The following is a 69637-nucleotide window of genomic DNA, read 5'->3' as shown; positions in this document are numbered from 1 at the left end:
CCGGTGTCCCTTCCAGGTCGGCGACTGGGCTTGGCTGCGCCTTCGGCAGCGCGCTGCGGCGTCCCTCCCCAACGCGCCCAAGGGGAAGCTCAAGCCTCGCTATATCGGGCCGTATCAGGTCCTGGAGTTGATCAACGAGGTGGCTGTCCGCCTCCAGCTGCCTCCCGGAGCACGGCTGCACGACGTGTTCCACATCGGCGTCCTCAGGAAGTTCGTCGGAACACCGCCGGCTACCCCTCCACCACTACCCCCACTACGGCACGGGGCTGCTGTTCCTGCACCAGCCAAGGTCGCCAAGGCCCGGATCGCCAGGGGCGTGCGCCAGCTGCTCGTCGAATGGCAGGGCGAGCCACCATCTGCTGCTACCTGGGAGGATCTGGATGACTTCCGCTCTCGGTTTTCGGCTTTTCAGCTCGAGGACGAGCTGGACTTCGAGGTGGGGAGAGATGTCATGTGTGGACGGACGTACGCAAGGGCGCAGGCGCGCCCGCGACGTACGCCGCGCGGCTGAGCGCGCAGAGCGCGCGGTCCACCAGCCCGAAGGGGCAACTTCCGGTGGCTAGAAATCAGGGATTGGATTAGAGGCTGTTTTGGTTAGTCCTATAATTAGGGGAATTCCTTCCATAGTTGGTTGAGCCATTGGCTATTTATTCCTGTAAGCAGGGAAGAATGAATTAAGGCAAGATTAATCTCCTATTCTCTTCTTCCTCCACGCCTCCTAGCCCAGCCGGTTGAGAGGGGTATAACCTCCGCCCTGGAAGACTCAGCCGGAGACTACGAGCTTCGTAGTCGAGGGCCAGCTACCTTAAACTACAGTGCCCTTGACACTCTTCTTGATGTTTATAGAAAATGCCATTGTGTTGATGATGCTAGGAAGCTGTTTGACGAGATGCATATCAAGGATGTGCATATGTGGACGACAGTAGTTTGTGCCTGTGCTGAAGATGGCCAACTGGCTACCGCTCGTCAGCTCTTTGATCAGATGCCAGAGAGGAATGCATTTTCATGGAATGCCCTCATCGAGGGATATGTTTGCCATGGGCATCCAATGGATGCACTGAATATGTTTCTACACTTGATGAAGGAAGGTTTGGAGCCAGATCAAATCACCTTGGGTTGTTGCCTGAGTGCTTGTGCAGCTATGCGTTCACTGAAACTTGGGCAGCAGATCCATGGAATGTTGCTAAGTGTGGTTTTGATCGAAGTGCAATGATCATTAGCTCAATCATTGACATGTATTCAAAATGCAGCTTTTTGTCTGGTGCCATAGAGGTGTTCAGCCTAACAGGTAGGGAAAGGAAGAATGCAGTGTTATGGAATGTCATGTTGTCTGCTCTGTGTCATCATGGTCATGAATAGGATGCGATTGGATTGTTTGTTCAGATGATTCATGAAAGACAGAAGCCTGATGCTAATACATTCTTTCTGGTTTTGACGGCTTGCTGCCACTGCGGCCTAGTTGAAGAAGGGATGAATTTTTTTGATTTGATGAGTGAGAGATACAGGATTGTTCCAGGACAAGAGCACTATTTTTGTATGGTTGATTTGGTTAGCCATGCATCATCTTGAATGGATCAAAAGCTCACCATTTAGTTTTAAACGTACGAGTTTGGGAAGTTCTTGTTAGGAATTGCACCATACATGGGAACATTGAATTGTTGAATAAGGTAGAGGAGCAACTGGCTAGATTGGACCATCCAGAATGAATGGATGGTTGTTCTTAGTTTGACTTATGAGGTTGAAGGATGGTCATGCTTGTTCGATGCACAGGAGCCATTCATTTCGATAAGCAGAGATAAGACGACAACAACTGCATCCCGCAGAATTCATGACTGTATTGATCCAAAAGAAACCTCAATGAGGGGGTCAAGTGGACATCGGAATTATGATGTGTTCGGCACAATTGAAAAATAGATCATTGTAAGGACTATTCAAGGAATATTCTCAAATGAATGATGTCCTGCTGTTTGTCTTCCCAATTGATGGGGAATAAAAGGTAGAATTGCAACTTTTCTCAAGCGAACAATGTGCTGTCACATCACATGCTAACATACAGAAGGAACAGGAATTTTGCATCATCTCCCAACTAATCTTCTTAAGAACGATGCAGGCTTTTCAATTTTTTTGTGCAATAATTTATATACATGTTATAGCTGCATGTATTCCAAGAATTCATTCAGGAATGATGTACAGATTCTCATTTTCTTTTCTCTCATTACAGCAAGAGAATATAATTATGTTTTTGTGGTACATGAAACAAATAATCACTTTGATTGCAAATTATGATATACTTCTGGACCATTTGCATAAATCTTTTGTTCTGAATAAGGGAACAAGATGTGACAAGCCACTGGTCCTCCAAAAAAAAAAGAGAAAGCTACTCTTTAATCCTCAAGGAGATCGTTCTGTTCTTCGACAGATTGCATGTCAGCTGGCTCAGGAATCTGGATAAAAGTATTTACATTGTTGATCTCCGAATATTTTTCTGCCACATCCTGACGAGCATAGAAAAGGAAACCTCAAATTAAGAGCAATAGCAATTATATTCTATATACCCTTCTTAGATCTAAAGACGTACACTTTGGAATTCTTACCGTATATGCATGTACCACTGGCAAACATTTCTCAACATCACAAAAACAATATATCCTTTCATACATTTTATAATATTTCTTTTCACAAGAGTACATGCCACTTGAAACAAAGAATCAACACACTGTCAAAAGCAAATGGTTTTATTCAATTAAGCCAATAGGTCAATAACTAGAAAAGGACATGTCTAGATGTCCTGCATTTACATGGGACAGCATGAGAATACAAGTGAAGCTAATCCCACACTAATCAAATTCATATATGTACATCTCAAATCCCATACTTAATGATACCATTTTAGTTCACAGATACTATATGTGCGCTCATTTTGAACATACATGTACTCCATTCTCCAAGACAAAAAATGTTCTATACCACTACATATTCTACTAAGCAGAGTTTACTCTGATTTTCCTAGCCAAGTATATAGATGGTTCTGGGTCCATTCAGCAAATATTTGTGCAACTAAATTGCATATTTGGTGCTCTCTTCCATATTTGTGAACCTTCGAGCTCTTCACTCTGTATCTTGTACTTTTTCAGGTCTTGATGTTCTTGCTTAGTACGGGGACACAATCTTGTACTCCCTCCATTTTTTTTACACGTCGTATTAGTTTTTTTCTTAAGTTAAACATTCTTAAATCTTAACTTTGACTATCAATTTAACTTAGGACAAAACTAATACAACATGTAAAAACACAGAGTATGTTTTTGAAAAATTCCCATTGCACATTTGAGCCATCTGCTAATATGTTGACCTGGAAGATGCAGGAGGTCATTTATAATGCTTTTCCCAAACTGGCACAGAATACACTAGAGTTCCCAGAACAAAAGAAAGCAGGAAAGTGGATGCGGCATAAACAAGGCCCTGGCAATCTGCCCGCTTCTTCTCATTGTATACACTTCAGCAGCAAAAGTAGACACTGTGCTCAAGCAACCAAGGAAGCCAAGCTGTATTCCACTAATAATAGTTGTCGATCGCTCTGTATGTACCTGTAAGAAAAAATCAACGAATCAGATATACAGGCTAATGTATGGAAGAGTCAATATACCCACAACAAATCGTGAATTTGTATGAAAAATTATTTGGCCATACCGCTTTGGAGGTTACAGCAAGAATGGCCATGATGCCTGCAGCAAGAACATTGGCTACCAGGGTCCCAATGGGCAGCCATTTCAAGGATCTCTGCTTGCCAATTCCCTGGCCATTGAGCCTTGCCAGGTACCAGCGTAGCCAAACTCCTGGAGGTGCTACCGAACAGCCCATCCAAAGGACAGCACCGTCAGCAAGACTATGCATCTTTACTACAGTCAACACTATGCTCAAAATCCAAAAGAAAGACATCAAAATTATCATCACTGACAAAATCACAAACTGCTTAGTCCTGGTATCCACCCTCCAGTGCTTCCAGTCATATTTGTGACCTATCAAACTCTTCTCCGTGATGTATTTCAGGATCAAACTCCGTAGGCGCTCACCCGTCTCAGCACCAATCGTGATGGATTCATTGACAATGAACATCCCTGAATCAATGTTGTTAGCCATCAGAAGGATTATTTTCTTCCTATTTTTGGTTTGATAATATCTAATTCAGGACATATTGCACTTTATCATAAAAATGATGATGAGATACCTAGTACTACGCCCGCTATAGCATATACCCAGTGGCCTTTGGAAGACAAACCAACCATTTTCTGGTTCCACCCACTGAAGGTTGTAAGGCTTCCCATGTATCCAGTTGTGATTCCGACGATAAGATGGTCAGATATGTATCGTATATCAGCCTTGAATATGATACCAAACCAGCCCATCAAGAAAGATCCAAGCTGGCCCAAGAAATTTGGCAATCAACATGAGTTAGTACATATCAAATCCCCTGTAGTTTCTCTACAACTCAAGGTGTAACTTTAACACTAAAAGGATTGCGCATACCATATTAGATGGAAGGTCAGGGTAAAGCGGGCTTTGGTCTGAGGTGAGTGCCAAGCAGTCTGGGCCAAACAGCTTTTGGAGCCCATACCTTGTGAATACCTGATTAGTTATTTAAAAGCATAATTAGTCCAAGGGAACTGGAATAATGCAAGATAGGTAATCATCCTCTAATAGCAATCTTGCCAGATCCTTCAATGATCTAGACATCCACACATCAGTACTTGGTGCTGGCAGACACCTAAGTTGGTACAGTATGTGCTCAAAAGTATCAATGTAAGATTTCTCTAAATTTCAATGGTCCAGGACCTCCATTAGTAAAAGCATGAAACACCAAGTGTTGCAACATTACATTAGATCAGCATAGATTAAGTAAGAGCTACCACAAAGAACCTCATGCAAAATGTTGGAGAGTTACCCCGAAAAAGCCAAAGACAGCTAAATGGATCATGTAAGCAGCATAGTCGAGCCTCAGAGAAAGCTTATATGGTTCAACCTAGAGCAAACCAAAGCATTGTTATGTTAGCACATATAGCATAAAATACAACCTTTCAGCAATATATCAATGGATAAGCAGCTGCTCAACTCAATTACTATCTTTACCTTGGTAGATGAATCTGCTAGGACGTTAGAAATAGTAGTATCTTTTGTCTCTGCTGAAGATGCAGGTGCTGATGCAAATTTGTTGCTGTTTTGCTTTATTGCATCATCTGGAAGAGGGCCAATCTTATGATGCTCAGAGATTCTTGCTGTATCCTCATCAACATCGCCTTCGGGTGATAGAACACGACCACTTTCGATGAGCTGAGCCAGAACTGAGCTATCGATGTCTCCTAGCAATTGATCCGCCGACTGAAGAGAATGCCTCATCGAGCTCAGTATGGAGTCCCCCATATCCCTTGAGAGGCTGATGGATCCCCTTGAGCCCTGTCTGCTGCTTCTCCTGCTTAACATTGAGCCAGACCTACTAGCTAACGGAGGACCAGTGGAATCCATAGATGTGCTTCTCGCATAACCCAGGTTATTTCCCTCAGAAACATTGCTCCTAGCTGAGGAGCTCTCCATTCTTTGTCAGGATTGTTTCTTCGGCTACAAAGACAGATAACAACCCTGCACAAAAAGTCAATGTTATGACATGAGTCAGTAATCCATGATCCATAATTTTCCTTTCTTTTCTTCATTTAAAATTCACAGGCCATATAAATTATGGAAGCATGGGAACCAAACAATGAGTAGGGCAAAAAGATAGGATTTGGTACGTTTTTGTAGGTATCTGGACAAATCACATCACAGCTCTGAAGACGGAGGAGACTGGAGAGTCGTGTTTATAGGCAACATTTTTTTTTCTTCAGTCAAATCAAATAGTTCGCAGTACATGTACGTCACTATTCTCCAAACATCGAAATGGAACTTTTATGAAAGAAAGAAAAATGGGAACCGTCCGGAGTTCCTGAAAGGGACAGGGAACTTTACCGGGAACACATATGGCACACGCGAAAAAAATTGTAGGAGCGAGAAAGGACACCTAAACGAAGACCAGAAACAGATAATTAGTTTAATCAAAAAGTAAGGGTGGAAAAGAAGAAAATATAAACATATCTGAAACCGTGACAGCGCCTTTGAAGCGAGCGAAACAAGTGGCGTCTTCTGATTACTCTGCTACTGAATTGAATAGATAGACTAAAAGAAAAGTATCGATCCCGCTAAAGGTGCCTGCCTTTGACATCTCGATACTGATTGTTTGATTGTGAGTAATCAACTGGTCTAGTCTAATCGCGATGCCAATTGTTAATTAACAAGTAGCCTAATCTAACCAGTGCCCGGTGCCTTTTAGCTCTAAAGGTTCCATGGTCAAGTAAGGTGGGAGGAAGATCAGCAGGACGGACGAACCTCACGTGGCCACACCTACCTAGTTTCGATGCTTGCATCTCGGTCTCTCTCTCTCCGTCTCTTGTTCATCCATGCATGGAGATGAAGAGAGATGGGCCAGAGGAGAAGAAGATCTGAGAGATCTACACATAATTGAAAACACTAGTCTAATCGCGATGCCAATTGTTAATTAACAAGTAGCCTAATCTAACCAGTGCCCGGTGCCTTTTAGCTCTAAAGGTTCCATGGTCAAGTAAGGTGGGAGGAAGATCAGCAGGATGGACGAACCTCACGTGGCCACACCTACCTAGTTTCGATGCTTGCATCTCGGTCTCTCTCTCCGTCTCTTGTTCATCCATGCATGGACATGAAGAGAGATGGGCCAGAGGAGAAGAAGATCTGAGAGATCTTCGGAGCAGCTGGATGCACGGGGAACAACGGGAAAGACGAGCTCCAAGAATTACCTTGGTTTGGATTTGGGAACTCGAGGAGGAGGGAGGAAGCGACTGGCGAGCCGACGGTGGGTGGCGCGGCCGGGCCTTCTCTCTGTCTCCTCGGTCCTCGTCTTCAGACTTGAGGTCTCGTCCACGTCAGCAGTTAGGCAGGGCAATGTTTTATAGTGCTGCTTCTCTTCCCTCCCTTTTATATTATATAAGAAAAAATGTTCCTGGCCATACTAGTATGATTCGCCAAGCTGTATGCCTGTATGGCACAGTAAAAGAATAAGCTAAAATGTTAAATGGTGGCATTAGCCGCAAGAAAAAGCGTTAAAATTAACATGTTAAATGGTGGCAGTAGCTGGAAGAAAAATCGTTAAAATTAACTCAAGTAAGTGACAGGGCCTAAGATTTTGAGGTTGGGTATTCAAAATGTAAAGCCTAATATTCAGTATGTATAATACCGCATAGACGTAATTACATAATATATATATATCAAATATATAACACATAATTGAAAACTCTTCCTCTTCATGGTTCAGATCTAAAAATGAAAACATGGAATCACCTAGATAGCCAATTTCACTTACACTAAGCGCGTGTTTAGTTGGCTGGATTTTAGAATTTGGGCTATCGTAGCACTTTCGTTTTTATTTGGCAATTAGTGTTCAATCATGGACTAATTAGGCTCAAAACGTTTATCTCGCAATTTCCAACTAAACTGTGCGATTAGTTTTTTTCCGTCTACATTTAATGTTCCATACACGTATCGCAAGATTCGATGTGATAGGTACTGTAGCACTTTTTGGGAAAAAAATTTTTGAAACTAAACAAGGGCTAAGGCGTGCGCCGGGCATTGGTCTATGCTCTGCAGGACGCCCGAACAGAACCCGTTGGACGCCCCGAAGCCTGAGCACACCGGTCACCGGGCGCGCGCCGTGGAGCCAGCTCCCACCCTTGCGGCGTGGAGCCGCTTCGACGCAACGGCGCCTCGCGCCCCCGCTAAGGATGGCAATGGGTAAATCTCCATCGGGTATGGCCACTCCAGACCCATCCCGCCATAAAAATTTGGTACCATCAGAATACCCATATCCATCATGAGTGGGGAATTTTTCCTAGACCCATACCCGGCCAGGTAAATCATACCCGTCGAGTCACCCGTACCCGCCAATAATTTATTCATGCACATGAAAATCAACAATTCAACAGCAATCACCACTAACCAGAGCACACAAAATTAGACAAATAATAGCATATAATAATATCTTCTACAAATTAAGATTCCTTTCTATTTAGTTTCTCCTCTACATTAGTCATGATTAATGTAGAAGTTATTGATTATAGACATGGTTTCGGGAACTTCCAAGTGGAGTATTGGACTCGTTGACTCCAGAACAAGTGATGCACTGCAACACTGAAGAAGAGTGTAGCCATCTTGCAAGTACCCTACCTTCTATTAAAGCAGCATTACTTGAATGGGCCATCAATCTCATGGCAGATGCGGTGAAAAATGAAAGCTACAACAAGATGAATGCTCGCAACATTGCTATGGTTTTTGCACCAAATATGACCAAGGTTACTGGCAAGCATATTTGTTTCTCTCTACTGCATTACTTTTCAGAATATATAGTCTAACCACGGAGCATTGATCTCTTTCAAATGGCTGGGTATTTTTCACCTATGGGTAAACGGTTACGGGGACTGCTGGAACATACCCATATCCACGTACCCGATGGGTGATGGGTTTGATTTATTTACGTACCCATAGATAGTGTGTTTAGTCCATATTTAAACCCTAATAGAATAAATACCCGTTAGATATCAGGTCGAGGGTCGCTATCGCCATCTTTAGCCCCCGCCCGACGCCCGCCCTCGTGGCCTCACGTCCGCCTCCGGTTGCCTGCCGCGGAGCCGCGTCACGCCCGGCTGCCCGCACGTAGGCCGCTCGCCGTGGAGCCGCTCACCCAGTTGCCGCCACCGCCACCGAACGCTAGTGTTTGGGGTTGCCGGTCGCGGTCGGGACTCGGGATTCAGGGATAGAAATCGACCGAAGCGAACGCGAGAGACCGTGACTTGCGTCAGGGCGAGATCCTCGGCAGTTGGCTTCGACAACGACATAGAACAGTCCGAAGAAGGATCGCCGTACGATCCCACGTGCAGGCGCTTGGGCTTGCTGTTTCGACCCACTTGTTGCCTCTCCGGTTCCGGCCCAATACATGCGACACGGCCCAGTTCTGCACAAGGGACTAGAAGCAAGGAGCCAGGCAGGATCCTCTCAAACAAAAAAAAAAAAAAAAGAGAGAGAGAGAGAGCCTGGAGGCTCTCCGACGCTACATGCTTACCCACATATTAAATATTTGTCAGCACAAATTTCGATATTCACGTACATCGCTGACATGACCTAGCATCTCTTTTCCCCACTAATTCCTACTCCCTCAGTGTTCGTAGCCACGATTTACATGTCAATAACTTTAATTTGATTTATAAAAAATACATGTAATATTTTTATCTTTAAATAAATTTATTAAAAAACTAGATTCAAATATCTATCAAATGATATTAATTATGTATCATGAATATTAATATCGTTTAATATATATTTAGTCAAAGTTATTTTTCGAGAAGCGAAAATGACAGACATTTAGGGATGGAGGGAGTACCTGCATAGCACATAGTTATCTCCAATATTTATAGCAAATAATGGTTTGCTGGTTTTCCTACGTTGTGCCGATTGATTATTTGCTTAGGTACAACCGTACAACTCATCCATATGGTATGCTAGCCAATTAGCCGTCTAGCTATCGGTTACCTGCTCAGTCCACTGCTTCATGTCTCACTTTGTCTGTTTTCTCATCTCTGCAAAATATATTTTTGTACTAGGCACCTGTTATTCAGCAAATCTGGCGTCAAACTCTTGCAATTTCGATTTTGTGCGTCCCACTTATCTCTATTGGATAGTTGGTATTCGATGAACAACAGTTCAGTAAGTAACATTTTCCTGTTGTATATGCTGTAATTGTCGATCATGCATTTCTTAAATATATTTAACATAGGTTGCAATTTTTTGTTATGTTCTTGTTTTATTTGAGCCAAATTATTTTTATATCTATACCTAATAATAAAGAGGTAAAATTTCAGCCCAAAATTTCTCACCATTTATTTTGGTCTAGCCTCCCCTAACTAACTCCGTGAATATAGATGTCTTTTTTAGTTTGTTTATAACCCTCCTATTTTATATATAGTGATTTGACACAAGTATAGTTAAGAATCCTATTCTAATTCAAATAGATACCTTCGAGTAAGTTAAATAGGGATTCTAATAACCGAATAAGAATCCTAAATCTATCTATCTTCATCTCTATTGCTTTCTCTCTCGCAGATCATATCCAGAGAGAAACAGGCACCGCTGCCCACCAGTCCGTCGCCCCTCACGACCTGTCCCATGTCTATCACTATTTTTCCATTGGAAATGCTAGACGTCCGACAATAAACTCCCCTCCGGACGCGTGGCATGGCGTGCACCACAACTTTTACGTCATTGTCGCACACGCTGCTCATCTAAATAAATAAAAAACAAAATCAACTCATGGCCGCCTCGTTCCGCACGCGCCGCCTGCCCAATGATGTCCTCTCTCTCGTTCTTCTCTGCTGCTCCGCTCTCTCTCTCTCGCTTGTCCATCCCGGCGCGCGCCCTCCCTACCCCGGCGTCCTCCTCCCCCACCCCGGCATCCTCACCCACTAGGAGCCCCCAATGCTGTAGATCCGGTGGCCCTCTCCCCCACCCCGGCGAGATCCATGAAGCACGACGCGAGATCCATGGAGGTGGTGTGGCGGTTGTCGATGTTTTACCACCGATAGCCTGCCACGGGGGTACCCGGGGCAGTATGTTTGGGCTTCGGCGTATGCCGAACTCGATGGTTAACGCAAGACACAGTCGATTTATCCTGGTTCAGGCCCTCGATCGTAGATCGAGTAATAACCTTACGTCCAGTCGGCGTTAGCCTTTGCGTTGGATTGATTGTCAAGTGTTGTGTTGTACAATGGTCGTGTGTCCCTTATCCCAGGAGTCATGCCCTCCTTTATATAGTCAGGAGGCCAGAGTCCTAGTCGTTTACAATGAGATTTCCTAGTAGGATTACTTAATAGCTATACTACTAAGATTACATGGGGAGAATCCTAGTTGGACTAGATATTCTCTCTCCCTTGCAGGGTATCCTGTGGGTCCCGCATCGACAAGCCCCCGAGCACTTCATGGTTGAGCTCCGAAAGTCTCGCTTTGCTTCTTCAAGTCTTGTTGAGTAGGAACAAAATGTCATCCGAGTACTTTCTGGAGTGAAACCTTGTAGCGCTTCTTGGGATCTTCGAGTGGTGAGTGCTTTTTGAAGAAAAAGTACATCCACCTGGTTGTAGCCCCCGAGCCTCTCGCTATTTGGAACAAGGAGCTGGAGGATCTTGTCTTGAAGTTGCTCTGATTGTTCGTTGAAGTTTTATGAAAAAAAGAACTCGAATATGGCTCGTTCCGGGTTCTTTTTGTCGTAGTGTCTTGAAGTGATCTGCGTTGAGGAAGTCTTTTGGTGACGTGCGCTTTTTCGAAGAAAAAGTGCACTCACTGAGTGTAGCCCCCGAGCCTCTTGCTATTTGGAACAAAAAGTTGGAGGCTCTTGAATCTTGTCTTCAAAAAATTCTGTGGCTATGTATCCTGCTTTCTCCGAGTTCTTCTCTTTTAGAAAAGAAGTCGGATGAAGAGTCTTGATGTGTTGTCATCGTTGTAGTCTTGAGCTTCTTGTATTCTTGGTCCTTTGTCTTTGGTTCCAAGCCTCCGGGGGGTAGTTGAAATGAAAGGCCAAGCTCCCTAGCTTAGTGTTGATTAAGCTATGATGTTGGCCGAGGCCCCGAGCGTATATCCGTGTTGTTTTGTTCGGGAAGAACTCGGATGCGAGGTCTTGGCGTATTCTTTGATAGTCTGCTATTGTCAGATGTAGTTGTATGGTGGTGGTTGAGTGTAAATGCCTTTTGTTCACGGGTTGTACTGTGCTGGTATATTCTTCCGAATATGCCCGTCTTTGAGTACTGCCTCTTCTCGCCTGAGTCGTCCATTATTGTGTCATGTCTTTTCACTGTGTCCTTTGTTAGGCTTATTTCGTTGGTACTCCTAGTCCATGTGCACCGATCCTTTGGTCTATAAATACTGTCCCGGAGTGCTTGTTTTCATTCATTGGATACTCTGTTGAAGCCTTGGTGGTCATGAACATGGTAGTTTGTGAAGTAGAGCAGCCCCCGGGCATGTTTTGTAGTTTCTGTGTGTCTTGTCGTAGCTGGAGGAAGTCTTGTGATAGGGATTAGAGGTAGGCTAATCCCGTGACAGCATTGTGCCAGGATATACGTGGTGGTAGTTGGAGGAAGTCTTGTGATGTAGGCTTTGTTCCTTCATCCGGCAGTTCTGGGTTGATCCTCGTCGCCTGTCTTGAGACCGTCCGGTGCAGATCAACACCATATCCAGCATCACATCGGTCTTGGGTAGACAGATGCCCGCCAGCCTTCTCTGCTCCATGTTGCCCTGCCGTGCTGCCGATTTCCGCCTTGGATGCACTACGTTCGTCCTTTGAAGAAAACAGTGTAGCTGATGGCGGTCTGTCCTTCTGAGTAGCAATTTGGGACACGTAGTCGTTCTAAAGCCTAGTCGTGTCCGTGTTCCTCTTTGCTACTTTGCTTTTCGTGGTGCCGAGTTCGTTGGGTCTTGTATGATTTGTAATCTTCTATTTTTGAAGTCACTTGTAATGTAACGAATCTTGTCTTCTGAGTTGTCTTTGACTTTTCTGTTGTGATCCCTGTCGTTCATGAGACTACCGAGTTCTTTCTTACATAACCGGGTTCTTTTGTTCCTCGTGAGGTAGCCCTTTTTTTTCTTGGTTCAACGAGTTGTTCTTGTGGCTATCTGATAACCCTGTTGTGGTGCTGCGTGGATAAGTCTGAAATCTGCCCGTTGGTTTGTACCGTTGTGTGGATTCGTGCCCTCCGTCGTTTTAGCTGCGTCGGTAAATGGACCGTTGCGTTCCCACGCTGTGCTTTAACGGGCCTTATGGGCCGTTTGTATCACTAAGAAATCTATTTAAAGACCTTTTATCTTCCTTTCCCTTGTCGCCCAGCTCTTGCCTTTAAACCCTAGTTCTCAAAAACCCGCCGCCATCATTATCGTCATCGCCTGAGCACCATCATTCTAGCTTCATCCTCCTTAGCGCCTTTGTTGCTTCCGCCAGTTCATGGGAAAGAAGAAGACCGCAAGCAAATCTCAGGCGACCTTCATGGACGAGGAGTCATCCCTATCTTTGATTGAAAACCAGGAGTTCGTGGCCATGAGGGCAGCTTAGAAGGTTTGGCCGGCTCCAACAACCAGCGAAGACCAGCTGCGCGAGCTCGTTAGTGATGGCTTGATCCAAAGCAAAGTCATCGCTGAATGGAGAGTTCCGGGCGAGCATCGGGTTCCGGCCCCGGGTCCTGGTGAGATTGTCCTTTTTATTTCTTTTGTCCGCGCTGGACTTTATCTTCCTGCTTCCGTCTTCCTTCATCAGTTTCTTGGGTATTTCGGGGTTAGTTTGAACCATCTAACCCCCAATGCTGTTCTCCATCTTTCTGTTTTTGTTCACCTTTTGCGAAGCCTTCCTTGGGATCCCTCCTTCTCTATCTCTTTTTCATTTTTTCTTTCGCCTAAAACCTCAACCCCGCCGCGAGGAAACCAGTGCCCTCGGCGGTTGCAGGATTCAGTTTCGCCAGGGTCTCAAAATCAAGTTTTTTGATATGACCTGGTCGATTCTGTCAAGGATTGGCGCGCCGAGTGGTTTTACGCTGCCAATTTGATCCCTTCTCTTGTTGTTCACTCCGGATCCGGTCCCATGGCGAATGACCGGTGGGACAAGAAGCTTGAGTCTCCTGCTGAGATTCAAGCGATCCAGCCACTCCATGATAGGATTAGCACGCTGAAACAGTAGGGATTGACCGGCTTTGGTATTGTCTCAAGTTTTCTTTGTCGCCGGGTTCAGCCCTTGAAAGAGCGGAAACATCTCGGCTTTGAGTATTCTGGGGCCGAGGATCCTTCACGCATGGTCCTAGCTTTTGAGCTGACCGGTGAGGAGGTACTCGAGCGTCTCTAGAAGATGCTGAAAGGAGTGAGCGTCATTCCTCCTGCCGTCCCTGAGTACTCGGCCAACAACCCGCCCCCAGCTGTGAGTTGTCTATCCTTTTTTTTTATTTGAGTTCTTTATGTACTCTTGCTACGTCCGTTCTTGCTTAGCTTTTCCTTGTCTTGGTGTTTTGTCTTTTTTTGTAGGAGCTTGGGTGGAACTTTGTTGATCCGATCCCCCTTGATGTTCTCCCTGCTGTGGCGGAGACTAGGGATCGTCTAGCCGGTACTTCTGCAATTAGTAAGTCTCAAACTTTTATAGCCCTTCCTGGGGTTTCTTTCAGATTTGTTGATGTATATGAAGAGTATGTTCCTCGTCTAGTCCCTCGCGGTCCTCGCAGTGTCCCAAAGAGGGGGCGAATGGACGGGTCTTCATCTGGCTTGCCTGTCTCTAAGAAGCCTCACAAACCAAGTACTCCCTCAGGTACTCCAGTTGTTGCTAGCATGCTCTTAGGTGAGCACATTTAGTACTCTTTGTTCTTTTATTTTCATGTTTCTCTCTTGAACCGAGTACTTTTCATCTCTTTTTCAGCAGGTGCTCTGGTTTCGCTGGCTGAGGAAGAAGAGGATGATGAAGTTCCCCTCATCATGCGGCGGTGAGTTGTTTTTCATATTCTTGTCGCATTGAATTTTTCCTCTTTGTTTTTAATTTTAGTCTTGAACTTTTTTGAAGTAATCGGAGGTCGGGTGTGAGTTCTTCCGAGGCTCTCGTGCCGACTTCTTCCGAAGCTCCGGGGTTGAGTTCTTTGGTTGCCTCTGCCCCGAGCTGTACTGCTCCTCCGGTGCAGAGTTCTTCCATGGCTCCAGCTCCGGCTTCTTCCGCAGCTCCGTTGTCGGCTGTCCCGCTCCCGTCGCTGGGTGGCGGGGACGTCTTCACCGTCGTGGTTCCCCCTGCGAGGCCTTCTCTTGGCTTCGCAAAGAAAAAAGTAGTCGGGTGAGTAGATTCTTGCTTTATCTTTTTGGCTTTTATCTTCCTTCCTCTGGTTCTTATTGGTGCTTCCTTTTATCACTTTTCAGTGTTTCGTCTTCTCTAATTTTTTCATCGACTTCTTCTCTGCCTCCCGCCGTGCCAACGAGTTCTGAGCCTCGAGACTCACAACATTCTGTTGATGAAGTCGCGGCGGGGGCTTCAGAGCTACCTAGCGGAGTCGCGGACTTGGTCGCTCCGGAGGTAACTGTGGCTGTCGCGCCGGGTTCTTCTGGGGGTTTGGCTCCGGCTTCCCTAGAGGTTGCTCTGGTCGCTCCTCCTTCACCCCAGCCGGCTTCTCTTTCCCCTTCTTTTGCCTCCGGCGGCCCCTCCCTGTCCGATGACGTGGTGCAACAGTTCGATGCCACTCATCGGTTATCGGAGCTGATCGCAGCCTGGGGGAGCTTGTCGACCCTCGCGACTTCTTTTGGTGAAAAGCTCCAGGTAAGTTTTACTGCCACTTCTCTTTTGCATGCTTGTTTTTCTTCTATCCTTACGCCTTGTTTCTCTTTGCCTCTTTCTGCTCAGTCTTTTTCTCGTGATCATTCTGGCTTCTTTTTCTCATCTGAAAATGAGAGGAAGTTGTCTTCGGAGGTGGACGCTCTGAAAGCCGATCTTGACCTTCTCCGGGTTGAGTTGGAGACGGAGCGTCAATTGCACCAAAAGGAGGAGAAAGCCCTTCGCGCCCGGGTAGTGGAGACGGAGAAATAGAGAGATGCTGCGGTGGAGTCTGCGAAGAATGAATGCAAAGGTGCCGCGGGTTCTGCCTGTTTCTTCTTGTATTTTGACTTCTTTTTCCGCTGACTTGTTCTTTGGTGTTCTGTCTAGCTCTCCGAGTTGAGAAACAAAAGCTCTCGGAGAGTATTGATGAAATGAAGGCCCTTGTTCGTTCTAGTCATAATAGAGCTGAGGAGGTAAATACTCATGCTGAGGAAGAACTCGCCCTTGTTAGGCTGATTAGGCGTGGAGCTGACAAAGATCTTGTGTAGGCCCAAAAAACCATTGAAGGCTTGTCCGGGAAGCTGGCGACGGCTACCGAGAATTGGAATGCCTTGTGGAAATCTTTTCGTTCGGTGGCCGATGTCCTTCGGACTCCAGCGGATGACGGGCAATCTTGGGCGCAGTTCATTCCCCGGATTCCGACTCGTTTCCAAGAGTTCGCGAAGAGGTGTGCCCAAGTATGTACCAAGAATGTGCTGGCCCAGGTCCGGGTCCTTGCTCCAGAAGCGCCTCTCTCCAAAATAGCAGAAGAAGCTGAAAGCCAAGAATATCTTGACGCCGTTGAAAGGATGGAGCCCGAGGTTGAAGATCTAGCCAGTAGGGTTGTAGATAGTCTAAATATTGATATTTCCCTTTCCGATGACAACGCCTGACTCGGTTGAGCGTCCTCTTGTAATATTACACTTCTTTTTAAATGAAGATTCTTTATCTTTGTCGATGTATTCTTTGCATGGGTTCGGTTGAAGTTACTTGACTTGCTGAGTACCTTGTGTTGTTCCCGTCTCTGCTCCGTAAGACAACTCTGTGCGTTATTCTGATGAGGCCCCTCGATTTGTCGAGTACTTTTATTTTCTTCTTTCCTTTGTGATTCGTCGAGTGCTTTGTCCGTGCTATGACTTGTTAGATGTAGATCTTTGTGTTAACAACCTTTCGCCTGCGCTATGTAAAACGACTCGGTATAGAATGTTGCCTCGACAAACTTCGGTGTCCGAGTGCTTTCTTGAGTGGCGCTTGTGCTTTTGTGAGGAAAAAGTATTCCTATCTGGATGTAGCCCCCGAGCCTCTCGCTTTTCGGAACGAAGTGCTGGAGGATCTTTTGAAGTTAAATTTCGGTCGACTCAGCCAATTTGCTTTTTGTTGGCTTTTAGCTACCCTCATCAGCAAGTTATAGCGTTTTTTCAGCTATTTTGCTCTTGGCTGGGATGCTCAGGCATGTTTTCAGCCATTTTGCTTTTTGTTTCGGGTGTTAGCTTTTAGCTACCCTCATCGGCGGGCTCAAGCCTCTTTTCAGCTATTTTGCTCTCGGCCGGGATGCTCAGGCATGTTTTCAGCCATTTTGCTTTTTGTTTCGGGTGTTAGCTTTTAGCTACCCTCATCGGCGGGCTCAAGCCTCTTTTCAGCTATTTTGCTCTCGGCCGGGATGCTCAGGCATGTTTTCAGCCATTTTGCTTTTTGTTTCGGGTGTTAGCTTTTAGCTACCCTCATCGGCGGGCTCAAGCATCTTTTTCAGCTATTTTGCTCTCGGCCGGGATGCTCAGGCATGTTTTCAGCCATTTTGCTTTTTGTTTCGGGTGTTAGCTTTTAGCTACCCTCATCGGTGGGCTCAAGCCTCTTTTCAGCTATTTTGCTCTCGGCCGGGATGCTCAGGCATGTTTTCAGCCATTTTGCTTTTTTGTTTCGGGTGTTAGCTTTTAGCTACCCTCATCGGCGAGCTCAAGCCTCTTTTTAGCTATTTTGCTCTCGGCCGGGATGCTCAGGCATGTTTTTAGCCATTTTGCTTTTTCGTGAAAACAACTCGTTGGAGTTCATGACAAGACATGCTGTGGATGAATATCATCTTTATTGATCATGAGTATAAACTAATACATATGTTGTTGAAGAGTATTGTCTTTCGTTGATTGTAGGTCCCTTGTGGCTTGCATATCTATTTTTTCTTGAGTTGTTTTTACGCGTAGAATCTTCTTAGCTGGCTGATGTGCCATGTATTGCTGACTTCTTTTTCATCTTCGGTCATCAACTTGTATGTGCCTGGTCCGATGACTTTTGTGACAATGAACGGGCCTTCCCATGGACTGAGTAGCTTATGTCGTCCATCAGTCTTTTGTATCCTTCTTAGTACTAAGTCTCCAACTTGTAGTGATCGCGGTTGGGTACTCTTGTTGTAGTGCCGTCTTAAGCCTTGTAGGTATCTAGCTGATTGGAGGGTAGCGTTTATTCTGACTTCTTCTGAGCTGTCGAGTTCTAATCTTCTTGTGTGTTCTGCTTCTCCTTCATCATATTGTTCTATTTTTGGGGAAGTCCAGATCAAGTCAGCGGGTAGTACGGCCTCTGACCCGTAAACTAGGAAGAAGGGTGAGTGGCCTGTTGCTCTGCTTATTTGAGTTCGTAGCCCCCATACTACTTTCGGTAATTCTTCAATCCATTTGGACCCATAGTTCACTAGTTCTTCGTATAACCTTGGTTTTAATCCGGCTAGTATGAGTCCGTTAGCCCTTTCTACTTGTCCGTTGGCTTCTGGATGTGCAACGGACGCATAGTCTATACTGAAACCATAGTCTTGTGCCCAGCTCTTGAATTCCGTAGCCATGAAGGGGGAGCCTAGATCTGTGATGATTCGATTGGGCATGCCGAAGCGGTGCATAATGTCTTGGATGAACTCAACTGCTTTGGTTGCGCTGTACTTCGCGAGTGGTTTGTATTCAATCCACTTGGTGAATTTGTCGATTGCTACGAAGATGTACTCGAAACCGCCTTTTGCTTTTTTCAAGGGTCCTACTTGATCTAGCCCCCAGCAGGAAAAAGGCCAAGCGGGTGGGATGCAGATAAGATTGTGAGCTGGTATATGGGCTTGTCTTGCAAACATTTGGCAACCTTTGCATTTTCTGACAAGCTCTTCGGCGTCTTTCAAAGCGGTTGGCCAGTAGAATCCGGTGCGAAATGCTTTACCAACCAGTGTCCTTGAGGCGGCATGATTTCCACAGCAACCTGAGTGTATTTCATTTAGGATTTCTTTGCCTTCTTCAAATGAGACACATTTTAGTAATACTCCTGATGATGCTGCTCTTCTGTAGAGTTTATTCCCTACTAAAACGTAGTTTTTGCTTCTGCGAACAACTTGTGTGGCCTCTGCTTTATCTGCTGGCAGTTTATTTTCTTTGATATATTCAATGAAATCTTGGGTCCATGAAGTGTTGATTGTCAAGATCTGAACGCTTTTAGCCTGAATTTCATGTGTTGTTTCACCGGGTTGTTTGATAGAGGGAACTGATAGCTCTTCTATGAATACGCCGGGTGGAACCTGGCAAGAACATCTGCTGCAATGTTAGAATCGCGTAGGACGTGTAAAATTTCTAATCCTTGGAAGTGTTTTTCAAGTTTCCGTATTTCAGCACAATAAGCACCCATGTTTTCTTTGGTGCAGTCCCAATCTTTGTTGACTTGGTTGATGACCACTGCTGAATCGCCGTATACGAGTAATCTTTTTATTCCGAGGGTAATCGTGACTCGTAGCCCGTGGATGAGGGCTTCGTATTCTGCTTTGTTATTTGTAGCTTGCCATAATATCTGAAGGACGTACTTGAGTTGTTTTCCTTCTGGAGAAATGAGGAGAACGCCTGCACCGGCCCCGCCTAGTTTGAGTGATCCGTCAAAGTACATTTTCCAGTGGTCGAGGATTGTATCTGATAAGGGCTGTTGAATCTCTGTCCATTCGGCCACGAAATCGGCGAGGGCTTGAGATTTGATTGCTTTCCGTGGGGTGAAATTGATATCAAGAGCTCCAATTTCAACTGCCCATTTGGATATGCGCCCTGTGGCGTCTTTATTGTGTAGGATGTCTCCGAGTGGAAAATCCATCACTACGGTAATCTTGTGGCTTTCGAAATAGTGGCGAAGCTTCCGTGAGGTAATGAGTAGAGCATAGAGTAGTTTTTGTACGTGTGGGTACCGGATTTTGGATTCTGACAGTACTTCACTGATGTAGTATACTGGACGTTGCACTTTATATACGCGCCCTTGTTCTTCTCTTTCTATGACTATTGCTATACTGATTACGGTGGGAGTTGCCGCGATATATAGCATCATATCTTCATCTTTCTTTGGAGGTGTCAGGATAGGCGATGAAGTGAGGTATTCTTTAAGTTTTTTGAAAGCTTCGTCGGCTTCTATTGTCCACTCGAACTTGTCTGTCTTCTTTAGTAGTTTAAAGAAAGGTAACCCCTTTTCGCCGAGTCTTGATATGAAACAGTTGAGGGCCGCCATGCATCCTGTTAGTTTCTGCACATCTTTGACACTTCTAGGTGGGCCCATTTCTGTTATAGCTCGAATTTGCTTGGTGCTGGCTTCGATCCCGCGCTGACTAACCAAAAATCCGAGTAGTTGTCCTGAGGGAACTCCAAATACACATTTATTTGGGTTTAATTTCCATCTCCATTTCTTCAAGTTTTCGAAGGTTTGCTTTAAATCTTCAATTAGATGTCTGGGTTCTTTGTTTTCACCACCACATCGTCCACGTATGCTTCCACATTTTCACCTATTTGATTCCCAAGGCAAGTCTGGATAGCTCTTTGGTACGTGGCGCCGGCGTTCTTTAGTCCAAACGACATGGTCTTGTAGCAGTAGGCACCAAACAGGGTGATGAAAGATGTCTTGCTCTGGTCTTCTTCTTTTAGTGCGATCTGGTGATACCCTGAATAGCAATCGAGAAAAGATAATAACGTAGATCCTGCTGTCGAGTCAACTATCTGGTCAATGCATGGTAGCCCGAATAGATCTTTTGGGCAATGTTTGTTGAGATCTGTGTAATCGACGCACATACGCCACTCGTCCGTGTTTTTCTTCTGTACAAGGACCGGGTTGGCTAGCCAATCTAGATGAAGGATTTCCTTGATGAATCCGGCTGCCATCAGTTTTGTTATTTCCTTTTTAATTGCTGCCTTCTTGTCGGGTGAGAATCGTCGTAACCGTTGTTTTACGGGTTTGGAGCCTTCGTTAACATCAATTCTATGCTCAGCCAACTCCCTTGGGACTCCTGGCATGTCGGCTGGCTTCCAGGCGAAGATATCTTTGTTGTCCCGAAGAAAGTTGGTGAGCGCGAGTTCCTATTTTGCCGAGAGGTGAGCACTAATAGTTGCTGTCTTGGAGGTGTCGCCTGTGCCTAAGTCGATTTGCTTGACGTCGGCTTCTTTTGGTGGTGCGATGATACTGGGTTTCTAATTCTTCTTGGCTTGTTTCTGCAGCAATTGCGGCTATTTCTTTTCTTCCATTGTCAGCTTGTGCTTTAGCTGCAATTTGGATCGCCTGAACGTCGCAGTCAAAAGCGCGCTTTAAATAGCTTCGAAGAGAAAGGATACCGTGGGGTCTTGGCATCTTAAGCAGTAAGTACGGATAATGTGGTATTGCCATGAATTTGGCCAGTGCTGGACGTCCTAGGATTGCATGATATGATGAATCGAAGTCGACTACTTCAAATTTGATAAACTCTGTTCGGTAGTTTGAAGGAGTTTCAAAGGTAACAGGTAAAGTAATTTGTCCGAGTGGCATGGCTGCTTTGCCGGGTACTATTCCGTAAAAAGGTGTGCTTGTTGGTGTAATCATCCCGGCGAGTTGTAGTCCCATTTTCCTTAGAGTTTCTGAAAAGATGATGTTAAGCCCAGCTCCTCCATCGATTAGTACTTTGGTGACGGTCATACCAGCTATAGTCGGATCTAGAACCAATGGATAATGGCCTGCGTTTCCCACGCTAGTCCATTAGTCTTCTCTGGTGAATTGGATAGGATATTGTGACCAATTGAGGTATCTTGGTGTAGCCGGTTCTGTAGTCATAATGGTCCGCAGTGCTAGTTTTTCTTGATGCTTGCTTCTGCAATCCGGAGCCCCTGAGAAAATCACTGCTACCGTTCCCCTAGGTTTTTGGAATCCTTTGTCCTCGTGGTTGTCTTCTTCTCTTTTCTGATTGTCCTCTTTAGTGTCTTCCTTACTATCTTTTCTTGTGTATCGATCTTTGAAAGTATAGCAATTTCCGATGGTGTGCCTCCCACTAGGGTGTAATGGGCAACGTATGTTTTCAATGTCATCATATCTTCTGGGTTTGGTAAACTTTTTTGATTTGTCGGCCATTGCCACAGTATTGTCTGGTCTACGTTTTCTTTCTTGATGTCTGCTGTTTCGATGATTTTGCTTGTCCGAGTTGTCCTGGTTGTTTCTGTCCGGGAACCTTTCTCGTGTTTTTTCTTCTGCAGTAATCATCTTTTCTACTGTTCGTCTGAATTCTTCATTGTTTCTCGGATTTTCTTTGCAGAAGTCTTGAAATTGCCACCTAGCCATGATTCCGTGAGAGAAAGCTTCAATTACTTCTCGTTCGGTTATGTCATGCACTTGAGCTCGTAGTTCGCCGAATCGTCGATAGTAATTTCTGAGACTTTCACCTCCCTTTTGCTTGAGTCCTTTTAATTCTGCATGGGTGATTGGATGTGTAATGATTCCTGCAAAATTCTCACAAAAAGCTCTTTGCAAATCCTCCCAATTTCTGATAGATCCTGGGTTCAGTTTGTCGAACCATTGGAGAGGCATGGCTTCCAGTGCCATGGGAAAGAACAGGGTTTTGATATCGTCGTCTCCTCCGGCTAGTTCAATTGATTGTGAATATATTCTGAGCCATTGCCTTGGTTTAGTTTTGCCATCATACTTGGAGTGGTTAGACGGTTTGAATTTGTGAGGTAATCATACCAACGCAAGCCTGTTCGCGAAACAGGGGAATCTGTCGTGTGTCTTGGTTTCTTTGAATTCGGATTCGGCACCTTCTTCTGGCCAACTGTCGTTCTGACGGGAATAATCTTGCGAGATTGTCTGGGTAGGTACCCTACTCCTAGTCTTCCTTGGTTGTTCAAATCGGTGGCCTTGATTATGTTCCTTCCTACTTCCTTCGTCATGGCTTCCACCCGGCCCAAGTCTTTCGAAAGCGGATTTCCTTTGATTTTGATCTTCTTGCCTGTGGGTTGTTGATCTGGCGGGTAGTCTTGATCGAGCTCTCTCTTCATGCGTTTTCGGGATCGTCGGTCGGAGCAAGTCCTGGAGCTGTTCATACTTCTCACTGGGATGTGAAGTTTTTCCGAGTTCTTCTAATGCTTCTCGAATCTTATCGTAAGGTGTATTCGCCGTGCGTCTCCCCTTGACTTCTCGTTGCGATTTTCTTTTGTCGTACTCTGCCAATTCTGACTCGTATCTGATCCAAGCTTCCCTGCGCTGCCTAGCACGGTGTTGACGCCCTTGCTTCAACTTGTTTTTTCTTTCTCTAGCTTGTTTCTGACTATCTGTTTCTCCGTCGTAGCCTTGGGCAAAAGGTGATATGTTGGATTCTGATTCATCTAATGATCTGACATCGAGTGCTTCTAGGGGATTTAATGGTGACCGCGGTCGTCGAACCATGACCACTTCTCGCGCATGAGTCGTTCTGTTACTGGCGTTAGTTTTCATGCTGTCGGAGTTGCTAATAACTTTAGTGGATGCCTCGGTGTCGTAGATCGAGTCTCCTTCTTGGTAGGGTAGAATTGCTGTCGTCGTTGTGCCGACTAGTTGGGTACCGCTATCCTCAGGAACAGAACCTAGCCAGTGGATGATGCAGTCTTGGGATGTTATTGTTAGCACGAGACCCTCCTGAGCTCCTGTCAGTGGTATCCCGCATCTTGGATTGAAAGATCTTTCGAACTGTCCCTGATAGGATTTTGCCATGTTGTCGAACCCAAATGTAAAAGAACTCGACTTCTTGGAAGAACTCTGAGGGTAATCCGAGTTGTTTTGGGTTGTGCTCTGGAATCTTGCCAAAAAAGAACTCGGTTTTTTGAAAGCACTCGGATAAAACTTCGCCTTGATGTTTGAATTCGAATCAGATATGAGTGGCCGTGAGATCTGATTTGAATCGGATACTGTGAGCTGTGCGAATCTTCTGGTGAGCTGATCCGTTGTAGTTGGTGAAATATGAAATTCTTTATGATGATCTGGATCTTTGAGGAGATGGCCCTGAAGCTTGCCGTTGTTGTCCGCCTCGCAGATCCACGAGCCGAAGATGAAAGTTGATCCCGTCGGGAAGATTATGTTGTCGAGGTCCATCGAGTTCTCGGATGCAAAGTCACCGAAATCCCCTACCTGGCGCGCCAGCTGTCGATGTTTTACCACCGATAGCCTGCCACGGGGGTACCCGGGGCAGTATGTTCGGGCTTCGGCGTATGCCGAACTCGATGGTTAACGCAAGACACAGTCAATTTATCCTGGTTCAGGCCCTCGATCGTAGATCGAGTAATAACCTTATGTCCAGTCGGCGTTAGCCTTTGCGTTGGATTGATTGTCAAGTGTTGTGTTGTACAATGGTCGTGTGTCCCTTATCCCAGGAGTCCTGCCCTCCTTTATATAGTCAGGAGGCCAGAGTCCTAGTCGTTTACAATGAGATTTCCTAGTAGGATTACTTAATAGCTATACTACTAAGATTACATGGGGAGAATCCTAGTTGGACTAGATATTCTCTCTCCCTTGCGGGGTATCCTGTGGGTCCCGCATCGACAGCGGTGTTACGGGGGAGTAGGCGGCTCTCTCCCACCCAGGCGCGGTGCCCTCCCTACCCTCGGCGGCACCCTCTCTCACCTCGGTGATCGAGCTCCCCCACTCGGCAGCCATGGCGCTCCTCGCCCCTAGTGGCAATGGTGCTCGCACGCAGCCACTTGCCGCCGTCTCTGACCCCGACGACTGGAATAATTGACCGGCCCATCCTTTCGTTCCCCTATGTTGCATATGTATGTTTGAAGTGTTTCAGGCGTTTCAGATGTATGTTGCAATTGTTTCATATGGATGTTGCAAAAGTTGATCGAGGGACGTTGCATATGTTGCAAGTGTTTCAGAGGCATGTTGCAAGCGTTTGTTCAAAATATTTCATCTGTTTCTAGACATATGTTGCAATTGTTTTGATCTGGATGTTGCGTATGTTTTCACACATATGTTGCAACAGTATGTTCTAAAATGTTTCATCTATTTCAGTCTTCTGTTGCAGCAAGTGTTTTCATGTTGCAAGTTGCAAGTGTTATATCTGGATGTTGCATATGTTTTCACACATATGTTGCAAGTGTATGTTCCAGATGTTTTATCTGTTTCAGACATATGTTACATTTAAGTGTTTCATGTTGCACGTGTTCATGTTGTTCGGAGAGTCAAGTGGCGCCACCGAGCAGACAGACAGTCCTCACCTGCGATCAGGCAGCGCGGGAGACATTCTGGCCCGTAAGCCCCACATGGTCATGCGTAATGAGCGAGTGCGGGAAACATGGTGTAGGGAAACGGGCTAGCATGTGCGGGCGTCCGTCCGGATGTCCGGCCGCTAGCATCTCCATTTCCATCCATGACAGGCGGACCCACCATGAGATACGGAATCGAGCTTAGACGCACACAACATACCCTAAACCGAATCTAACACAAATCTCTACTCCACCCTCGCGAGATCTCGCCTCCAATCACGCACATAACTCATCTATATGGTATGTTAGCCATCTAGCTATCGGTTACATGCTCAGTCCATTGTGTTGTTCAATAAATCTGGCGTCAAACTCTTGCAATTTCTTTTTTTTTTGCGAGACCCAGTTACAGGCACAGAAGCTCACAAACACAAGCGCACACTCAACCCTATGAACGCACGCATGCACACCCTACCCCTATGAGCACCTCCGAAGAACTGAGTTAGACCGGCAAGTCTCGAGATTGACGAAGTCACCGTAGGTGTCTCGCTGCCGACGGGCACATCGTCTACCACTGAAAGAATAGCGCTATTAAATCGTTGAATAAATCTAGGAAAATATGAGCACCCATGTCAAGTGGGGGACTTAAACCCGAGTAGACAGGTTTCACCACAAGGAATCCAACCTGCTAAGTTACGCTTAGTCCGTGTGTGTTCCCATTTATCTCTATTGGATAGTTGGTATTCGATGAACAACAATTCAGTAAGTAACATTTTCCTGTTGTATATGCTGTAATTGTAGATAATGCAATTCTTAAATATTTAACATAGGTTGCCATTTTTTGTGGTTATGTTCTTGGTTTATCTGAGCCCAATTATTATTTAGTAAAAGGAAGACTTTACCACTCTATAAAAAAGTATTATCAAGTGTATTTTTGTAGCCTATCTTTGTGATGTCTTAAATATTAGTATTTTTGAAAGCAAACGTAATCAATATATAGAGCGCTTTGACTGTGATTTTGTGTAATCTAGTTTTATCTGGGTAACTTTTTTTTTTTTTTTTTTTGTAAAACTCGCTTGCTTCCCAGAGCCCGGTGATCTAGAAGTTGGGTTCTGCAAGTCTCGCATGCCTTTACAGATTGGATCATCTAGGGCATGCTGCGTGAGGTAACTCCCTCCGCCCCTCGATCCGATGGGCAACAGTGTCGCACCATCAGCATCCCGTGTAACAGGCTGGCCCGGCCATTAGACTTCTGCAAAGTGCAAATACAAAATACTTATCCGCAACTGTTACGTGAGAGCACCGCGCGCTCAGCAGTGCTGCACTAACGCCTCTGCCGCATGGGAGCTCAGCGTCGCCGATTCATACATGGTGAGCAAGAACTGGACTTGCACGTCGAGGAAGACCGCCTAAGAGCCCGCGGCTGCCAAGTGTAGGAAGGCTGGAAGGGGTTGACGCAGAGCAAGGTGAGGCGCAGCTGCGGAAGCGGCGAGGTTTCTGGCACAATATAGCTGGGCCTGGTCCTATGGAAGATAGAGCGGCTCCTATTCAGTTTTGTATCCAGTTTGCAGAAGACGAAGCAGGCAACGTTTGGTCTGTTGGTCTGTTGGTCTGTTTAATTACCTGCCTCCAAATGGACTCTCATCTGCCGCTTGGTCTATGGTCTGTTCGGCTGCCTCGAGAGGCACTCGTGCGGGGACAATGAAAGGTCAGATTAAGCTGAGCATAAAGGAAGTGCAGGAAATCTGACAGCTCTAATTTTAAGCTGATGTGGCTCAGAGCCTTTTTGGCAAGGGCTTCAGCTCCAGCTCCTGCAGGAGCTGTGCCAAACGTCTTTTTCGGAAAGGGCTCCGCATGGAGAGCCGGTCAAGAGCCAGAGCCATTTTTTGCCTGCGCAGGAGAAGCCTCAAAAACGAGTTTCGCGCGGCTCCTTGTTGTGGGTTCACGTCGTCTAGTGCGAAGAAGCCGTTTTGCCAAACGTTTTCCAGAACGGCTTTAGCTCCTCCAGATGAGCTGCTCCTTCAGAGGAGCCAAAGCCAGAGCCATTTTCAGAGGAGCCAAAACCCTATCAAACAGGCCCTCAATGTGGTGTGAGCTTTATAGCAACTATGGTTGCTTTTTTTTTTTTTTTTTTTTTTGCTAGTGGCTTCCATTTATATACTCCCCTGTCCCTAAGAAAGAGTCCCTATGGAAATCCTGCTGGTCAAATTTTTTCAACTTTAACTAAATTTGTAGAAAATATATGCAACATTTATATCTCTAAATAAGTTTATTATTATGAAAGTATATTTAATGATCTACCTAATGATACTAATTATATACTATAAATATTAATATTTTGTTAAACATATTTGATCAAAGTTAAAAGTTTTTGAACTTTTGAGAAGCCAGAATGACTTTTTTTTTTAGGACATAGCGAGTAGGTTATATAGATCTCCGATCCACGAGTGGTTTAGGTAACTCCATAATAAACTAAATGTATTCTCATGTAATGCGTTAATGGGCCAGCATCAGTTCTGGTCAGTCTGGTACATGGGATAGAAAAAGGCCATAGAAACTCAACATGTCGCTTAGAATCGACATGCTCAAAGATCGACATAGGGTGCATTTAGATGTAAGAAACATTTCGGATTCTCATGTGAATTTTTTGAATCCTTGCCAAACATGCTAATAAGATGTGAAACATTTTGCCTAGAACGGTTCTTATTTTTAACATTGTATAAGGGAGAATCAACCAAAAGGATGATTCACTTGTTTTGATTCATTTCCTTCTCATTTCTCTTTAAGAGATTGAAGAAACATTTCGGATTCTCACATGAATCCCTGTCAAACGTGCTAAAATGTGAAACATTTCGTCCAGAATCACCCAAAACAATTCTCACAACATAAGCGAGAATCGTCCAAAAAGATGTTTCACCCGAATTTCAGTTCATTTCCTTCTCATTTCTCTTCCACGGATCTATAGAATTCCTTCCAAACGTTTTTAGAGAACGTGATGGAGAATCACCAGAGAAACGTTTTAGAAGAATCCAAAGACTGAGACCGTGTTTGGCAGAGCGGTAAAAAAGTGCTTATCTAAGAAACTGTACAAATGAAGCAGTGTATCAAGCAGTTTTGGAAGCTCGAGTTTTTGAAAGGAGACCGTGAACCAGATCCACAACCATATGCTTCTGTATGTTCCACGCCACACAAGCTTACACACAAAATGTCAGGTGAATAATGAGTTTTTACTGACGATGGCAGAGCGGTGTCGCTACGCTGATAACCGCAAGAAAGTGGTCAACTTCTGCTCTTACGTTATATAATGGGGTCGTTGGCAAAGTTAGCCCGTGTTTAGTTTAAAAAAAGGTTCAAAAAAAAATGCTATAGTACCCATCACATCGAATCTTACGATACGTGCATGGAGCATTAAATATAGACGAAAAAAAACTAATTACACAGTTTGGTTGGAAATCACGAGACGAACGTTTTGAGCCTAATTAGTCCATGATTGAACACTAATTGCCAAATAAAAACGAAAATGCTACCGTAGCCAAATTACAACTTTTCAACCAACTAAACACGGGCTTATATGCTGCCAAGTACAAGCTGCGGTCAAGGGCAAAGGTCTGTAAGATTGCGTCAAAGAACCTAAGTCAACCATTGAAGGATATAAGAAAGGGCAGTCGCCACTCGCCAGAGTATCACAATTTCCTGATCCTGATTACAAGCCGTTACCGTCTACCAAGTTGATTGCGGCTGGACCATGACAAGATTTTGCTGGAGTATATAAAGCTCACAGATCAACAGACAGTGGAAGAGCAGCTAAACTGCTTCAGAGAGGAGGGGCTTGTAACACCACGGGACTATATTTCGATGCTTGTATAGGGCTACAAGAAAAATCCCCATTCGGTTGGCTGAAACTTGGCTGAAAAACACTGTTCTGGCTGAAATGTTGTGAGAGAAAAACACTGTTCCGGCTGAAAAAAGAAGCCGAACAAGCCGGATATAGGGTAAGCCGAACAGGGGCCAAATGGCATATTTCTTGTAGCCCAAAGATCCACACAGCATCTGAGTTCAGATACTGATGAATTGGATGAAAAAGAGCTTGGAAATAAGGGCAAACATGGTTTCCCAAAGTTTGCTGAAATGCCATGATTATTGACGAACTCTGTAGTGTTCCCAAGGGGCATTTGACTCATTGACTGGATGGTTGGTTGGTGACTGTGAAAACACGAAACCAACTGCTAGTTCTTTGCTGACTACTTTGTGGTGGCCTAAGCAGAGGACTACTTGCTGTGTCAATGAGATGATAATTGTGCCACTGCTTCGTTGAAGTCTGTTCCTTAATGTTGAGGGCCATGGTGAATACTGTCTGTGGACTGTGGTGCTTAAACAAGAGGTTTGACACAGCATGGCATTTCAGGGAACTAGTGGGAGATCTTATGTTGGTGTCAAATTGTGTGCCACCTGCAGGGTTAGCTCCTCATATATCAATCCTGAATGTTTTAGTGAGACTTTACATCTTTGTTGATTGCTTCGTGGTGGCCTAAGCAGATGGCTGTTTGCCTGTTTCCTGCTCGGTCAAGTTTGTTCCTTAATGCTGAATGTTTTAGTGAGATAGCAATTGTGCCGCTGCATCGGTCAAGTTTGTTCCTTAATGCTGAAGGCGATGGTGAATACTGTCAGTGGTGCTCAAACATGAACTTTGACACAGCATGGCATTTCAGGGAACTAGTGGAGATCTCATCTTGGTTTTAAATTGTGTGCCACATGCAGGGCTAGCTCCTCATATATCAAGCCTGATGTTTAGTGAGATTTTATGAAGCCTATTTATGCATTTGAAAAATACATAGAAACACATTCTATCCACATCCTGCTTCTGCAAGTTCATTATGAGCCTTAAGGTGTGTTCAGAACCCTAATTGCTTATATTGTATCTAGTTGGATTGTGTTTGGTTGTTCACTTATTCAATTTTTGTGAGTTGTTTCAGTCCAGCTGAAATGCTTTAGTCAACAGTAAGCTGTTTGTAATTTTACTATAATTTTGTTTGCTCTCGTCTCCTGTTCACTGATAATTCAGTAAATAACACTGTTCCAAGGTTACTTGTTACAAGCTACTCTCTCCGTTCCAAATTATAAGACGTTTTGACTTATCTAGATATGTGGTTTTTGCTATACACTTAGATATACTATGTCTACATATATAGCAAAATAATGTATCTAGAAAAAACAAAACGCCTTATAATTTGAAATGGAGGAAGCATATTTCAATTTGCTGAACATGGTTTATCAAAAAAAAAATGGTGAGCATGTTTTATTAAAACAAACTCTATATGCCAACACTCTCACGGTGCAACTGGTCGGGGTTCGAGACACGGCACCATCTTCTTAAGACGAAAATCAGGGGGACGTCTCTCCCGAGTCTTTTTTTTAGGTACAGGTAATATATTTTTTGTAATATTTGCAGAATAGCTGTGAAGTGCATAATATCAGCTGCGTGAGGTCATGATTAATGCAGATTATATTATATTTTTAGAATTCATTTTCATAAATTACCTATCATGCACATAATGGCTTGCTGATGGTATCTAAGAGACTAAGACTGAGAAGAATTTCCTCTGCTACGTGCTGGTTGTAACTGCAGATTTTACTATTTGAGCAGTCTTTCCGGTGTAGTTTCCTGTTCTGTTCCTTTTACACATGCCTGTTATTCCATCAGTTTTCTGGGCAAACTTTGTGCTTGCGACCAGCATCGAACTGGCCCTTCTTTTAACTGCTAGACAAGCTAAAAAAATTCCTTCAAAAACAAGCTAAAGAAATCAAAGAGAATTGGAAGACAACATACAGGATGTTGTATCGGCTAATACTAATTAAATCTGTTCCAATGCCTGCTTCTTATCAGAACATTGTTGAGGGTTATGTCAAGGAATGATCTCACTGGTGTAATATTAGAATAGAAACAAACTGGCTTGTATAGTGTTTGTCAAAAAAAAAAAAAGGCTTGTATAGTGAAGAACATGATCAGCAATGTTCAGTGATGATTAGAGCTTATTGATACAGTACAATTGTGAAGTCCTGTTACATAGTCCTCGGCTGTTCACTTTTCAGCTTGTTTCAGTTTATTCTCTCTCACAGAACACTATTGAATCATCCAAAATAATCCAAAATCCACTGTGCAAGTGAACAGCCCAACATGCCAGTGCACATAGGTGTCTGACTGCATAAAAATTGCTCACAGTACTATTTTGACAATTTATATATGGTGGCACATATCTTTAGTGCACATAGGTGTCTGACTGACAGTCACTCCAAGTTGTACCAGTCTAGTGTCAAAAAATCGTTTTGGGTCACAAAAAAAATTCTAGTTTAACAATTTTCCTTTTTATCTTAATCTATGTTATACGGTAAAGGAGACTGGTCCCACTTGTTGTAGCCTGTCCTTACTCTTACTGTTTCAAGTTTATTTCTTGGTTCTTTTCTGCCATATTATCTTACTGCTTTGGTGCTGTATCAGTCTGCCTAACATTGATGCTAACATCCACTTTGAGATCTAAATGGAAGTATGAATCTTGACATGAGAGTTGGGTCCCATGGAGCACACTGAGGTATGCCAATCATTTATCTTTGCTAGTCTTATGTTGTGCCAATTGACATGGTGGTAGACATGCATGAAGGCTCTCAACTCTCAACAGTTGATATGATATTGTTTCCCACTATCGGTTGATGAGAGGCACTTGCGATCCGGGCTGTTCGGCTGGCTGGTGGGGCTGGCCGGCCGGCCAGCCCACTCATCAAAGCACTGTTCATGTGAACAGTGTTTTCAGGCAGAACCGTATTTTTCTCTCACAACAATCAGCCGGGATAGTATTTTGGCTTATTTTTCAGTCCTGCCGAACAGGCTAGAGTCTTCAGAGATGTTCCATGCTGTGACCCTTTTGTGATTGTTTTAATTCAGTTTCTAGAAAATCTCTTATAGGTCAGAGACTGAAGCAGCAAACCAGGCTTCCTGATATAACACAACAACGCTAGCTGATTATGGGTGACAAACTCTGAACAGCAGAAGCTGAAACCCCTGGGCTAATGCTCACGAGTTTGAGCATCTGCTCCAGGGAATAAAAAAAAAGGGAAAAGCTTATCCTTGTAGTTTATTTTATATGATTTGAAGAAAAAATATATAGTTTAGACAAATGGAGGTAGGCCCAACAAACAGATTGATTCTCCATAGATCATTGGGAATCAAATTTGGAACCAAACAAATTAAAGGGGTTAGTGCCAGCCTCAAGGTTCTATATTACCTTGACTATTCATGTCACCATTATTCCCAATAGAGCATTCAGCAGTTGGGCCATCTGATTGCATGATCCTTCTAGTGCCGTCACTCTCAGGGTCTCAGGCTGATAGATTGCTCCCCTGCAAGGTTTGGTATCTGACCAGCACCAACTACTAGCTAGGAAATCAGGCTTTTGGCCTGGCACTTTCGCGTGAGGAGCAAGGGTGTGGTTACTACGTGGAAAGGCGGCAATCTGCCACTAATATTCCCTTTGACAAGACGCTCCCACCCATTGCTAGTTTCAGTATTTATATATATAATATAAATAATGTTTTGGCCGGTTTCATTCGTATTTTCGGGGTTGGTGGAGGGAGAAGCAAGTGTAGATGTCGGATGGAGGAGCTGCTGCTGCATGGCCTGCCCAACTTTATTGTTTTTTTTTCTTTCCAGCATGCAATCGAGCACCAACCACTACTCGTTGATCTTCACAAACAGGATTTCATTCTGCTTGATCGAAGTTTCTTTGGACGCCTAAAAGATGAGTGTTTTGGCTGTTGTTGGCCCCGCTGCACACTGCATATATAGTTGACTTATCCCTTGCAGCACTAGCTAACATGAGAGCAAACGGCATGACGGATTTTTGCTTTAAGCTCTCGCATTCACCAATGAAATGAAAGCGTTTATATATACGAAGTGCTTTCAGTTCAGATGCTAAAATTCTGGAGAAGAATACGATGAGGAGGGAGGTGCTGACGCAGTGGGTACCAGATTTTCTGTTCAACAAAGCACAATCTCAACTCGGATCATGTACGGGACACAAAAAAATTGAACAGTTTTTTTGAGGAAACAAAAAATTTGAACAGTTTAGCCAGCGCTACTAGCTCGTCCGTCGGATACAATACACGGGAGGCAGGCTGACGAGGCAAAGTGCATGCAGTGCAGTCCCAGGACTACAACTTCCATGCATGTAGACGCCTTTTGTTGCCGGACGCCCGGACCTCATGCGGCTACAATCGCCATCAACCACCGCGTGCTCGACGGGCTGCAGCATGCTGTGTAGTCTCCGTCGTCTTCCGAGGTCCGTCCGTCCCCATAAACTTTCCAGAAAGTCCAGTGCCGCTGCAAGTTTGTTTACACTGGCTGTGTGTGCCTGTGTCTTGTCCGCAACAAGCGGTTGCTTTCGCCGACGTCTAAGAAGAGCTAGCTTTTGGCATGTTTGATCCGGCAAACCGGAGAAAGACGGAGAAAAGCGATGGGAACGCCGAGGTGTGCGCCTGCCGCCTGCCGGAGCGGGCAATTTGAATTGACCGGGTGTTGGTTGGTATTACTACCATGCCATTTTACCATGCCGTGCATGCAACAAGCTCGAGTCGAGTCGTCTCACTCCCAGCTAGCGTGAGGTTCTTGTGATGATGTGGGGTCTCCTCGTGTCTCTGCAGTGCGATCCATATTCGGACAGGTGATGTAGGCATCGTTGAGAGGACGGAAGAATCTATACTCCTAATCGACAGGCAGTGAACTGAGCGACGTGCAGCGCCGACTGCCTCCTGCCAAGGAACGTACAGCACGGTCCAGGAACCTGATGCTGTGCGCTGAACCATGACTGGGTGATCCCGACGGCCCTGCTGCCCAGCGGGTCCGATCCGACGCAGACGCCGGTGCCGACGAGCGAGCGAGGTGTCGTCCGGCCAGACGCACGCGAGCACCCAGCTGGTGGAAGTGGAATGTTGCTGCTAGCTCCTTTTTCCCCTTGAGCTAATGCGCGCAGCAGTGTATGTAGCGGATCATCATGCAGTGCCGTCGCCCGCGCCATGTCATGATACGCGAGCCAGGCGTGCGGCCCTTTCCATCATCCGGTCTCGCATTCCCATGGCGCTGCTAAAATGCTTCCTACTGCCCCTATCCTACTATGCGGCTCTGCCCCAGAAGCAATTTGTCACCGTCGTCCTCCCTGTCCCGCGGAGGCATCGAGCGCTCGGCCACTCGCTCCCTTCGATGCCTGCATGAGCCTTCTGCAGGCGTGCATCACTCTCACTAGATTCGCCGTGGCTGCGAGGCATCATCAATCCCGATCTTTCTCTCTGCGTGAGCGTGGCGAAGCGTACGTACTTGCTTGCCCTTGAGTGCGTGAGACTGGGATGTGACGCTTAATGAGACATGCATGGCGATTCCGCAAATCTCTTGTGTCATGGACGATCTCTGCTCGTCGGATCAGCAGGCCAACGGGTATCGCCCGTCCAGAGCCGCCATGCCAACCGTTGGTGCCGTAGCACCTGCGGCTCACGCTTGGGCGTACGGTGTCCGAGTGCCAACCATCATTTAAGTACGTGACGTGTGATTGCGGCTGCCTGAAACCGATGGTCTGCATTGTCAGCGGGCAACAGGCGACGAACGGGCCGACGCGGCTCACGACGTGTCCGTGTTGTCGCGCATGGAGCGAGGCGACCGTAGTCCGTCGCGTCGGGGCCTTGTCGCCACACGGCGGGGTTCTTAATGGTCGGGCGACCCATGACGTGACGCAGTTCGTTAATAAATCCCGCGTCGTGTCTGCCCGCCGTATAGTATACTGTATACTACGTGCTCCTATCCTACACGCATACTGTAGGAGTATGTAACATCCGACGGGTTAGTATTTGGGCTGATAAGCCCGGTTGATACTGATTTGGTGTGAGAGAAAAATATTGTACCATGACTGATAAGCTCCGGCTAAAACCAACGAGCGAACGGCCACATTTGCGGCCTCTCAGAGTCAGAAGAAACCCTGTGCACAGTACTCCGGCCAGACCAGTTCTCGGCTTCTCGCCTTTAACGAATCCCATGAATTCCCCTGTACACCTAGGAGCACATGCTGCCATAGGCTACGGCCTGTTCGTTTGAGCTTGTTTGGCTTATAAGCCATGGCTAAAAGTACTATTGACTGATTTAGTGTGAGAGAAAAATACTATTCGTTAACTATTAAGTCATGGCTTATAAGCCGAATACGACCAAGCGAACATGCTACGATCATTACAGTAGTAGCAGGAAGTGCTCCAAGTCCAGGCCTGATTCAACTGTCTGAAGAAGATACTGCTGCTACCATTGAAGGCAGAGCAGAAGTACAGTGTTGACGGAAGAGGAAGGATCCAAGTCCAACAGAGGGAGGCCAGCGACGCAACTGACAACTGCCTCCGGCCTCCGGGAGTGAATGGTGAGCGCCAGCAAACACCGCGCCGGCCACAAACAAAACGAACCAATCGCCCGATAAACAGCTCGGCACTCGGCAGCGGACAAAATTGAAGTCGCGGTTCAGAGGTCAGCAGAGCTGATATCCCCAGGTCGCCGTGATTGACATATTCCTCCCAAACAAAACAAAATTTCAAAGCTCACAATTTTCTTACTAATCCACTGTCTTCGTCTAATGTGCTGGCTCGTAGGAGTACAAACCAACGAAGTGTGCGGCTGCCATTATAAGGTGGCTTATAAATCATAGTTCAGTATTTTTCTCTTTCAAAAAATTAGTCGTACAAATCAGCATAAGCGACTTTACAAACAGCCAAACAGAGCCCAAAGCAGACCCCTCGAATCACCATTGAATTTCTTCCCAAGTTTGTTTTCACTCTCGTGGCGGCAGCTCGGCGCTAAGTGCTACTACTGTATTAACAAACATCATCAATCATCTTTGAGATTAACAAAAAAGAAAAGAAAAGAAAAAGTTAAATGCACCGTAGGTTCATTAACTTTTGATGATGTATTATCTAGGTCCATCAACTTTCAAACTGTATTTTTGGGTTCATTAACATTTGGTGGTATGCCATCCAGGTCCATCAACTTTTAAATTATATTTTTAGGTCTCTAAACTTTTTAACGGGTTCACCGTAGGTCCATACCCCTTCGTTTAGCGAATAGATCTGACATGGCACACAAAAAAAAGCAGTCACCGTGGTCGGTCAACCAAACATAAAATCCAGTCTAATCTACCCAGTACAAGGTCGAAGGCCACAGGTATAGGCACGTAGGTCACCTGAGCCAAACAAAACTCAGACTCTACCAGCCCAATTAGGATCGATTGACCCTGAGTCCCTGATTCGGCTAACATGCATGGCACATCCAAACGCAGCCACCAATTTGATTCACGTACGTAGGTGCACGTATGCACTAAAAGCTAGATGCTAGATAAAAAATCGTGTATCACAACTGGATAGGAAACTAACGCATGGAAATAATAAAATACTATGATAAGGATACTAATCACGTTGGGAAAATTTCATTGATGATCTCCACCTCTTTAGAATTAGTACGGATGTATCTTGTTGGCTTTATTTTCTTCTTCTTTCCACGCAATAATAAGGCACCTCTATAAAATATCTTTGATGACAGTCCAACAGTTATCGATTTCTCCATGTCCACAATATATTTATCTTTAAAAATAATAGTCTCAAATTTAAGATAAGAGGATATTAACGAATTACCAGCTACTACATTTGAATTATTGCTAGACAAGTCTCCATGAACATCTTGAAGAGCTACGGACTCATCACCTACTCCATGATGGCTGCTTATTTGACGTGCCATGTCAGATCTATTTGCTAAACGAAGAGGTATGGACCTACGGAAAACCAGTTAAAAAGTTTAGGGACCCAAAAATACAATTTGAAAGTTAATGGAACTAGATGATACACTGTAACACCCCGGTGTTACATTGTAATGTTTTGCTAAAACATCGCAGGAGCATCATGTATATGTGCATATGTGTGTAAATTGGAGTATAAATCAATATACGACATTTGAAACGTTTATCCGAAACGGGAAATAAATGTTAAGTTTCATGTCGCTTTATATTGTCTAGTATTCTAAACGAATTGTTATCAAATAAAAATGATGTAGAGCGTGTATGTGAACTTTAATAAAATTTGTAGTACGTACTCAGTAGTCGACAATGAAACAGATAGCTCGGAATTTAATTCGACGCGTAACCGTGCACGTCACCTATGTCGAACTATGTTGGACTGGCCGCGGTCACTTCTGTTGCCTCGGTTGCCTGCCACCGCACGCTTATGCACTGCGCACGAGTCCTATCAGCTCTGCACTCGCGTGGGTCGACCGCGCGGACAGTCGCCTGGGCATGTCTCAATGTTTCCCGTCGTCATGTGCACGCGTACCTTGCGTTAATGACCGTGGATGTGCCAACGCCACTGTCTCCGCTGTCGCCATGACCGACGGGACCTCTCGTTTTAAATTCGCCATGACCGTAGCGTGTTAATGAAATTCGTCGCGTCCGTGGCTCCGCTAGACAGCCAGCTGCTCGATTGACACCACCTCGCCGATCGTAGCGTCTCACTGTGCTCCAATTTTGGATTCGTCGCTCCGCCTGCTCCATAAGACCGAGGTGGTCTGCATAGACGACATGCCGCACAACCATAGCTTGCCATTTTTCAATCCACCGCGCTGCTAGCTTCTCCTCCAGCTGCTCATCGCACTGCCCACTTCATTCAAAGCTCCACCGCCGTTTTGCGTCTTCTTCGTGGCCGGCGGAAGATCGCCCGAGCAGAGCAAGCTTACAGCAGCCGGCGGTGCGTTACTGTTCATCTTAGCTTGCTGACATCATCATGACGTCACCCCTACGTCACACGTGTTTGTGGCCGCTTTTCATGTATGAAAATAAAGCTTGGAATACATTAGAAATACTCTGGGCCAGTTTCCCGCGCTTGCAGCCGCGCTGGGCCGGCCTGCCTGCCGCTGCCGCTGGCTGGGCTGCGCCACGCGCGCCCGCTGCCGTTGCCGCGCGCCTGCAGTTGGGCCTGCTTGCGCTGGTGCCGTGCCCCCGCCGTGGGCCAGCCTCCCGCGCGCGCTCGGCCCGCTGTCGCTGCTGTCGCCGCTGCCGCGCCCGCGTGCCCGCCCACTCGCGTCTGCCCGCGCCACGCGCGCCCGCTGCCACTGGCTGGGCCGCGCCCGTGCTCGCGCCTGCTGCCTACGCCGCGCGCTGCTGGGCCGCGCCCGCGCTGGCGCTGCTGGGCTGCGCCGAGCCACTGTGGGCCGCGAATTAGAATTCGTTTTCTTAAGATCCAGAAGCATAGAAATGATTATTCAATTTAGTTTCAAACTAAACTTCGATAATTAGTAGTAAATTGCATGGTTGTCCAAAAATAGCGAAACCAGGTTCGTTAGGTTCGTAAAAATACAATCTACTTATTAGTACAATTAGATTGCAGTTAGCTATTATGATGATAGGTTCATAAATTTTAATTAGCGAGCTTAGCATTATATAGATTAATAATTGTAGGAATTATTGTGGCAAATCGGTAATAGTTTTATCTGTGAAAATTTTACAGTAGGTTCACTAGGATATCGTGTACTTGCTGTAAATTTTATAGCCTTAGAACGAGTTGTTAGATAGAGTAGCTATTGCCTTTGCTTTATCGTATATAGCGTAAACTAGCATTAGGGGTAAGAATAGCTGTAGTTGCTATAACAATAATGATACTTCGAAATGGTTATCGGTGACAATAGGTAGCCTAGTACCGTGGTCGATATCCATAGCTTAGTAGCTAAATCAATGTACTTTTATTTTAAGAGCTGTTGTTGTTATATTCCTAAGCATTGCATCATCATTTCATGCATGTAGATCACGAGCTGGTAGACTTCGTGCCCGTCGTCGAGCCGGAGTACGACGAGGTGATCGAGGAGTACGAGGAGGAGATCTTCGCACAGGAGGAAGCCCAGGAGTCTGTTGGTGCTGACCTTGCTGACCCGGCACCTGCTCAAGGCAAGCCCCGGTGCATAACCCCTATTTTGAAATGATCACTGAATATATTTATATGATATGCATTTATGTTACAGGCATTTTATAGAAACTATATGCATAGATATATCCACCATGAGTCCTACTAGTGCAGGTCGAGTAGCTGCCATGCTTAGGATGTCGGTAGCATGAGTAACCTGCCGTTACTCGCAAATAGGTGATTACACTATGATATCATGATGAAATAATGGAAAGGAAAAATGGTGACCGGACAGGGATGTGGATTTGGTACTGGTGGGTGTGAGGGGTTGTGTCCTGCGGCCAACAGGGCATAGCTCGGTTACACTTTTTTCCTGTCTGTGTCGATTAAGGACCGGTCGTTGCATATGACTCTAGGCAAGTCACAGACTATTGTCCCGAGCACATACTTGGGTATAGGCGCAGGGAAGACTTGCTGCTCTCTTGTCGCGGATCCGGCTCTTTCCGGACCGACTGATGGGAAGAGGAGGTGGTGGAGGTCCTTGCGCCGCACTGAGTCCGGGATTCAGAGGTGGGGGCTTGGAGTCCAAGTTTGGACGGGGACCTGGACAACCGGGACAGGAGAGTGGTGGGTTAGTCCTGCTTGTGCCTGGGGTACAAGCGGGGCGTGTGTCTTCGGGGCACCCAGCTGGGTACATTGATTCGCGAATCGCCGGGTTATCCGGTACGGCTTGTCTGCGGTTTAGCACCGTAGTAAGAACTGGAAGTGAAAAAGGAGAAGGAACAGTAACGATTGCTCAACTCTTGCTTGAAAGTAGCGCAGGTGCTTATATAGATTGACTAGATAAAAACTTAATACGGCTGATGATAATAATGTATCAATAAGGACCCACTATTAGTTCTGCTTTTGGCTAAAGAGAACCAGCAACCATAAAGCCTAGCATATTCTTTGGAGTCGGGAAAGTATTCCCACTGATCGGATAAGTCTTGCGAGTACATTGTGTACTCAGGGTTTATTTACCCCTGTTGCAGGTGACGCTTGAGGAGTGTCTTGTGTGGAGGATCCATCTGGTGGGCTCAGACGGACTCCTCGTTATCTTATCGCTAGATGTTATCTTTTAATATTCCGCTGTTTATCATTCCGCACTCTGTATTTGGTATTGTAATAATGTACTTTTCAGAAACTCTAATGTATGAGATGGACTTGTGTTGTAACTCGTTTTCATTATTGGATTCTTGAGAAAAAATGTGGATCTTTCGGGCTCTCCTTCTGGGTGTGTCCGACGGATACCGCTCGTGGTAGTGGCTTTCGAGGTGCTTAGTGTCTGGTGGAAGACGAGCGCCTCCGTAAGTACGCTATTCCGGGTGGTTCTGCCACATACACCACCAAAAGTTAATGGACCTAAAAATACAGTTTAAAAGTTGATGGACCTAAATGACACGCCATCAAAAATAAATGACCCAAAAATATAGTTTAAAAGTTGATAAACACATATGACACGTAAAAAAAAAGTTAATGGACCTACGTTGTTGTATTTAACTTAAAAAAAAAGGAACTTCGGTCGGCGCCGACGACGAGGACCGGCCGGCGAGGCCGCGTCATCGGAACCTACCCATATCAGCGAGCTTCCGGGAGGCGTTGCGGCCGAACGACGCGGTGCCTCCGGCCGACGCGTGTCGCCGGTGGCTGTCTCCCATCGTGGAGGTGTCCGGCGGCTGGCACCGGCGCCGGCCGCCGGCGGAGCTGGGCCGAACGAGCGGGCTCAGGCACACGGCGAACCCCGAGATCCCGTCCCCGCTGGCGCCCGCGCCAGCGCCGCCGCCGCCGTGCCGGCGCCGGTGCTGCTGCTGTCTGGCCAGCGACGGCGAGGGGAACCACCAGCTGCTGCTGCTGCCTCCGGGGGACTCAGGCTCCTCGTCCTGCTGCGCCCGTGGCGGCGCCGGGAAGGACGCGGCCGCGGGCAAGTCGGTCGGCCTCCGCTTGCGGCGGATGATCGCCGAGAGCCACGAGGTGGACCGCCGGGGAGGCTCCTTCCTGCCTGCCTCTGCTTCCCGTCCGTGCCGCCTGCCGCCGCCGAAGATCGCTGACAGGAAGGACCGCCTCGGCGCGGCCTGCTTCCTCTTGGCGCCGGTCTCCTCCCCGGGCTCGTCGGCGGCGCGAAAGGCGGCCGCGGCCGCTGCGGCCGGTTCGACCTGCGGCGTGCGGAAGAAGAGGAGGTTCGGCTGGTGCTGATGGTACCCGGACGAGGAGGAGGAGGTCGCATAAGCGCAGGCATCGGAGCGTCGGTGCTGCACGTACGGCGAGACGGAGCGCGGGAACGCCGCCCCGGCCCTTTCCTCGGCGTGGCCGTGCTGGTGCTGGTGCCGCCGCGCGGGCAGGTGTAGTAGGGGCGCCGGGGGCGAGCCGCCACAGCTGCTGCTCCCGCAGCCCCCGTCGCTGCTGGCGTCGGCGGCCTGGGCGCGCTCGGCGGCGAGCGCGAGGAGGCGGTCGCGGAGGCAGGGCGCGCACACGCCCACGGGGTTGGCGTAAGGGTGGAGCTTGCACCTCATCTCCCAGCGCTCATCACGCCGGCCAGCCGCCGCCGCCCGCCGCAGCCACAGCGCCGAGAGGAAGGAGCAGCGGCAGATCGCGAGGCGCAAGAGACTGGAGCAGCGCGGTTGGTTGGTTGGGTTTGGATTTTGGCGTGGCCTTTGTAGCAGCGGCGTTGCAGTTGTACCGCGCTCTGCAGCAGCAGGGCAGCTCGGATTTTTCCTTGGCGCTGCGCTTGCGCCTGTCGGCCTGTGTTGTGCCTCTGCGCTGTGGCCTGTGGGAAGACCGGAAGAGTGGTTGGGCTGGGCGATGGCGCCGTAATGGCTGGAATTTATTTTGGGGACGGGGGGTGGGGACTCGGAACGAAACGGTGTGGAGGGGGTGGGGCCCTGGCGCAGGCTACTCCGCTAGTCTAGTTCAACTCCCGGGTTCATTTTTTTTATTAAAAAAGATAAAAAAAAATAAAACTCGAGTCTTCCTCTCAGAAAAAGGTCTCTGCTCAACAATGCTTACCTGATCTTGTCTAAGCACATTTGTTGCGATTTATATAGAGACCATACATTGAGAATGAACTCACCAAGGAGTTAGATATAATATAATATAAAAATATATAACCACAGATTTGCAAATGAGAAATTTCCACACTGACAAGAAAAGAATTGGCAATCACTTGACAGATTCCACTTCAAAGTTTAAACAATTATAGTCCATCGAGCGTAATTCACTAATCCAAAACAAGGCTAGCGTACTCTAGGGGAAATTACACTGTTTTACATGAATTTACTACGTCTAACAACAAAAGCAACCAACCCTAAATATGTGAATGAATGGCATGCTGATTCTAACATTGCTAAACGGGAAACCGTTTAAACGGAGTTATTGCCGGTAGGAGTAGGACGTTCATATGCACGGGATTTATTGCCCCCGTTGTCGCTGACGGACAAATTGAATACAACGTCGGGGACAGGACACATATATATGCTTGGTGAGGGAAGGAATCAAGGGCGCCGGTTCTTTATCATCTCCACCCGCTTCCCCCTTGCGAGGACGTCCTCTTCCTCTCGCGTGTTTGTTTGGGATCGGACTCATGCCCCTTCAGGCTCAACCGGCGGTAGGGCGTAGAGTGGTGCGTGTACAGTCCTAGCCTCCTGGGTCGATTGGGCTCAAGTCAAACGTCAAAAACATGGTACACAAAAACGCCGGCACACGCCATGAAACAGGTTTGTTTGCTGGAGAGCGTATGCCCGTCTCTGTTTGATTATTGCTCTGCATTTTCGAATTCTGTGCTCGAGAGAGATAGACCGACAGGCGTGACAGGGAGAAGCTTCCATCCATTTGGGGCCTTGTTTAGATCAGCTTCAAATTCCAAGTTTTTTCACTCTCTCTTCATCACATTAATTTTTGGACGCATGTATGAAGTATTAAATGTAGGTAAAAAATAACTAATTGCACAGTTTGGTTGTAAATCACGAGACGAATCTTTTGAGCCTAGTTGGTCCACGATTGGACAATATTTACCAAATAAGACGAAAGTGCTACTATTCATCGGTTTGAAATTTTTCTCAATCTAAACCAGGCCTGGGTCCGTGTTCTGGCCCATGCGTACAGGAACAAGGCTTGTCCAGGTTTGGCGGGAGACAACAACAGCAGCTGACGGGGAGGGAGGAGCAGTTGAATAGTGTTTTCCAAGGAGGAACGGCAGGTGAGGTGACCGGGGAGACGCCGACAGAGCGCCGGCCCCTCCCTCCCCCCGCGCACACGACATGCGAGCAACGACGCCCTCACGCCCGTCTGTCCGTCCGCCGAGGAGGGATGGATCATTGGGAGAGGAGCGCGTGGGCGCTGCCCGTGCCTGGTATGTGGCGAGCAGCAGCGCCACGGGATTACATGTGCAACAAACTCTAGTTTAAAAGCCTTTTTTTATTGTCTCAGCCTCCGAGTACAAGTTGTATTATCTGAATTCACGCATTAACACACACCACACGTACGCCCTAACGCGCAGGCTAGATCTACAACCTATATATCTAGGTATAAGATAACACGGCTGAGAGGTTGTGGCACATCCGCGTGAGGCGCTCGGTCATGGGGTGGTCAGCGGCAGAGAAATTATAAGCTCGTTCTTGGGCGAGGTCGAGGAGTGGTGTTTGGCAGGATACAAGCCGCTCTTATCCTTCCCGTCGCAAGCATAGTAGTATGTAAATCAAAATCGCTTGCTGCCCGTGGGCCGTTGTGCTTTGGTAATCGTTGGATTACCAGGGCATTTATTTATAATTTCGAGTAAACTATCTTCTCCTGCTTAATGAAAACCGTGCCTGAGGCACGTTCGAAAAAAAAAAAGAAATTATAAGCTCGACGAGGAAGGCCTGCACGAGGAGATTACTCATTACTCGTTCGGTGATCCGGTCCGACCGACCACTCACTAGATGCCTAGACGTGCCTTTTAATCGACCAATCGCCACATGAGACAAGAGTATATGTGTGCTACTGCTAAGAGTATATGAGTACGTAATGGCCAACAACTACCGGCCGGCCTATTCTTCACCTTAAAAGAATACTGCCCCCAGAGATAACTACTGGCATGTTCTAGTATTTATACGCTAGTAAAGTCCAAAGTGCGGCCCTGGATTTTGTTCAGGCATTAGAGTCACGACCGTGACAGATAACATATAAGCAATTAGTAGCGCTTGTTACCACCATCAATCAATATTGATCGGAAATTTTTGAGCGGCTATTACGCACTGGTACTGTGGATTGGCAGCGATGCCAGTTTGGAACTGTACAAAATGTGGACAGCCGGAACAGCTAATGATCATATCCATGGTGACGGACGTGCTCTAAAAGCCTACAATCCAATTTGGGTGAGGTTTTCAGCAATGAGGAAGACGGATCAAGGCCTGATTAATACTAGGAGCACATTTATTCTGACTGGCAGATCATGGTGACAGCAACTTCACCGGAAACACTAGTAGATGACGTGTATGGCTCCTAATTACAATTTCGTGTTCTTAGGACGACCAATCCAGTCTGCTGAAGATGCATGAACTCGTCAAAATCAGGACAGCACGTCATGCGTTTAGCGTTTCTATTCCAGAAGAAGACCTGTTCTACGCGGGGAATTCATGGAAGGGCGCACGGCGGGCAAAACCTCCTCTAGAAAGCGTGAATCCATGGCCAGCACGCGAGGATTTCCCCGACGAACCAAAAGGGTCAGATCAACGGAGGGCGCAACTGACCAGAAAAGAACGCGCGGACTGATTTGTATGCTGCTGAAAGAATGCGAGCGGGACAAATAAGCATCGCGAAATTGACCAAGGCTTATGCGGGGCTTGACTGACCTGATCCCTGTTTCGGATGGTTCTGCACTGCACGCGTCATCCATCCCGGATGTGGAAAATGTCAGCAATAACGCTAACAAAAGATACTCGTAGATGGCAGACGGGTCTTGCTGGTCCAGCAGGCCGAGAATGTTCAGACGCAATACCAGTATTGTTTATCGAACGGCTCCCAAATAACTTCCTGATTCAATTGCATGGTAATGCTCGCAGCCAACAATCTGGATTTATTCTACAGTGTGATTGACTAGTGGCAAGTTGCATAAAATATATTTGTCATTAAAAGTCCGAATTCTGCAGTCTACACGACTACACTTAGTAAAAGACGGAAGAAGAATCTGCATGTGCATCCTACTACTACAGAATCTAGGTATCATGAACAAAATTCATTCTCATTCGTGCATACAAGTTTGCACATGGGTTACGAAGGACTGAGAGATTTGCACCTAAGAAGAGTTGGGAGTTGAGACATAGATACAACACAAGCAGTCAAGCACACAACTGATATTAACAGGCTAAGATACGAGACAGGTGATCGGTCTAGTAATACTTGACAACCAATGTGCATAATAGCTGGCTGCTAATTCTGCATTAGTCGAATTACAATGTGTCTAATGGAAGACAAGTGTTACCTTCATCGTGTCCATGACACGGAATCAATCTCGTCCCGAGCAGACTTGTACAGCTCAAGCCTCTTAAAGCATTGCAACCTGCGTTCCATGAGGGCAGGATCCTCATCAAGGAGTACTGCAAGTTGCTTAGCCTGCAAAAACAAAATGTATTTACTGGAAAAAAAATGCTAGGAGGAGGAATGAACAAGATAGAACACAAAGAAAGGTTACTCACATCTTTCCCACCCACTTGAGTATAGAAATCATTAAGCAGGGACCGCTTAGCTTCGCGGACCTGACAGTGGACAACAGACTTGGGGATAGTATTCTTCAGCGTTTCAGATACCATGCCAATGTATGAGGACACATTAGAAGCAATCCTCCTGAAATGTGCATCAGTGTAACGATCATCCGAAGGAGCAGGAGGGTTTGCAGTCCTGGGATTTCCAGTTCCAGTCTTATCAACTTCCTGTGGGAGCTTGCGGAAGAACTCCACAGTCAAATATGCTGACTCCATATCAACCAGCCGTAGAGTAGTTTTCCTGCCATCTTCACGGAATCTCTCAAGGGCCTTATAGCATGCAGCAGCAAGCTCCGTTTGTAGAGTTGGAAATCGTTTCAACTCCTAAAGATGCAGTAACTTTTGTAACTAATGTACAAGGGAAAAGGGTGTAACTGATACTTTTAACTAAGAAACCAAGGGCCAACCTGAGTCTCCCCAATGGATATCCTCACCAGCTCTTTCAAAACAGAATGCACCTGCAGTGATGTATAAAAGACTCTTCAGTTGATGAAAGAAAGTACTAATACAATCAGCACAGGAAGAAGATTTCTTACAGCATCTACAGAAGCTTCAGCTGGACCTCTAAAATAATTGAGAGCAGATTCAATCAGCCGACGGTACCCTTGCTCAGGAGCAATTAAATGAGGCTGATAACCATCTGCCTGTGATACAACCCGCTTCACATTTTGCACGGAGAGGTGACGATCAAATGGAAGCTTCCGCAGAGCAGAAGGGAGTTGGTTATCAAAGACCCCATAAATTCTATCACCACCAGGTCGTCTACAATTTTTAAATTGCATTTAATATTAAGGACAGCCCAGAACAATAATCAGATTGACAGTAAATCAATTAAGAAAAAACATTGATATGAGGTTTACCCTCCATCAAGATGTTCTTTAAATATTTTGTCAAATGCACGGCAAAGCTCCAGGATGAGGTACAATTGAGCCTGCAAAAGAATAGCCAATAGCCATGATGTCCCTATGTCCATTTAACTCCAATGCACTTCAACTCAAAATTTCAGTAAAAATTACCCCAGAATCAGAGGCAATAGGTCTACCAAGGTGATCCATCTCAGATTCAAGCTCATCAATAGTTTTGTTTATCAGAGAGGTTATGCTCGGAATGCGTGATCTGATCGCAGCCTCTAGATGCTGAAAGATTGAAGCAGCACTGCATCATCTACCTTTTTTAGATCACTAACAGCATAAATGAAAGCAATGCAAGATTTCTTGAACCTGTGAAAGAAGTTTAGCAAGATATTCTGAACCCATCCTGCTGGCAAGATGAGAATATTCAGGACTAGAATCAAAGAACTCTTGCTCTTTTCGCCTAGCAATAATCATGTCAACATTCCTGTTGATATCTGCTTGTGAACGGTTCACAATTCCAACCCAGGGATGCTGCAGTCTGTAAGCTCTTCCTTCGAGAACCTAAATGAAAATAAAGAAGGGGAAGTTACAGAGTCCAATGGCAATAAAAACAAAAAATTCACACAGAACAAGAGACCACAGAAACGTACGTCAAGTGCATTTGTTCCCTTGTCCATTAGATCAAGCTTTGTCAACACACCAAATGTCCTCTCACCTGAAGAAATTTAAGATGATCCTAAGCCAAGGAATTAACTAGGCGAATCAAAAGGATAGGACTTTGTCAGCATGGAGATTCTCAAATGATAATTAACCTTAATTTTGGAGAAAGAGAAACAGTAATCTAAGTCAAATTACTGACACTTGGAAAAACTCCTGAATCATTCCACTTTACTCTTATGTCAACTTCTTACACCATCCAAAGTTGATCTAGTAGCTGACATGAGTTTACAGCTTCACGTTCTCTTATTTTATTAGTGTTCACAACCATCATGTTTCCTGGCACTTTTTTAGATAATGTAGTTTGTAATAATCATATCGCACCCTCTGCATCAAAAGATGCACACGGTGACAAATTTATTACCTCATTTTAGAACTTTGCTACATACCATAAAACTAAGATACAGCAAGCCAAGAGTTTGAACACTACTGTGGTGACCTCAACAACAAAATTTTGAATGTTCTGGACTTATAGACATGAAAAGGTGACAGATATACTTCAAATGAGGTTTGTTAGCAAGTGTCTTATTTTTCCATTATACAAATGGTTAGGGAACAGGATAGTTCATTTAGAAACTGGTAGAAGTAACAAGGGAAGTCTATAATCAGTTAGTACAAAATGCCCCAAATTTGCAGAGTTGGAGTATAGTATGCTTCAACCTGCAACATGCTTGGCACAAATGCTCTTAGGTTCTACCCAACACACTGAAACAAGCAAATGGTCTCTATCCTAAAATGATGTGCATGCAATCATTGTTGGAAATAATCCTGTGTGCTAGGTGCATGCTAGTGTCTAGGTTCATAGCCTTTACTTTAGCTAAATTTCAGCATTGAGTAATAGGAGTAATAGGCTGATTATTTGGGTAATATTCTGCATTAATTAGGAGGCTATCACAGCCACAATTGTAGCTCTCAGCACTGTATAAAGCTAGGAGGAAAATCAGAAAAAGCTCAAGTCATTCCAGCCACCAAAACCATTGTGTTCGTGTGTATCTTGTGAGTGAGAGTTCTTGGTGACCTGTTAAGAGGCTATTTGTTCACGACGAGCACATATGATGTGGACAAGTTTTGAAATGATCAAAGAAAAGGTTTTATTAGACATATGTGAAACGAGAATACACAAGTATTCAAACTCACAATCAAAGTAGGTATCATCAGCTAATAAAAGTAATATACCATGGAAAAACAAGTGTGCTATCTTGATTCATACCAGTTGGATCCACATCCCGGGCAAGCTTGATTGCATCTGATGTTGCTATATCTTGATTGGCAGGAGATATAGCCAGTATAAGACAATTCGGCTGCAAAGAAAATACAAAAATTCAAGACACCTTGTTGATGTGATTGAGAATGTAACCGTATGCAATAAGCAAAGTGCCAAAACATAGAGTAGGTATAGGAAGTTAGGAATTGAATTCAAGATAGAACAGATGTTAGTGTTAGAGTATGGCAGGGGCCTATTGGGCCTGGGCTGGATGTATAGCCCATTAGTGTTAGGGTTAATTAGAGATAAGGGTCGCTTGTTTAGGAGTCAAGTAAACCTCTCTATATAAGGAGAGGAGATGTATCAATCTAATCAAGCAAGAATTAAGAAGGAAAACCCTTCCCTCCTGCCCGGCCGTGGGCAAACGCTAGGTATGAACAGTACCCGCGGTACTGTAGCGCGTCAGCCGCCGTCGCTCCCCTCAACTCTCTCCTCTCAATCCTAGCAGCCACATAACTACAGGCATAATCAGGCATAATAATTCAGTCCATGCTATAGGAATTCTACCCAGTCTTACACTTAGTAGATCTGCTCGTGAGATCAAGTGTTATAGTTAGATGCTCTTGAATAGACTATACAGAGTATTTCCTCACCATTTTCAACTAAAAACATGGTTTAAAATAGTGGACTACGCCATTTAGCAGCGGCCTCCTCCAAGAGCCATGAAAAGTTATAGTGGATACAGCAAAGCTATTTCATTTAGTGGTTTTATAAAAAAATGGAAATTGTCAATTAATTATGAAAAAAAACATGAAACTAACAATATTTCATAAACATAATACTTGAATACATAAAAAATTCTCTAGGATACATGTCCCATGTCTTAACAATCATTCAATCAAAAATATAATATATTCACGGCTATAATCAACATTCATATTCACTCAATTCACAATGAAGAAATAAAATCAACAGTTACTCAATGGCTCATTACAACATTCATTGAGTAAAAAACACAATGAAGAGGCATAGAATTCTATTCATCTACAGCAAAGAGTGGATATTTGACTCAGCTAGCATTAGTGGTGCTAAACAAATTTTGCTGCAAAGACAAATAGCAGTGTTTAGTGGAACCATTTTAAGGTGCAATAGCAAAAGAATTGGCAATATCTTAGAGGTAGGCCCTCTGAAAATGCTCTAGCGCTATTTAGAAACATGAATAATAACAAGGTAAACATCAGTGGCTTTAATTCTATTCTGAAGAAGAAATGAATGTTAACGCTGAAGCATTTTGTATGACCACTAAAGGTGCACTTCTACCAACGATGCAAGTGTTACGCCATTTAATTTAAGAAACAACATGCAAAATATGTCAAGGTCATAGTCAGTTTTAGAGATATGTGCATCATTCATACCTTATCAACATACGAGCGCACCATGCTTTCGATATCCTGAACAATGCTTTCAGGCTGCCCCTCTGAAGGAGACAACATAATCAATGAAACTTCTCCTGAAAAAGGCCCACCTAATACAAGAACGTGAACAAAAACAATAAACGCATTTACATACCTACTGCAACTTTTGTTAGACCCGGCAGATCAATCAATGTTAAGTTGACCACTGCAATAATCGATTGAATTGAGTAAATAAATATATACTTCAAAGATTCAGGAGCTCAGAGATGCTTTTGCATATAAATCAACTGCTCTACAAACTAGTCAACAAGAAGCGTCCACTAGCATCAATTTCAATTATTAAAACATGACCAGGAAAACAAAAGGAAACAAAAAAACATTGCAACACAGCTTTTGTCAGAAAGAAGAGATATAGTGCTATACACATAGCATTTGACTGAGATTTTTAGATTCAACAACTAAAAGAAATAGCAATAATCTCCATTTTTTTTCTTGTTTCTTGAAAAAAGCAGTGGCAGGTTGTGCCCAGGGCTTAGATACCATGTGGAGAGTATATGCTGAGATGAATTGGAACTGGAGATATTTGCTTTGTCTTTCCAGTCAACCTGTCAGTTTCATCTTGGATTTCCTTCCGCACAAGAGCTGCAGAGAACAATAATTGTTGGCATCTGAGATAAGTACTTCAGCCATTTCCATGTACTGAAAAATACCAAATCCACTCTGAGATCAAATGGCAACTGCTTCTTACTAAGTTTGTGCATTCTACTTTTGAATACATGTTGCAAAGCATGATAAATGCACATTATATTTGAACTAGCAGCACAACATGGGAAACACAAAGATAATCATGCCATTTACACAAGTCGAATACTTCTTAGACCCCAATGGCAATGGTAGGTGCAACATAGCAAGTAAGGTGAGAAGTGTCATCCTCATCGAGCAGAAATTTTGAAGAGAACTCAAATAGGAGACAATACAATTGCACACTGGCAGAACCAAATTCGTTAATAACTGAATAATAGTAAGACACAGCTTCTGCTGGCAGAAATATAGTATACAATTATTAGTTTCAGTAAACAGTACATCTTGCGACGGTAAACATGGCCAATCAAGCATTCAATTATACTAGCAATCAACTTAACAACAAACCAATTTCATAGCAGCTTAGGCCAAGAATAAGTGAATAACCCTATATCGCTGAAGATGACGAAGGATGCTTACCGAAATCAGTGAAGCGGCGCTTGGGCATGTGCAGGAACTCGGCGTACTCCTGCACGCCGTCCTCCGTCTTGTGCAGCTGCAGTACGAGTGGCCTACGCGTCACGATCCCTTCCAATCCAAACACAAACCAAAAACCATAAAATTTCGAGCCCAAAAAAACATGATTCAGTGAATGAAGAAGGTAAAAATCTCTTCATACCTGACCCTCGAGGCAGGAAGTCTCGCCCCACGATGCTCTCGAGCACCGATGATTTCCCCGAACTCTGTACATGGCCGCCCAATTAAGCGCCTCGTATTTGAACTACGGAACAAAATCCTAGGCGAGCAAGCACCTAGAGGTGACGGAAAGGAGGCGGACCTGACCGCCGACGACGGCGACTGACGGGAGCGCTTCCCAGAGGGCGGCGACATCCCCGCCGCCGTGGTCGCCGAGGACGGTGCAGGCGCGCTGGATGCGGTTCACGAGCACGATCACGTTCTCCATGGTAGCCATCTTCGGGGTGGGAGGAGGAGAAAGCGCTGTGCGGCGACGGAGGGGGGGCGGAAGGTTCTAGAAGGCAGCGGAAGGATCGAGGGGCAGAGCGCTCCCCACTGCCTGCCTGTGTCTGAGGTGTGCGAGCCGAGCAGATAGAGGCGTCGCTGCTGCAACCCGTAACTGCTTTCCTTTTTCTATTTCTCTTCCGATTTTGCCCTCGCTCTTTTCCAAGTCGTCGAGCGGGAACTGCTTTGGTTCACCGAAATTATTGAAGAGATTTTTAATATTTATTTATTTCAAAAAAAGATTCGTGAGAGAAGGTAAGTAGCAGGTTAGCAGCTGTAGACCATCAATGGTAAAAAACGCAGCTGCAGAGGTTCTATATTCATACGGGACGGGGAGCATAAGAGCATCTCCAGCAGGGCCCCTACTTGAGCCCCCATAGCTAAATATGGGGGCTCAGGTCAAAAATCCAACTCCAGCAGGGCCCCTACTATGGACCCCAAATTTGTGTGGGCACCCAAATCTCTCCCTCGGACCCCATTCCTGTTGGCCCAACAGCTCGGCCCCCATCCGCGAGGGCGCTACTCCTCGCCTCCTTCCGCATGCGCTGCTCCGCCTTCCGTCGCGCGGGCCGCTGCACCGACGCGCCGTCCGTTGCTCCGCCGCGCGCGCTGCCTCCCCTTCCCACGACGGTGTTCCATCTCCTTCCCTCCCTGCGACACGCGACGGCGTTCCCTCCCCTTCCCTGCAACCAGCGACGGCGCGATGGCGCTCCCCTTCTCCTCCCGCCCGTCCGGATCTGCTGCAAGGCCGGCTCCTTCCCCTCGCCGCGCTCCGCCCGTAGGCGCTCGCTGCCGTCGCTCTTTCTTCCCCATTGCGAGCTCGCTGTCGTCGCTCTTTCTTCCCCATTGCGTTGAGATAGCTCAGTTGCTAGAACAGAAGATGACAAGTGGGTCCCAATTATCATTGTCTGTTAAAAATGATTTGGGGGCTTTGGTTTTGGGGCTTCTGTTGGAGGAGATTGCAAAATAGAGGGCCAACAAAAGTAGGGAGAGCACCCAAATCAGATATGGGGGCCTTGATTTAGGTGCTCCTGCTGGAGTTGCTCTAACGCATTCAGAGGCTGCTCCCATTCAACATCATGTCCATCCCACCCACGTGTAAGGGGGTGTTTAGTTACTCCAAATTCCAAATTTTGGCACTATGCAAAAAGAAGATTCTCCGTCACATCAAACTTGCGGTACATGTATGGAGTACTAAATGTTAACGAAATCAAAAACTAATTGTACAGTTTGGTTGTACTTTGCGAGACGAACGTTTTGAGCCTAATTAGTAACGTTTGGACAATTATTACCAAATGCAAACGAAACACTACAGTAGTTACAGTGCTACAGTACTTTGCCGACGCCGAATTCGGGCCGAACTAAACGAGGGCTAAAGGAGAGCGCCCACCAAACCCATGTCACCTGCGACATCCTCAACCTTGTTGCGCCCGCGCCTAGCCACGCCCCTTTCCCTGCAGCACCGCCATCCCCCGCGCACGTCCTGTCGCCAAGCTCGAATTGCCGCAATGAGATAGAGGAAAGGGAAGGGAAGGAAAGGGAGGGAGGGAGAGGAGAGGAGAGGGCGAGACGCGCCGCACGAGGTAGGAGCCGAAGTCCTACAGCATGCCGTTGTCCGCGCAATCACCGGTGCTATTGCAATATGTGCAACATCCGGTCTACTTTTGAAATATACAGATGAAACATTTGCAACATATGTCCGAAGACAAATGAAACAATTGAAACGTGCGTCTAAAACACTTGTAAAAACACCCGAAAACACTTGAAAAGCCATTACAAAACATATGTAATATCCAGATAAAATATTTACAACATATGTGTGAAACATATGCAACATCTAATTAAACATACTTGCAACATACGTTTGAAAAAATAGATGAAACCTTTGGAACAGACGCTTGCAACATATGTGTATAGTCATTGCAACATCCTGATCTACTTTTGCAACATCCATATGAAACACTTGCAACATACCTCTGAAGTATATGAAACACTTGAAACATACGCTTGCACCATGCGCTTTTAGCAAACCCCTGACAGGCGGAGCACTCCACAGCGGGATCCGGCTGTTCGGTCGTGGCGGAGAAGAAAGATGGCAGTGAGCGGGCGACTATGCGAGCGGCGGCTGCCATCTAAGCCAGCCTAGGCGTGGCGCGGCACAGCCGGCCCGACACACAGCCGTAGCACACGTAGCCACCCCGACGGCTACCCAATCGGGGGCACGGCCGGAACGAGTAGTGAGAGGCGTGAGTGGAGCGCGCGACGGGTGGGGACAAGGAGCGAGTGACACGAGATGGGTCGCGCAGTAGGAAAGCATGGCAGCACAGCAAGGCAGGCGTGTGGCGGGAGAAGCGCGACCGAGCGAGGCGGAGTGGACGCGCGATGTCCAAAAAGGACGGACCTCCGGGCCTATCATTATCGATATTCATATACATCACTATTGATGTGACGAAATTTTAAAAAAAATGAAAATTGGCTGCATACGAAGTGACGAAAACTGAGCATGTACACTGTACAGACTGTCCCTTCTTGTAAACGACTTGTTCTTTTCTAGACCTTCAGCAACCCTTGGCAAATTCCCGTCTCGTACTCTCGTTCGCTAGAATTCGCAAGGATAGTTTCGGAACGAAAGTTGAGACGGCGGGCGGATAAGAACAGTGGGGCCTTGTCTAGTGGATGGACAGAGACAGGACGGTTTGTTCGAATGTCTTTCAAAATTTCTACCTCAGATTTGAAACCTTTGTCAGTGCATGGTGGGCCACCCCTAAACTATCAAATGGGCCAAAGTTAGGTCAGAAGGAAAAAACAACGACGCCAGTCTTCCACGTAGATATATCCACTCAGAAAAAAAAACCATGGAAAAAGTTCACATTATCTCATCAACTTTTATGGCTTTTCCTCCCTGAACTCTAAAACCAGTTAAACCACTTCCCTGAACTTTTAAAACCGTTCGTTTCACGTGCCTGACCGGTTATAAGCGGTTTTAAAAGGTGATTTTATTTTTTTATTTTTTATTTATTTCGGTTAAATTTTTAAAAAATCATAGTAAATCACAGAAAAATCATAAAATAAAAACATAGATATGGCATTAAAGCAAAATTGGGCCTGTGTAAGAAAAGAGAAATTGGGCCCAAACAAGGCCTTTATATTTTGAAACAAGAAACGAGGCCTTTATATAGCTGCCGGCCTTAATAACCTTTTGGGCTTCCATTTTTCTTTGCGTGATGAGTGGGGTTCATTATTTGTTCTCCCCTCGTTTAAAATCCTCTTCCATTTTTCTTTGTGTGATGAGTGGGGTTAATACATGTTTAAAATCCTATTTAAGTTTCTATTTCTTCAAACGACATGATCCTTTGTTTGCAATAAAAATGTAAGCCATAAAAAGTAGACAATTCTCTTCAATCCTAGAGCAGGTTTTTATAGCACTTTTATTTATGAGCTTCGATTCACCCCCATACATACAAACATGTTACAAAACACGTACAGGCGTGATTACACAAGATAGAAAAAGATCCTTCCTCCATTCTACTCAATGAAGTAGAAGTGCAGGAAGGTCGGTATGCGCGTGTGCCCAATCAGACTGATCAGTTCAGTTGGTTGTCGCGCTTGAGCTTCTTTTCGGCCAGCATGCCCTCGATGGCGGCCTTCCAGACCTTGCAGTGCGTCTGGTGCTCGAACAGCAGCTGCACCGTCACCCCTTCCTCTGACGTGATCAGCGCCACCGGGAACGCCGGCCGCCCCTCCACCACCGTCTCGCCGCCGCCGTCTCCAACCGCCGAGACCACATCTGAAAATCATCGTCGCCACCAAACGGCAGATGAGCAGATCGATCAGTCGGTGGATGAAGCCGGTATCAAGTATCAACACAGTATGCGGCCAAGCAGCTGGGAGCCAAATCACAACAGCGACGCTAGTACCAAGGTAGAAACAGACCAATCGTGACGGGACTGGACCGGCCCTGGAAAATTGATTGGGTCGTTAGAGACAAGCGTGTCGGCAGGGGCAACCGGCCAAACGCCAAACGGCTCAGGTGTTACGGTGCAGTGAGCCAGTGACGTCGCGGTACAGGCAAGCGCCTCGTCGTCGTCTTCCCCGGACCGGCCGGCCAGCCGAGCGCGCACCCACGCGCATGCACGCGCGCGGCGACGACGCGGCAGCGGAATAGCGTTGTGAGATGACTGCGTGCACGAGCTGTTACTTACAGTCCTTGAAGGTGGCGAACGCGCCGTGCAGGCGCTTCTTCCCCAGCCGCAGCACCACCGCTGCGCCGTCGCCGCACCGCGGGAAGACGGACACCGTCCTCACCCGCAACCTTCCTGCACATATAGCACCCAAGCAAATACGCAGACAGTAATCAGTTGCAGGGTCAAGCTACACACAATAGCGATGCACAACTACTACCACAGAATAGAAGCATGTCGTCTCTCACCACAAGGCAGACAGACTCTGAGAGTCGTGCCCTTCTGGATGCCAGCGCTGACGCTCATGGCCATGGCGTTGCTGCTGGTGCTGGTGCTGATTCCCCTGAGGTCAACTGCCCTTTGCTTCAGCGTCGCGGCTCCCCTCAAACCTGGCAGAAGCATCAGACACGAACATGTAATCAGTTCCCCTTCATTCTGAGTTTGTCACATTAAATTTTGGGCGTGGTTTGCCGGTGCTACATGTGGCAGCGGAAGCAGTGAGGGTGAGCAGCTCGGCGGAGGAGCGGCTCTCGAGGCCGGTCCTCACGGCCGACGTGACGCGGCCGCGGTTGGCGCCGGCGGTCTCCGCGGCCTCAGCGCACACGGTGGCCACCAGCGCCGCGGCGGACGCTAGCACCGCGCCTAGCCTCCTGTCGCCAGCGCTGGCCGAGGCCGCCGGCCTCAGGTCGCACGCCGACACGATGCCCGCGACCGCCGCAGCGAGCTGCGCCACCGACACGGCAGCGTGCGCCTGCGCCGTGTGCAGCCGGAGCTCGTCCCTCCGCCTTCTCCGCCGGCTTCCGGTGAGTGGCACGCTGTCCAGCAGGAAACCACGCAGCATCGCCTTCATATTTCCAACTTTGAGCTGCAAAAAAAGAAAAAAAAAGAAAAGAAAGAAAGAAAGAAAAGGAGCAAGCGAATCAAACAAGGCAGTCACTGTATCAGTTCCGACAAGATATCAGCTGTGCTATCCTGTTTTGTCACTGCAATTACAGAGTACTATATGCTGTTTCAATCTGGCACTCTGCGCCATGTTATGAGGAACATTGGTGTTTGTAATAACAACTGGCTAGTATCTTGTCCTTACTCCTTACTTACCCAGGCAGGCTGGACGAGCTTGTGCCGGCGCTGTCCGCAGTTAGGCCTGCCGCCGGCTACAAGTCTCTGTCAGGCAAACCAGGGATCATCATTAACACTGGGGCAATAGTTCACTGCTGAGACGTGAGCCCAGTGTCTGACTTACACATTTCTGATTGAACAATTGGTTTGTTGTTCCCCCATTAAAACGAAACGTGCCAAGATGCTTTTCTTTGTCTTCGCCTCCGTCTCCTCTTGCTTCATCTTGCTCTGGGTCCTCCAGCGATGATCCCAGGCTCTTTATTATATTACAATAGATAAAAGTAACTGTGAACAAAAGACAGACATTCTGCACACTAAAAAAAGGTGAAAAAAGATGCGTTTTTTTTTCTAAGGAAGATCCATGCAGTAATAAATAGATAAGACTGAAGTGAAGCGTTACTGTAGGTTGTGCGAAGCATTATTTTGTATATGGATTGTGAAACAATGGAGTGGCTTGAGAGAAGATGTCGCCACTCGGTTGGTGAAAACTGAAAAAGACATAAACATACACTGGGGGAGAGTATTTGGAAGAGATCCGAGGAGGAGGGGCTCCATGTCCGAGAGAGGAACTCCATGGCCTGCTCAGGGATGACTGGCATCTCTTCCAGGTGGCAGCACTTAGAATGCCGTGACTTCCCTTTACAGCGGATGTCCGCCTTCTGCGCATCGATTGGTGCGCTCTCTGCCTGTTTGAACATTCAGCAATGGCTATATATATTCACACCAAATGAAACAAATCTACAAGAGAATGATGCAGCAGCATGATGCCAAAAAAAAAAACTCAGTATATATATGTAGGCACTAGCTAGGAACTGATGATCAGAAGTTCAGAACAGCAGTTTAGTCCATCTCTTAATTTGTCACAAGATGCAGTTATGGCAGAGGCACAAACAGTTCTGAAGACTTAAAACAAGTCAGGTTATAGTAGCCTACTAGCCTTAGCCGACATCTATGGTCAGTTTCTATTATATAACTAAAAATCATGAAGCAAAGGTTTTGCATGATCACCAACCATTTGACATGACAGTGGATGGCATCTCTGGAAGGAGGCCATCCCAAACTCCACCCCTCGCCTGAAATGCTCCATCAGGGCTGCTCAAATCAGGCTCGTGGCTGCACTGAGCGATGCAACAGAACTGGATCAGTGAGGAAGAAGTGATGAAAAAAAAGATCACCCTAACACCGTCTATTTGTAGTTGATATATGAGGGGGCAACTTCTTGTCGTCCACTAAATGTGATATCAAAGTCCTACCTACAGTATAACTCCACTGTTTTGCGATTCGCATTTGTTACTCTGGACAATCCACTAGGAAACAACCAGTAGAGAACAATCAGAATTATTGAATCAGAAAAGGCCGGATTGCCTAATTGACTGTAGACACTAGACACAGTATGATTTGAGAACTTTGTTTCATGTGTGACGAGTCTGCTTTCCTATATCAAATTTGACCGGAGGAAGCTATATAAAAGTAACTGTTTCCTGCAGCTTTCGTTCATGCGTGGCTGATCACTGGAACTTTTCAAGTCTAGAACAGTTACAGACTTTCCAAGTCTATAATGACTGCAAAGACAAATGTTTAGAGGATTTAACGATGGTATCTATGGTGTTCAACTAATTTTACAAGGAAATAAAGAAAATAACGAAACCAAAGGAGAAGATAGGGACAGATAGGACTACAGTAGCAAGCAGATGAAAGGCAGCCTGAAGATAAGCAGTCCAGAGAGAGCAAGAGCTTACCTTAGCAGGAAGCCCTGGGTGCACTGATCTTGTGACACCTGCATGGCTCCAAGTCTTTATATTGTGAGAACATACCCAAAAAAGCTGAAGCATGCGGGTTTACAATGCACCAAGAGTACTCAGAAGGATTCAGTATTATAATTTGCATTCCCCACGAAATCTTGATGTATATCGCTTCCATATCTCTTTCTGGGTTGAACTTCCCCATTGAGAACTCGTGGTACTCAAACGGCGATAATGACTTGAGCACATTGCTTCTTTTGGAATGGACCTTGCCAAAACTAAGCAGTTAGAAATAGAGTAATGTGGGAGGGCCAAGGAGGTGGTCCTGCTAATGGCAATTTGACATGACGTATGATTGCCACTTATAGCAAATGAGTATACAAAATATGTAACGCCGTTCGTGTGACCGAGAAAAAAAAGTTGTAAATGAGATGCGCATCATGTGCCATATATACGTGGAAATCTTCGAACAATTTCTAACAGGCACTCGATCGATATAGAGAAATTTACAAGACGGTAATGATGATTGTGATGCCGGATGAAGCATGGATTAGCTAGCAGTGATTGTAAATGAGTGTCTAGCCAAAAGGTGAGAAGGCGCCATAACGATAGCTTCGGCAGAAAGCAATTAACTAGTAATCTTCGCCTCTTCGGTGTACTACAGGGGTAATCCATGATATATTCACCCAAGTGGGAAACAAAATGTATACATCTGGCAGGACATGTGCAGTGGTGATCTTGTTATTGTAAAGGCTCGAACTTCGAAGCTTAATTCCTACTTGTGGTATATAACTGATATGTGCGGTGGGTGGGATCAGTAATCAGTTGCGACCTGGTACCATCGATCAGTTGCAACCCGGAAGACTTGTGAAACCGAGGGGCGGGTGACTCATTTATCTAAAGACTGAAGCACTGATGTTAATAGGAGTTCATTGCATTGGATGGATCAGCGACAAGTGATCCAGCGATTAGGGCGAAACCACATGCTCCCGCGCCCCAATCGACGCGCATCATGGAGATCAACTTCTCCTAATTGTCGAGTTCTTTAATCTCCTAACATGGATTATAGGAAAGAAATGAAGGCGGCGTGAGGAATCAAAGAACAGGAGGAATAGACGTACTGACCTTCCTTCTTCTCCGTTTGGACAGGATCAGATGTTCAGAAGAGGGAGGCCCCTGCCCCTGGGGAGAACCTCTGCTGCTGGGATCCACGAAGTGACCAAGATGAAAGCAGGCAGCGCGGTTACACATGTAAAATCAATTTCTAATAGTCGTTGCTGTAATCGCGGCTTTCAGGGCACGAAATCGTGTGGCCGTTTTCAGAGAGATCCGGAAAGAAATGGGGGCCGGCCCACACGGCCATGACTGACTGACCGGTGTGTTGTCCTCTACAGTATATATGCGCTACAGCCTCCCACGGTCTACCTTTTCAAGGGCGTGTTCGGCAGGACTGAAAAATACTATTCCGACTGATTGTTGTGAGAGAAAAATACTATTCTAACAGAACGTAAACAGTGCCCCGCTGAGCCCAGCCAGCCCCAGCCAGCCGAACACAGCCCAAAACGCATGCACGCATATGGGAACTTATCTCCTCCTAGATTTCAGGTGATGGCTTCATGCCACATATAAAAATATTGTTTATTAAGCATAGGGATAGTGTATATCATTTTTTGGCAAGTATATTCATACTTTTTTTTACAGAGTATGTCCATATACCCGAAGACAAGTATAGTATGTGTGGATACGTGCTAGGTAGTATGTCCGTATATATATGTACAGTAGTATATGCGTTTATACTTTTTAATAATAGTATGTGCACATACACGTACAATAATAGAGTATGTACACATGCTACAAGGTCATATATTTAAAAATATGTAGTTTTGATACATGGAGTAAGTACGTATGTGCACATACTACATGTACAGTAATCGAGTATACACACATCCTACTGGATTCAAGTTCTTTGCCGAGTGTCTGAGGCACTCAGTAAAGGCCAAATTGCACTCGGTAAAGCCTTTATCGAGTGCGGCACTCGGTAAAGAATACATGGCAAAAAATTGATCGGCAAAGTCCTCTTTGCCAAGTGTTTTTTATCGGACAGTCGGCAAAGAAAAGCGACCGTCACGGCGCCGGCCCCGTTGACGGTCGCTTTGTCAAGTGCCAACCCTGCAGGCATTCGGCAAAGATTTTTTATTTTTTTAAAAAAAAAATTCTTTGCCGAGTGCCCTTTGGCCGGCACTCGGCAAAGTTTGAATTTTTTTTAAAAAAAATTCTTTGCCGAGTACCATGGTCATGGCACTCGACAAAACTGGAAAAATGGTTTTCCGAGCACCCATTTTTCCAGCTTTGCCGAGTGCTGTGACCATGGCACTTGGCAATGGGATCCTTTGCCGAGTGCAACACTCGGCAAAGTGACCCAAAACAGCAATTTTTAACTTTTTTTACATTCCATCATGACAAATAAATTCATACAAACATACATCACATATATATCTCATTCATCACATATATATCTCATTGATCACATATATATCTCATCCATCCACACATCTATCCGCACATATCACATCCATCACAATATATATCACATATATAATAATAAGTGCTCAAGTTCATCCAAATAAATCCACAAGTCCATCACAAGTCCATCAAAGTCCACAAGTGCATCACAAGTATATCACAAGTCCATCACCAAGTGAACAACAAATGAAAAAAAAATACAACGTGCACTCATCTCGCCCACTGCGACTGTGGTGAAGGCCCAGCTCCATCATTCGGAGGTGCATGAGGTGGATTATTCGAACCACCGTTAGATGAAGACTACACAAAGGAGAAAAGATTGCATGTGAGACAAGTTTATTTGGATAGCTAATTTAGAAAGGTAGAGACCATACAAGCAAAGCACAAGCGAAAGTAAAAAACTTCCATACTCACAGGAGTAGCTGCAGCTACAGGACGCGGAGGCGGAGGTGGAACCAACAACCCAGCTGGCAGAGAGAAGCCCACACGTTGCCCAATCCCTTGTAGGAACTCCGTAATGTCCGTCAGCCTCTGCGCCTGGGCCTACCGCTCGGCCTGCTCGGCCTCCAGCTAGGCCGCCATCCTCTGCTACCCAGCCTCCAGCTCCTGACGTTGCCTCATTTCTTATTCCAGCCAGGCCTGCAATATTTCACTCTAATATTTCAGTAATGCAAAGCTAATTAAGATGTGTAAAGATCAATGTATGATGAGTAAAATAGGAATAACCTCGAGTGCGTTGACCCGGTGCTGTGCAGCGGTCGGCCATGTGCTAATGGCTGGGCTCTCGCTCGTGCTTCGTGCTCGGATCTGGGAGAGAGAGGGAGTAGAGGCCGTAGTCGATGACGCCGTTGCCAAGCCAGAACCGCTCATGCTTCTTGCCTTGCCCCGCCCTCATGATGGCCTCTCCATCGAAGTCCTAGGTGCTCGGATCGTGGTCTAGCCCATGGAGCGACCTCGCCACCTCAGTGTACTCACTGATGCGGGAGTGGATGCTTAGGTTCGTGTATGCCTCGAGCGGGTCCTCCAGGTTGAAGGAGACGTCGGACGTCGCCTTGCCCTTGTGGGCCATACACCATGCCTGGAAGTCCGAGCAAGCCTAGCCACTATGTGACGCCGACTGCGAGAAGACAACACGATGATTAGAAATTAGGCAGAACTGAGCATCACAATAGATAAATAAATTCACGTACCCATGCTTGTTTGTATCCGACGAGGCTGCGGCTGCCTTGATGGTGTGTTGGACCTTGCATCTACAAACGACGGTCCCAGGCATCCCTGTGCATCTTGAGGTACTCCTCCGTGAACCACCTCTCCACCATCATCGCCTAGCACTCGGGATACGCTTGGCACCACCAGGGAATCATATACACGTCATCTAGTATTAGACATATAAGAAGATCAAATTAAACCAACTTAATCTCAAAACGAATCAATATTGATGTTCTTCATTTACCTTAACGGACTGCTCCTGGGTCAGCTGCATCTCTCTTGCGTCTTTCTTGGTTTTCCTCTCTCCAAGCTTCAACCCATAGTAGGTTACGATGGCCTAGATGCGCACCTCGTGATGCATGTCGGTGACGAGTTTTTTTACAGTCTTTGGTAGTCACCTGCTCCACCCTGACCTCAAATCCCTCCTCGCATCTATAATAAGTCTGCATACAAAAGCGATGTATCCATTCATTATTTCAAGAAAAGTCCAATGAATGCGATGTATTGAGCAATGTTGTGGGAGGGAGACTTACCCAAAACTCTGCCTTCACCCGCGCCGCCTTGTTGGGGTACTCCGCATTGAGGGCGACGGCGTAGTGGTCAAACGAGTAGGCCGGCTCCGTCTTCGATGCATATGTGACAATGTCGGGGAAGTGTTGCCTGCACAGAAGACCCAGGATACCGTTGACTAGCCGTGCGCTACCACCCGACACAACCACCCAGTTCCTGCACAAGTGATTAAGAAAAAATATTAGTTTTTTTCATCATATCATATGAAGTAGTGGTGATAACATATAAAGTTACTTACTTTTGTCCTTTGGGGCAAATCACTGGGCGTTGGTGAGGAAGCGGAACCTGTGGGAGGCTCGCGGGACCTCGCAAGTAGACACTCGAAGAGGAGTCGGAGGAAGCGGAACCCATGCCTAACGCCTCGCACTCATCATCCTCGTGCGGCCCCTCCTCCTCGTCCGTCTGCCGAACTAGCTCCTCGTCCGATGACTCATCCACGGGCGCCACCTCCTCCTCCAGGTCCTCCTCACGCGGCGTGGGAGGAGACGGCCCCCTCCTACGGCTGGCGGTCCTCCTCCTCCTCCTCTTGTCCGATCCCTCTACCGCCTCCTCCGCCTCCTCCTGCAGCCGGCGTGGTCTTTGGTAAATCGAGTTCATGGACCTATGACGGTCGCCCACCATTTTTGTTCAATCACCTGCAATAAAAAAGAAAAACAAGACGTAATTAGAAATAGGTGCAAAAATGAACAAAACATAAGTAGCTCCTTGGCACAAAGCTGGCGGAATAAGTAGCTCAACTCTGCCAACACTTGTTTAGATGCAACGCTCCTTGAAAAAATTTATAAGGTTTTACGTCGTCCCGTCCCCGCGTGCAAGGTCTTTATAGATGCAGCGCTGCTAGGCAAATGCATCCTGGCGCCAGTGTCAAAATTGGACGCCTGGGATGGATGCCTGGACACCAATTTAGCTAGCTCCTATACAAACAGGCCCTAATTTTGTTTATGTTGTGATGGGCTCAATGTTGCTTATGAAAACAAGTAGTAAGATTTTTTAGAATGAGTTACATATATATATATATATGAATGTATGAGAACCGTTAAAATTGTAATTAGTTTCTTCAGCTGTTGTAGCTCATTGCTTGATACAATGTGCAAGAACTGTAACACATAAGAAAAAAGTCTGCCAATGAAAACATGGCTAGTGAGAAAAATGGTATATATATATATATATTTGCCTTTACTTGGTTTTGTTTTTTGTATGATGTTTAGCTAGATGTTCATTCATATTCATATCCTCTCAAAAAAATAATGTTCATTCATATAATTTGACAAGTCATAATGAAATAGAAAGATTTGATTGAAATGCTTGAACTAACCACAGGGAAAGTTAACCCCATTCCAGTACAATAAGTGCTCATTAATTTTGAAAAAGACCCATCGTGCTATCTTCTCTATTAATATTCAAAGAATCTTGGATATTAACTATGTTATATCACTAAAAAATGAGTTCACACTTTTTTATTTAGCATTTTTCCTTTTCTTCGACATATCTATGGCTTGACACTGTTTCTAGATGGGGTAGATACATCTGTTTTTTCCACAAATAATCGGTCATTTTTCTTCTTCTCTAACATTGTAAGGCTTCTCAGTACTTCTAGATGGTAGGTAGATACTTATCTGCTTTTTTCACAAATAGTCGGTGGAACAGAGAGATTATTTAGACAAACTGTAGGTAAATGACCAGCCTTAGATCCAAGGAAATTGTGCATGGAAGAGAGATGTAATAGAAACTTATCTATTCTAGAAGAGAGCACATGAAAAATACAGTGAGACATTCGCATAAAGAAAGGGTACAGAAGCATACAACTATACATTGAGCGACTAAATTAGTTGTCATCAACATATTTGCAGAGTCAACTATACACCAGATTAATTAAACTGTATATGATCATATCAACTAATAACTACTCCATCCGTCAAAAAAAGCTAGACACACTATAGGATTTGTAGGACATGTTAGTGGTCAAGCAAAATGAATCAAAGGATCAGACCAGAGCTGGTGCCGAGGACAATCCACGCGACGTCCATGACGAGCTGCTGGTAGTGGCCAGGACGTCTCCTCCTCCTCCTCCTCCTCCTCCTTCTTCCTCCCTCCTTCTTCCTCTCCTCCTCTCCTCTCTTTCTCCTCCACCTCTGGTGGCGCGGGCGGGGGCGGGGGCGGGTGCGTGTGTGCGGTGTGTGTGGACCGGCTAGGCCGAGAGGTTAAATCCCCCCTTTGCTGAGTGTCCCCGATCTGGCACTCGGCAAAGTTTTTTTTTAATTTTTTTAATTCTTTGCCGAGTGCCCCCGGACTGACACTCGACAAAGAGGGGTTTTATTTTTTTTTTTAAAAAAAATCTTTGCCGAGTGTCATACGTCCTGGCACTCGGTAAATCGGTGATTTGTCGGCAAACCATATTTTTTTTATTTTTGACCTTCAAACTTTTTCTGCAGTCCTCATACAATACCTGGTACTCCATGTTCCAATGTGGTATATTTCTCGGACTTTTTCTATATTTCTTTAATTTATTTCATTTAATTGAATTTTCTTGAATAATTCAAATTATAACTGCTAGTCATTCGAATAATGAAAACAATGAATGAAAAAATGATATTCATGTTATTTAGTATAATGTGAGACCGTATCCAGGACTAGACCACCAATTTCGAACATCTTATTCATGAAACATGACCACGAACTTGTGGTCGAGTTGTTTTTAAATTCTATAAAAAGCAAATAAAGTCAGAAAATCATGAAACTTGTCAAGATGTTATGATATCATATGTGGAGGATGTGATAAAAATTTGAGAAGGTTTCGCGCAAGTTGTCACATACGATACTTGCAAACCGAAGAATCCCCGAAGAAGTTTCATGATTTCGTGAAGAGGCCGACGAGGTGGTAAGCATCGTATGTGACAACGTACACGAAATTTTTTAAAATTTTTATCATAGCCTCCACATACGATATCACAACATCTCAACAAGTTTCATGATTTTTGGACTTCGTTTGCTTTTTATAAAATTTAAAAACACTTCACACGCAAGTTCGCGGTCATGTTTCGCGAACAAGATGTTCGAAATTTCAGGTCCGTTCCTGGATACGGTCTCACACTACACTCAGTAACATGACTATCATTTTTTGAATCATTAAATTCCATTATTCGTACCACGTGCAGTTCAAATTTATATTTTTCAAAAAAATTCAAGTAAACGAAATAAAGTAACTAAATATATTAAAAAGCCACAAAAATCTCCAAATTCTAACGATGAGTTCCTGGTACTTTAAAAGGGCTGCACAAAAAATTTGGAGGCCAAAAACAAAAAAAAAAACTTTGCGAGCGCCGGGGCATGACACTCGGCAAAGGGGTCTTTGCCGAGTGCTAAGAATAAGGCGCTCGGCAAAGAGGTTTTTTGAATTTTTTTAGAAATTTCCACTTTGCCGAGTGCCTTCACTGGGACGGGGCACTCGGCAAAGGTATTTCAAAAAAAATGTAATTTTTTTAATTCCTCCCTTTGTCGTGTGTCGAAGTTGTAAGGCACTCGGCAAAAACATTTCAAAAAAAATATTGAATCTTTACCGAGCACCGTGTCAGGGGCACTCGGCAAAGTATTTTTTTTAAAAAATCTTTGCCGAGTGCCTAACAACAGACACTCGGTAAAGAAGGACGTGGTCGAACACCGTTACGCGGGGCAGCCTATGCCGAGAGCCTGGCACTCGGTAAAGAAGTCCTTTGCCGAGTACCCTTTTTTATCGAGTGTCCGGCACTCGGTAAATAATTCTTTACCGAGTGCGGCACTCGGCAAAGAAGGTCTTTGTCGAGTGCCTGATTTTTGACACTCGACAAAGCAGTTTGCACTCGGCAGAGGCCCTGTTTCCAGTTGTGCATACTACAAGGTGGAAAAGCTAGTATGAACTAGTACTTTTGCCAAAAAAAAATAAGGTATGGAAAATACTCTTTTGAAAAAAGAAACAAGCCTGACATACTTTTTTTGACGAATGAGGGTATATGTATATGTAGACACATGGAGAAGTTTGCTTACTGTATGTACATACTTTTTTGACAAATGAGTGTACGTATATGTAGATACCTTTCCTTGGACGGGAGTATCGGTTCATACATTATTACGAGTATATTATTTTACTACGGCATTTATCTCTCAGCTTGCTTTTGGTCGCCGGTGCACCGAATACTATGTGGTCGTCGCAGGGATGAGCCATGGACACGCGGACCGGCGTGATCGGCTGGGCTGGCTGGCCAGCCAGTAGTATTTTTCTTTCACATAAACAAAACAGCAACAATATGAATCAGCCAACCAAATAGGTTAGGCGAATGCAGACGTAGCTTCCTCGAGATGCAATCTGCTACCTGGTTCATAAAGAATATAAAATGAGAAACTAGCGGGTATAGATCGACCAACGAGGGATGCAGGAAACTGAAATCATATAGATGTATAGATGCATGGGTGCATACTATAACTATACTGAAAAAGGAACACTAGAATGTAAGGCGTACAGGAGAATCATCGTTGGCATGATGCAGAACCACATACGACGACAAAAGCTGCGGTCACAAAGGTTGCTGAGTTACGGATCTGCAAGGTGCAAGGAGTTTATTAGATTGGAATAAACAAATCGATTACTGCATTAAGGATTAGGACTGTCGACCATGCCTGGATCCCATCGACGAATGTTCCTAATCACAGAGAGAGAAATTAAATGTGATGCCTAGGCACCATGGATCTGCATGCCACGTTTCCTGCCAGCTAGGGGCGATGCCAGCAGATGAATTAGGGGAGCAACTCGAGAACCTTAATTTAATACTAGTCAGAAAGGAAATAATCAGAGCGTGTTCGAGTAGTTCATGTATATACGTATACTACCTTTTGCTAATTTCGATATGTAATCCATTGGCAGATCGGATTCTTGTTTTTACCTGATTGTCTGGTGGCCAGTCGCCGCCGCCGGAGAAGAGACGCCAGCCTCGTATCCATCTCAGCAGCCTATAGTCGTCGCCGAAGAAAGCGGGTGCCACCTGGTGATGAAACGAGAGAAGGCTTTTGCCCTTTCCACTGATTCAGTCGGCAGGCCCGTTCTGCTGGCTGAATCTTGATTGAAACTGGCTGAAAAATATTGTTCTGGTTAAATTGTTGTGAGAGAAAAACACTATTTCGGTTAAAAAAATAAGCCGAACAAATCGAATATGAGGTAAGCCAAACGGAGATCGACGTCGTCCCCCTCACCTACTATGTTCATATCAACAAGAATGAATCAGAGATTAATCTTGCCTCGTTAAATAATTAACTTTACCCACGGAGAGATTTGGAGGGTTCGTGCTCCACCATGAATGGAGGGCGGCCGCAGGTCAGTTTCCGTCCCGATTGAAAAGCGACGGATGGGACAGAGCAGATCTGATAGGTGTATGTATTTATATTCAAAATTCAAGATACTAACGGGTCCGTTTCTTTAACCCGCTAATGAAACCCCCGACACCACGTTAGGAGTAGTTACTCTTAGGGAGTAGAATTTTTTTTCCATATATATATATATATATATATATATATAGACAGACAGACACACGCTACCTGGACCATCAAGACCGTGGTCTAAAACTACACTACACAAGATCTAAAAAAAACTACACTACACAACAGATTGATAAGAAATAGTCGTTTTTTTCTTTTTATTTATTAAGAGAAGAAGTGTGCTTGTAACGCACATACGAGGTATATATATATCAATTTAAAAATAAGACATCGCATACGTCATGACACAAACAAGCATAGTAAGCAGCAAACCAGTTATCCTATATGCAGATCTGCTAACGAATAAGGTAATAATATAATAATAACAAATCCTATCAACAGATCCATGACACACATAGCCAAATGCGCCAAAGACGAGTTTTGAAGACCGATTCACCTTCCTATTTAAGTTGAGCACCTTCCTTGTGGGTTTCCCACTAAGGCCCTGTTTGGTTTCAAATAAGTCACATATTTATAACTTAAAAAGTGAAAAATTGACTTATTTTGCCAAACACTACCAATTTATAAGTCACTCCTACTTATAAGTCACCCCTGCTTATAAGTTTTAAGTTGATTCACCCCTGCTTAAAACTTATAAGTCACTCTTTTTCGCGTGGGGCCCACACCTTTAATGAGCTTATAAGTCATCTACAACCAAACAGGCATGACTTATAAGTCACTAGTTTTCAGTCACCTGACTTATGGAAACCAAACAGAGCCTAATTCCACTCCCGCATAGGGTCTTTGAAATTCCTTTGATTATTAATTGCTAGACTAGGGGGCTGTTTGGATTGAAGGATTTTCATGAGAATTTTGAAGGAACACAATCCATAGGAAAGGAATTGAATATGAGTGTTTGGATTGAAGGAATACAGAGTTCCATTCCATAGGGAAGGGAATAGTCGATGCACAAAAGGTAGGAAATAAAACATCCATACAAGCCTATTGGTTTTTTGTTCCTTCACGAAGACCGAGGCAGCTGCACACACTTTATTGCTGTCTTGTGTGTGCCATCGACCATAATCTAGCTTTTCTCTGACGTTGCTGTAGGTTTGTACTTGAACCACGCACTTTATTCCTACGTTATAAATTCCTGTGTTCCAAACAATCTAAATTTTCTGTTCCTGTGTTTTGAAATCCCGTAGTTTTTCACTTTTTATCATACCTTATTCCTACGTTTTTTTTCTATTCCTGTGTTTTGGATTCCTTCG

At 45.5% G+C, this 69637-nt stretch overlaps 4 protein-coding genes and 1 pseudogene across 9 annotated transcripts; 1 reads left to right on the top strand and 4 right to left on the bottom strand.

The window, feature by feature from the left end:
- Positions 1–2162: 2162 nt before the first annotated feature.
- LOC136540087 (fluoride export protein 1-like) lies at positions 2163–7009 on the bottom strand. Of its 5 annotated transcripts, XM_066532094.1 has the most exons (10): positions 5995–6013; positions 5781–5906; positions 5125–5631; positions 4940–5017; positions 4525–4623; positions 4226–4418; positions 3688–4115; positions 3350–3584; positions 2595–2716; positions 2163–2495 (listed from the first exon to the last, which is right to left on the bottom strand). In XM_066532094.1, the coding sequence occupies exons 3-8, from the start codon at positions 5584–5586 to the stop codon at positions 3405–3407; spliced, it is 1440 nt and encodes a 479-aa protein (XP_066388191.1). In that variant the 5' UTR covers positions 5587–5631; positions 5781–5906; positions 5995–6013; the 3' UTR covers positions 2163–2495; positions 2595–2716; positions 3350–3404. The 5 variants fall into 5 exon arrangements, with proteins under 5 accessions (XP_066388191.1, XP_066388178.1, XP_066388184.1 ...); XM_066532081.1 differs by lacking the exons at positions 5781–5906; positions 5995–6013 and adding an exon at positions 6855–7009; XM_066532087.1 differs by lacking the exons at positions 5781–5906; positions 5995–6013 and adding an exon at positions 6698–6848.
- Positions 7010–27997: 20988 nt separating this feature from the next.
- LOC136462580 (nuclear intron maturase 2, mitochondrial-like) lies at positions 27998–29043 on the top strand (annotated as a pseudogene).
- A 10219-nt stretch (positions 29044–39262) lies between these two features.
- On the bottom strand, positions 39263–41712 carry LOC136492650 (uncharacterized). 2 transcript variants are annotated; one of them, XM_066488643.1, is made up of 2 exons: positions 40469–41712; positions 39263–40226 (listed from the first exon to the last, which is right to left on the bottom strand). In XM_066488643.1, exons 1-2 carry the CDS (start codon positions 41403–41405, stop codon positions 40174–40176), a joined length of 990 nt encoding a protein of 329 aa, XP_066344740.1. In that variant the 5' UTR covers positions 41406–41712; the 3' UTR covers positions 39263–40173. The 2 variants fall into 2 exon arrangements, with proteins under 2 accessions (XP_066344740.1, XP_066344748.1); XM_066488651.1 differs by lacking the exon at positions 39263–40226 and having other exon boundaries at positions 40233–41706.
- Positions 41713–45038: 3326 nt separating this feature from the next.
- LOC136540079 (phragmoplastin DRP1E-like) lies at positions 45039–51675 on the bottom strand. Its single transcript, XM_066532071.1, has 15 exons — positions 51399–51675; positions 51240–51303; positions 51041–51148; positions 50360–50461; positions 49974–50024; positions 49820–49881; positions 48411–48501; positions 47134–47198; positions 46850–47044; positions 46646–46765; positions 46490–46560; positions 46166–46391; positions 46037–46087; positions 45564–45953; positions 45039–45480 (listed from the first exon to the last, which is right to left on the bottom strand). Exons 1-15 carry the CDS (start codon positions 51531–51533, stop codon positions 45352–45354), a joined length of 1860 nt encoding a protein of 619 aa, XP_066388168.1. The 5' UTR covers positions 51534–51675; the 3' UTR covers positions 45039–45351.
- Positions 51676–54989: 3314 nt separating this feature from the next.
- LOC136492641 (VAN3-binding protein-like) lies at positions 54990–59906 on the bottom strand. Its single transcript, XM_066488633.1, has 10 exons — positions 59748–59906; positions 58620–58657; positions 57893–57998; positions 57390–57566; positions 57005–57136; positions 56860–56925; positions 56242–56626; positions 56010–56150; positions 55783–55896; positions 54990–55367 (listed from the first exon to the last, which is right to left on the bottom strand). Exons 3-10 carry the CDS (start codon positions 57965–57967, stop codon positions 55165–55167), a joined length of 1293 nt encoding a protein of 430 aa, XP_066344730.1. The 5' UTR covers positions 57968–57998; positions 58620–58657; positions 59748–59906; the 3' UTR covers positions 54990–55164.
- Between the last annotated feature and the right edge of the window lie 9731 nt (positions 59907–69637).

The sequence above is a fragment of the Miscanthus floridulus genome, chromosome 1, assembly GCF_019320115.1.
Source record: "Miscanthus floridulus cultivar M001 chromosome 1, ASM1932011v1, whole genome shotgun sequence".
NCBI lineage: Eukaryota > Viridiplantae > Streptophyta > Magnoliopsida > Poales > Poaceae > Miscanthus > Miscanthus floridulus.
The sequence above is the reverse complement of the archived record's forward strand: the minus strand, read 5'-3'. Positions and strand labels throughout refer to the sequence as shown.

What these genes read in the sequence shown, in the direction of transcription:
- LOC136492641 (XM_066488633.1), bottom strand. Translation starts at nt 57,967, where the DNA reads ATGGAGCATTTCAGGCGAGGGGTGGAGTTTGGGATGGCCTCCTTCCAG. An exon ending in ATCCACTGTCATGTCAAATG is followed by an intron (nt 57,567 to 57,892) that starts GTTGGTGATCAT and finishes ATGTTCAAACAG; the next exon opens with GCAGAGAGCGCACCAATCGA. An exon ending in TCCAAATACTCTCCCCCAGT is followed by an intron (nt 57,137 to 57,389) that starts GTATGTTTATGT and finishes AATATAATAAAG; the next exon opens with AGCCTGGGATCATCGCTGGA.
- LOC136492650 (XM_066488643.1), bottom strand. Translation starts at nt 41,405, where the DNA reads ATGAGGTGCAAGCTCCACCCTTACGCCAACCCCGTGGGCGTGTGCGCG. An exon ending in CCGGAAGCTCGCTGATATGG is followed by an intron (nt 40,227 to 40,468) that starts GTAGGTTCCGAT and finishes TGTATGTGGCAG; the next exon opens with AACCACCCGGAATAGCGTAC.
- LOC136540087 (XM_066532081.1), bottom strand. Translation starts at nt 5,586, where the DNA reads ATGGAGAGCTCCTCAGCTAGGAGCAATGTTTCTGAGGGAAATAACCTG. An exon ending in CTGACCTTCCATCTAATATG is followed by an intron (nt 4,419 to 4,524) that starts GTATGCGCAATC and finishes TTCTTGGGCCAG; the next exon opens with CTTGGATCTTTCTTGATGGG. An exon ending in TATAGCGGGCGTAGTACTAG is followed by an intron (nt 4,116 to 4,225) that starts GTATCTCATCAT and finishes ACATTGATTCAG; the next exon opens with GGATGTTCATTGTCAATGAA.
- LOC136540079 (XM_066532071.1), bottom strand. Translation starts at nt 51,533, where the DNA reads ATGGCTACCATGGAGAACGTGATCGTGCTCGTGAACCGCATCCAGCGC. An exon ending in CAGCATATACTCTCCACATG is followed by an intron (nt 50,025 to 50,359) that starts GTATCTAAGCCC and finishes CGATTATTGCAG; the next exon opens with TGGTCAACTTAACATTGATT. An exon ending in TCTAACAAAAGTTGCAGTAG is followed by an intron (nt 49,882 to 49,973) that starts GTATGTAAATGC and finishes TGTCTCCTTCAG; the next exon opens with AGGGGCAGCCTGAAAGCATT.